Source organism: Mya arenaria, chromosome 13, assembly GCF_026914265.1.
Source record: "Mya arenaria isolate MELC-2E11 chromosome 13, ASM2691426v1".
In the NCBI taxonomy this organism is placed as follows: domain Eukaryota; kingdom Metazoa; phylum Mollusca; class Bivalvia; order Myida; family Myidae; genus Mya; species Mya arenaria.
This window is the reverse complement of record NC_069134.1, coordinates 29,454,727-29,526,815: the sequence shown is the minus strand read 5'-3', so window position 1 is coordinate 29,526,815 and position 72,089 is coordinate 29,454,727. Positions and strand designations below refer to the sequence as shown.

General features: G+C 35.5%; 4 protein-coding genes across 6 annotated transcripts; 3 read left to right on the top strand and 1 right to left on the bottom strand.

Moving 5' to 3' along the window:
- Positions 1-7,604: 7,604 nt before the first annotated feature.
- Positions 7,605-9,084, top strand: LOC128212801 (uncharacterized). The gene is made up of 4 exons (XM_052918121.1): positions 7,605-7,684; positions 7,910-8,126; positions 8,389-8,695; positions 8,963-9,084. The coding sequence occupies exons 2-3, from the start codon at positions 7,916-7,918 to the stop codon at positions 8,643-8,645; spliced, it is 468 nt and encodes a 155-aa protein (XP_052774081.1). The 5' UTR covers positions 7,605-7,684; positions 7,910-7,915; the 3' UTR covers positions 8,646-8,695; positions 8,963-9,084.
- An 11,153-nt stretch (positions 9,085-20,237) lies between these two features.
- Positions 20,238-21,589, top strand: LOC128213141 (keratin, type II cytoskeletal 1-like). The gene is made up of 3 exons (XM_052918677.1): positions 20,238-20,428; positions 20,951-21,189; positions 21,502-21,589. Exons 1-2 carry the CDS (start codon positions 20,239-20,241, stop codon positions 21,175-21,177), a joined length of 417 nt encoding a protein of 138 aa, XP_052774637.1. The 5' UTR covers position 20,238; the 3' UTR covers positions 21,178-21,189; positions 21,502-21,589.
- A 2,186-nt stretch (positions 21,590-23,775) lies between these two features.
- On the bottom strand, positions 23,776-41,875 carry LOC128214125 (cyanocobalamin reductase / alkylcobalamin dealkylase-like). 2 transcript variants are annotated; one of them, XM_052920401.1, is made up of 5 exons: positions 41,672-41,875; positions 41,189-41,325; positions 40,822-41,016; positions 32,708-32,863; positions 23,776-24,799 (listed from the first exon to the last, which is right to left on the bottom strand). In XM_052920401.1, the coding sequence occupies exons 2-5, from the start codon at positions 41,285-41,287 to the stop codon at positions 24,500-24,502; spliced, it is 750 nt and encodes a 249-aa protein (XP_052776361.1). In that variant the 5' UTR covers positions 41,288-41,325; positions 41,672-41,875; the 3' UTR covers positions 23,776-24,499. The 2 variants fall into 2 exon arrangements, with proteins under 2 accessions (XP_052776361.1, XP_052776362.1); XM_052920402.1 differs by lacking the exon at positions 41,672-41,875 and having other exon boundaries at positions 41,189-41,346.
- On the top strand, positions 26,661-31,378 carry LOC128214123 (DNA ligase 1-like). 2 transcript variants are annotated; one of them, XM_052920399.1, is made up of 2 exons: positions 26,661-28,750; positions 29,387-31,378. In XM_052920399.1, exon 2 carries the CDS (start codon positions 29,923-29,925, stop codon positions 30,895-30,897), a length of 975 nt encoding a protein of 324 aa, XP_052776359.1. In that variant the 5' UTR covers positions 26,661-28,750; positions 29,387-29,922; the 3' UTR covers positions 30,898-31,378. Both variants share the same exon structure in this region, with proteins under 2 accessions (XP_052776359.1, XP_052776360.1).
- Positions 41,876-72,089: the final 30,214 nt, after the last annotated feature.

The following is a 72,089-nucleotide window of genomic DNA, read 5'->3' as shown; positions in this document are numbered from 1 at the left end:
GCACTCACTAAGCCATTTAATTAATATTAGATTGCACTCAGAATATTTTCTTTTACGCTTGTTGATGGTATGGTCCAAATTATTATTTGTCAAGGGTTGAGCCATTTTTTTTACATGAAAACATCCTTCATTATTATAATACATGAAAGAGATAAAAAATCATGAAAATATTTATATGAAAAACTACAGAAACAAGCTCAGTAGCCAAAAGTTTAAACATAATTCCCGTTTAATGGCACCGGGTAAACGCCAAAGACATAGAACACAAAAACAAAAAATCAAAAACAAGGAACATAGAACAACAAGACAAAACTCCACAAACAACACAGTGCATATATACTATATAAAAACTAGGTGTGTTTATCAAGGATTGTTATGTAGCGCCTTGGAATGGTCAGTAAAATGTAAATTTACTGGGGGTGGGGGTGGGGGTAACCAGCAAGTCTGCCTGTTTTCTGCAGGGTCCGTATTCGCTAGTGTCTTTAATCTGTTCTTCAGACTGAGACTAAGAACACTGAATTTTCAAATATTTCAAAATATCTGTAATATACCTGTTAGACCTATTTTGACAAAAATATGTTTCTGATTGTAGAACAGATAATTTGTGAAGATATGAACCAAAGTTTACCTTCTTTGCTCCTATAACAGCATTTTAACAACAAAATAAAAAGGTTTGCTGCTCTGAGTCCGAGTTTCAAACTCCGACTAAATACGTTAGTAAATATAGGCTCAACATATGTATCAAAGTTTAAAAAGATCATAACCCCAAATGATTCAATTGTCGATTTCTTTTTTAGTAGGGTCGCGTTATCCTAAACGTTTTGAAAAACTTCAGATGTTTTAGATTTTTCGACAGTGAATTTAAAACCAGATTGGTCGTTTTTATGTGCTTCGTAATTTGTCACTCCTAATCTTTCTAAGGTGTTTTTTTGGTGATTGACCACCAGTAACAATGTATTATGTTAAATTTTAGCGTTTATAACACAAAAAATGATCAAGAAAAAATACTTGTTGAAAACAAACATTTTTCAACTAGAAACCAGTACCTTATCATAATCAAAATTAAGTTCTACAAATCGCCTGGTTCTCCCTAGTCTTAATATAGATGCATGTGAGGAAGATTCAAAAGACTTTTCCCGACAGTTTTTTCTATCATAACAGTCGAGCGAAACAAAATCAGAGTTTATGAACTCAATTGTATTCTTTGGCTCTTTCCAGTGATAAATTTTAAGGTGCTGCAGGATTATACACCTTGTACTCGCTCGAACAGGCAACTGTGCGCTGTGCCGAGGATGGCTACTCTATTGCAACCCCTGATGATCTGTTACAAGCCCGGCTAATGGGGCTTCACTTTTGCTCGTGCGGATGGCTCTCCGATGGAAATGCCGGCTTAGTGCTTCGGTATGAGTGGTATAACTTCATGAGTTGGTTCACCGACAAAATCATTACTTGCAACTGGGGCTATGGTTATGTGTGGTGTAAAATTTAACGAAGACAAAACAACCCGGGTGATTTATAGTGTCGATTTTTTGGATACAAAGTACTGTGTGTTGTGATTCACGAATGGCATTCGAAGTTTTCTTCATTTGGATTCAAAATCATTATAATCGATGGACATGGTTTTGTTTCTTATGTTTGGATTGTCAACAAGATTCATAATCGTTTTGTTTCATTTTATAACACATTAAAGGACAAGCAAAAAACACGATTACAATCACATAATGTTCGATGGTTAAACATGTTATCGAGTATTTAAATATGCCTGATATGTACACTTCATATGAATTTTAAATCGTACGTATTGTTTTGATTTTACATCTATTGAAACTATCAATAATGGTCAACTTTCATTTTTATTTCCTTTCAGATGTTTTTCGAAAGAGGAATACATTCACGGGCACAATTATTGTTCTTTTAGTTGTTGTTTTGTTCTTTTTACATTATATGTCATCATTAATGTACTATTTTGAAATCATAAACATGTTAAGGAGTCCTACTACGTATGCCGTTTTCTATCTGAGTGAAATGAAAAACTCTATTTGTTTGGTGTTGATTGTACTAACATAATTTAAAATTGATATATTTTTTTTTTTGCATCGAGTATGTGAAATCGGAAACTTTAAAGGATCCCGCACATATTTTATGTTAGATCGTTCCTAAAGAATAGATCAGAGTGAGTCGATCTATCAGTTTGATTTAATACCAACTGCTCACTGACATCTACTCAATCGACTATAATTTACCAGTATACCAACCGGTGTTGAGCAGAATGTTTATGAAATTTAAGCTAAAAACCATTTGAATTTATATCAGCCGGCTACATTAAAGCTTAAATCCTTTGTTTTAACTGCGTTGCTTTTTTATTTTATCCTAGTAGTTCATACAAAATGTATTGTCATCGTTGACCACCTTAGTGCCAGACACACTTCATTACTGACGAATCCGGTTAAAGGCATACCTCATTGATTTATTTTTTCTACGACAAACCTTTATTTCAATGTAAAATTGCTACTTGGAAGATCCCATGGTAAAACTTGCTGCATATATTAAACATTAATTTTCCCACCTTTTGTCTGAAATAAATATATCAAACATGCTTTGTAAAATTGTCTTAAAGATTCTGAGTCCGGTCTCGGGTTTGAGTTCAGAGAATTGATGTAAACTTATGTGAACAGTGTAAACACTAGTTTTCACTGTAAGGCGCACAACAACAATGATCATCATTGTGGGGAAATGAGGCCCCAACGAAAGTTCTGAATTTGTAAAACTTATTTTAAAATCAAAATATTAAAAACATTTATCAATTGACAAATAAAATAAATCTAGACTTAACATCTCGCAATTGGGCCAGAAAATAAGAAACTCAGTGAATTGAAAATAACAGCTAGTCCATGAATCCTGTAGCGCCATTGCGAGTTGAGTTATGCATCAACAACGGTATATAAACTGGTCATATCCCAGTAAAGGTAATACACGCGTGACTTTAACCAGGGTTTATTGCTTCGGGTAAACTGATCATATCCCAGTAAAGGTAATACACGCGTGACTTTATCCAGGGTTTATTGCTTCGGGGAAACTGATCATATCCCAGTAAAGGTAATACACGCGTGACTTTAACCAGGGTTTATTGCTTCGGGGAAACTGATCATTTCCCAGTAAAGGTAATACACGCGTGACTTTAACCAGGGTTTATTGCTTCGGGGAAACTGATCATTTCCCAGTAAAGGTAATACACGCGTGACTTTAACCAGGAATTATTGCTTCGGGCAGTACCCTTTATAATGTAATGCTATAAGTTGTCTAGAACATACCAATGTATTTATGATATAAAGAATGAGAGAAGTCTTGATACTAGCTCTAAGCTATCTCTCAGTCAACCCATTTCCTGTATACTTGTAACATGCCGATAGTACCATAATATGGAAAAATACTGATTAAACCAAAACACCATCCTTCTGGGTCGGTATTCATACAATATCTAAAGTCATTTCCTTACTCAAGTAATAATCGAATTTGCATGTGTATCATACAATATATTAAGTCATTTCCTTACTCAAGTTATATCCTAATTTAGGTATATATCTGGTCATGTAATATGATTACTTGATGGCTTCTGAAGAACATTACTTGGATAGAATTTATTTAAAATACTCACTTTAAACTCAAGAAATGACGTAAGACTTTTTTATGTATACCGGACCTACTCTTGAAAGAAACAGCCAAACAAACAGGCCTTTATTGGTGAATGGTTTTGGTCTGCGTTCAGTTAAACATTTAACAAACTAGTAACATACTAGTATTTTTTTTGTTTACATACAAGGAATAAGGAACAAAATAGTAACTGCGTGTGTTTAATATTGCAAAATGCTACAATACATAAAGTTTCAAAGAAGTTTTCATAGAATACATATAGTTGATTAAGGTAGTCCAGTTCAGTCGATATCTGAAAAACACAAACATATTGTAATACTAAACGGTATCATATTTAACACAACTTTGTAAGTAATGTTTGTTCCTCGGCGATAGAACTGTGAATTGAATTAGACTTCACAACACATTTAATATAAATATGTGAAATTATTATTATTATTATTATTATTATTATTATTATTATTATTATTACAATACTATTACTACTTTTTTCTATTTGCTCACCAAAAAGGTGTCTAGTAACTATTGCCGCCGCCCTTGCCTCCACCTCCAATGCCGCCAAGTCCACCTCCGCCAAATAGAACTTGGATAATGAGGATGAACACGAACACTGGAATGGAAGATATTGGTTAAGGCACTTGACATCATCATATCAATTGACATTGTAGCGGAGACCAAATATAAAAAAACACAGTACGTTTGTAAATGTATTGTTTGATTACAGAGTCGTCATTTTGTTGTATTACTGTATGGAGGAGGGCTTAAGTTAGTGTATTTAGTATAACTCTTTTACGGATACTTTGGGAAAAATCATCCTTTCCAAAATATACATGGAACAGTTTTCTAAATAATTATAATTCTATTTTAAAAACGTTCAACAATACTTACAGAAAATGAGCATTCCGAAAATGCCGCCGAATCCACCACTGCCGCCTCCAAAACCACCACCACCACCACCACCACCTCCGTATCCACCGCCTCCATAGTAGGGCATGGCCATTTGGTACCCGTAACCACCGTACCCAGCACCAGCACCGGCGCCATACATCTCCGTTGCGGAGACCAGCAACACAACACTCATCAAGCAGATACCAGATAATATGGCGACCTTCATCTTTGATTTTTTGTTTTCTTTACACCTCTGTGAAACAACAACAAATGATAGTTTTAATTCCTATTTTAATTCAATACAATATTTATTTTTGCTTTTTATCTATATTTTTTGGATGATTTCGATGCTTATTATTATAAAAGTATAGCCATTAACCAATGAAATTGCCTAACGAATTACAATAAGTACTACGCCTTATCGCTAATACATATATTTACATTTCAAAAGACATGACTTCTACATTTCATTCACAGTCTACTAAAACTTGGTTTCGCTCTTAGTCAGTTTGAACATATTTTATAAAATCTTATATTCGATTCACTTACTCTTCCATTAATAATCAAAGTTTAACTTACAATGATATTTGTTCTGATGTATATCCTAAACTAATCTTCTTATGTTAATGAAAGCAAAACTCCAACATTCATTTAGTTTATCAAAATAAGTTACTTACAAAAGTATATTAATAGTATAAATATCAAAAGGTGTTTATAATCACTTACCAGACAGACAGATGGAAACCTTTCTCCTACTGTTAAATCACAAAAAATATCGGAGCATTTATACTAAACATATGAAGTCCTCGTTCCTGCGCCGTAGGCCGGGAACGGAAGTATATGTTCTTCCTCAGTACGCACCTTATAAACTAAACTTTAATAAATCAATATACCAACGTTTACAGGACACGAAAGTTAAAAAAGAATACACGTTGACGCACGGGATTCGCCAATAAATATTAGTTAATTACTCCCTAAATTTTATAAAGTACATTGGTTTAACGCCTTTATGTCAAACTCGCTATCTTACAAAAAATAACACTTTCCTAGCCACAGCCAAGCTAATTTAGAATCAAGTTTAACTGTGTCTAGCTTATTACCAAATCATTAAAAACGCAAAAGATATGATAACGGTGATGGAACAAACGACACTACCAAATCTTGGAAGGCGGTCAATAGCAGAAAGGCATATTTTATCGGTTTCAATGTCCAGCCAAAGCTTTGATTTTTTCTTATGGCACAAATATTTAAAAAAACACACCATAAAACAACAAGGACAAACCATGTAGCCACATTTACGGTAACTCTGTCGGAAAGCACAGGCTTCAAATTCTAACATACATTATATTGGAAACACGCACCAAATCAATACAAAAACGGATAGCATATGCATTAAAATGTATTAAAAAGACAAATGACCATGCGGGAGAAACAAGCAAAAACACAGCAACGCACATGACAAACACAGTAACCATCAAGTGATGGTAAACGTTCACTTGTTACTTCAGTCTCGCACGACTCATACTTTGAGTGACAAAACATTTAATAGTTATTTAATCATGAAATGAATGCATGTTGTATTGGTGAGACTTAAATAAACTATCGAACCACATTTATATTTATTCCACGACGCCTTGCATCGGAGGCTCGGAACAATAGATTATCAAAATAATGGAGCTTTGTTGTATTGTGTTGAATGAGGCCCCCCCCCCCCCCACACACACACAAACTCCAAACACGCACTATCAATATTATTGAACAAATTTATGAAGGTAGCGCCATCAGCAAAGCTAGTCAAGGTTCTTGCCATGGGAACATAAACATCCAATCGCAAGTACCTAACATGATAACGCCACACCATTTTCTCGCAGTCTATTTAGCACTTGGTATGGAAAGGTATGTTATACATGTTGGTAGCTTATTTCAGAGGTAAATGTAAAGTATCAAGGCTGAGTGAAACTTTTAATAGATACATTAAAACAGAAAATCAATCGTGTCCTAATACTTGTCTGGTAGTAGGGCAGAAAAATATATATTTATAGAAAAAACCTAGGGGGCAACGAATTATAGACTTGAATGTTACCTTGCATGTTTACATACATTCTAATGTTTATGTATTATGCCATGCTCGGTTATGACTAGCTAGTAGATAAAAAAAACTCGACCAGAATAGGTTTGTAAATGGGCTTTAGTTAATGCCGTAACAACAATATACATTATTTCTATAAACGGTATAGGTTGATGACTAATCTGTAGGTCTTGTTTATGTATCTTTTTGGCTGTGTTGTGACATCCCTCGTTGAGTATCTGTTAGGCCCTCTACAAAGGGCCATCGTTAAATGTTAACTCAAGGGTTCTCCCGTTCATCATATGCTGGTGTTTAAACCTGTTGCCTCTAAACAGCGCTTCTTTAACTTGTTTACAACTGGTATTCCTTCTATAGATACCATTGAAGTAATTAAGAGAAGTAAAGTCCTCTGAGGACTTCCTTGTATTAAAATCCCCATCTTGTTAGCCTGCAAACAATGAACGGACAGAAGCCGAAGGTCATAATCTAATAAAGCTCGCTAACTTAAAAGTTTAAGATTATACTGCTTAAATGCCCGCTGTCTTGTATATAAGTAAAGAAATACCATTATTATGTAAGGTATGCTAGTAATATATATATATTTGGGTAAGGTTCCTGACAATGTAAAAAACACCTCAATTTGTTTTCATAAAACCATCCGGCCTTTAACGTTGAATTTTGAACTTTTTCATTTTCTTCATTGCCTCAGCAGTACCAAATTTTAGGAAAGGGTATTTTCAAAATTGTTATTCTATGCTGTACTTAATAATTTACAAAACATCTTATTACTCAAGCTTTAAACATTTGAAATTGCGTATATCAAACTTATTTAGAGGACAGTATGTCCCTTGGCAGTGATTCATTACACGTATATCGATATATTTTGAATCGATAATACGTATTTGATTTTTGAAATATCGTTGAGGGAAGCCATAAAATATATTATTTATAAATCGTTTTGCTCTTAAGATCAAACGTAGAACGGATATCCGTTGGCCTGGAGGCAGCACGTGGCAGAAGTTTCGTAACTTACATAAAAGACGCCGCCCAAATTTATTCAACAGGACAACTTAGAAGGTTCGATGATACAGTTTTGGGTTATCTTATAACAAAAATATAATGAATAATTGACTACATATTTGCTATCCGGCTAATTTATAGCAATAATAACGTACTTTTTGCTTAACTCTTTGATATTAAATCGCAAAACCCTCTACAAAGTGTATTTGATTACAACAGTGTGGTAACGATTATCAATACACATATGAAACGATCGGATGTTAATAAAATGTTCCATTTCAGATCAATATGCAGTTCTTGTTGCTCGGAAGCTTGTGCGTGGTCAGTCTGGCGGTGCTGGCAACTGCCAATTATCCCATGGGTGGCTACGGCGGTGGTGGTGGCTACGGCGGTGGTGTTGGAAATTACGGGTACGGTATGTACGGAGGAGGCGGGGGCTATGGAGGAGGCGGAGGAGGCGGTGGAGGATTCCAAGGCATTTTCGGCATCATCATCTTCCGTAAGCTTACATGTCTTTCTTTGCGGCCGTCCAACAAAGGATTGTTCAATATACTTAATTACACTTATATAAAACTTATAATAATTTTCTTATCTGATCTGTTCCGAAGCTGAGTACCATCCACATGTTTCTGCTTTTTTTATTTCAATAGCGTAAACAAGGTATACTTTTATATCAAACAGCGAAATAACGCTAGGCAACTCACGTATGCATGCTCTTATTATTGTGATTTTGTTTCAAACACCGATACTTGTTCTTTCAGTGTTTGTTTTCATCATCATCATCAACCTCCTGTTCGGCGGTGGTCTTGGCGGTGGTATTGGAGGTGGCGGTGGTAAAGGAGGATCCAGCTATGGAGGCGGAGGCGGAGGCTCCAGCTATGGAGGCGGAGGCGGAGGCTCCAGCTATGGAGGCTCCAAAAACGGAGGTGGCTCCAGCTATGGTGGAGGTTCCAGTCACGGAAGCGGCTCCGGCTATGGTGGAAGTGGAGACGTTTGGTCTGACAGCTACAGAAAGTAGACAACTAGATTCTAATGACCACACAAGGAAAAGACACAGCTATTCATTTGGTAACTGCATTATAAATTTATCTACTTCTCTATCGTTTGGTAGAAAACTTTTAAGAAAATTGAGTTTGTGTGTTTTCTGATTTATCTGAATTAATTGTTTTTATGTGTGCAACACTTTCAGTCCATTTCATGTTACCGTCAACAATCAATATTTATTTTAATATTTGTTTTTAAATGTTTGCAATAGATAAAGCATTGACACCGAAAGAATAGGCGTGTGGAGGCATATAAACAAAAATGATATCTCACAATTTTATTTCATTTCAGGACTTCGACGGGTTTTTATTTCAGAGCAACTACGACTTCAATCGAATTGCAACATGAAGAATCAACCTGCTAGTACTTTGTACTATTTTGTATATTGTAGTATAAATAAACAACGCATCCTACTCATGCCTTTGTCGTTGAATGATAGTACATGTTATTCAGTATAATTAAAGTAAATTTTATTTAATAGAAGATAAAAATATATTAAGAAAAACAACAGAGAAACAGTCAACATTGTTTACATTCATATAAGAAAGATATGCAAAGAGATTGGGCCACGAGTTATTTTCAATTTCAGTTACGGCCCTTTCCCGAAACGTTACATGATAAGAAAAATGATATGTTATCAAACAAGCTATATTGAAACAAATGTCTCTAATTATGAGAAAGGTGGTTTTTAATTAATAGAATATGTAATACAATATTAATTCAGTACAGTAGGTAATAAGCAAAACATCGATCGCAACATCAACATGCAACTAAAACACCTCGGCCATTTTCCATCGAAAAAAATCTCGGATCTAAATGGATGGTGAACAATGTCAGAAATCTTTACATTTAATTAACTACGCTACAAGTAGATCGCGTATTAATTTCAATTTAGCAGTTAAACTTAATACCTTTACTCTTGGTAATCTTAAATATTTATGCAATAATACACTTCATCGGCAATCAATTTAGACTTGGTATACAATATACACCTTAAAACATTTCAATTAATTAATACTATTACATGTATTTTAAAAGTTAACTACTTCTACTAATGTATCGGCAAACATCCGAGGATGTTTTCGCCGGTGAAATGGCCGAAGTGTTCCGATTGCATGCAACTTAACGACATAAGGTAAAACCAGTGTGTTTTTACCACGTGATAAATTACGTCATAGATGCTACGTCGGAAGGCAGCATTTTACTTCGAATGAAGATTGAAAACATGAAAAAATGAAGATTGAAAACAAAGATAACTTTTCTTTTTCTTCACCATTTTAAATGAAACAAAGGGCTAATCTGGTTCTCCTGATTATACTTCATCAGAGCAGTTCTTTTATTCTGTTGTCCTGAATATATGTTTTCAGTGACTTTATATATGTTCTTGTCTTCTTGAACATAGAATACACCGTAAACATGTGCTGAGGGCGTTGCCATTGTTGATGTTTTCATGCGTATGACATTCACTGTGAGCTCCCGAATGTATTCAAACCAACAACCTTACAATATCATGAGCTACAAAGCCATCCATGCTGTTTGCATAGTCCATGTCAAACCTACGGATTTAGTTTAATTAAATTGTTAAAAAGTGACATATATGATGACATTTATTATGGCAGACAAATAGTCATAATCAACAATCTTAAGTTCGTTGCCCCTTTTTGGCGTTTAAACGTCTTATTTGACATCGTTCAAAATATTTGCCACATAAAGGTGTAAATGACATTTTAAATACATCTGTTTACATTGAAATATGAACAGTTTGTTGTTTTATTGGGCAGAAATTGGATGCGTTTAAACAAAGTCGAAATACAAGTGAATGAGGGAACCTGGAGAATCTCTTCTTCTGAAGTAAAAGTAATTTGACATTATACTTGTTGAGATCATGCAATGGTTTGTCACATTGACCATGCCCAACATTGACCTAGAACCCACAGTGTTTCCGCACTTTGCCCCCTCCCTCCCCAATGTTAGCCCAGACTTCACATCGGTCTCCCACATTGGCCCATGCTTCAAATTGGCTTAGGTCACACATTTGCTCAAGTTATATTTGGTATCAAGGAAAAATTCAAGACTTAACTCTTGAAGTCGTAGTTTTAGAAAATATTATTAAAGAGGAGCAAAAGTGTTTTAAACTTTTGTATATATTAACATTCATGTGCTACTCAGGATTTGTTTTAAACATGAAATAAAGTGCTGATGTTGTTGCTTCAACATTTCAAATGTGCTTTCCTAGTGCAAACACAGGCGCAGGTTAGGAACATTTCGTATACATGAGTCCTGTTGCGTGAGTGATCTTTTAGCGGACTCCAGGAGCAAGAATGATTGAAAACTGTGCATACATTAAAACATCAAAAATTACCATTTATGATACAATAGCAAACATATTTCGTCGGGGAGAACCTCAGAACACCCTTACTATGTTCAGAGCCAGCTTTGGAAGTTCCATTGGGGAGTGGACCAAAGCCCCAAATGGGACCCCAACAGTGCACCCTTGCTAACCTTATATCCTGGGTCACCATATATTGATAAAGCTATTTTGATGCATATAATAAAAAATATGGTTTGTTTGTCTTGGGTCGTTTGTATGTTTGTGTTGTGCCTTTCAACAGGGTTTTCACTGAAAAAATCTACAACGTGGCTTGTCCCTGTATGTTTCATTGTAGTATTGGGTTGGTTGTTCTTAAGTTTCTTTCTACATATGTGTGGCAGTGTCCAACATAAGGCATAGGGTTTGTAAAGCCGCTGACATTGTTGATGTAATAAAATAAAATAAATAATCCAAATACCTTTTAGGATTCCCTGTGGTTATATCTAAGCTTAGCTTTCATCGCATATGCCAAAATGTGTTAAGTATTCAAATGAATATGTAAGCTCACAATCCCTTTTATTTCAAAGTACACACAAGTTCCTGGCCCAGGGGCAAAATGGTGGACTCGAGGGAGGCGGACTATTTAACATGATTATTTTCTGTTCGTACTTCCCAGTCAGACTTTAAGATTCATTATCTCCGATTTTGTTGAATTTTAAAACCATACAACAAGGGCAATTTGAAAAACAACAACAACAACAACCCCAAACAACCACAAACATTGAAGATGTTCTTTAAAAGATAAATACACAACTACGTGTTATTTTATCCACGTTGTAACCGTCCTTTAATCAAATAGATATCAACTAACAAAACCTCGTTTGTAAAGAAACACGAGTAATTAATATTTGATGATATATATAATTTTGTACGCAACTGATGTTATTTTTCAGTGTTTGTATTTATTCTAATTATCGGTTCTTTTAATGGCGGATTTGGTATTGGGTGTTAGCAGTGTTGGTAGAGGATATATCGGAAGTGATGGGGAGGGGTTATGGGGAGACTACAAACGATAGATAAACCAAAAGGCACTACTTCTGGTTGTTGTTTAATTTTTGATTTCATTGCAGTGTGACTTTCTGACTGTATCTATAGCAAGTATACATAACATGTATAATAATTGGGATTGCATGGAATTGTAAATATCCTACAAGACAAGACATGGAATGCTTTAATGTTTAAATATGATACGGGATATATTTTAAACTTCACGATGCTCTGAGGCTTTTGCCTCTTAAAATTCATATAATGCTGCATTAGTTCTTACCAAATTGATATATCCTGTTGATATGGACCTTGCTCTAAAAATCAATGGCCAATTTCATTCACCCAATTCGATATTCTTTTTTTTCAGGCTTTCAACCAAGGAGCTTATCCGAACGGTCATTAAATTATTTATTTATGTTTTCAAAGATGGCAATACATTCAATGAAATGCAATTATTCCACTTTTATCATATTTATCGCAAGCGATGTAAACAAATAAACAAATGTGTCCTCTTATGTTTTTCTCTATAGAAAAAAACAAGTGTCCACCGATGCTCCATTTAAATCATGGTATAAAGTGTTGTCCGTGTCCTGGACAAGTTGGGTCAAGATGAGTTTAAACGTATTTTTGAAAAAGTTAAGTAGCTGACTGTAAAAAACTAGTTATGTTCTTTGGTTTGGTGAAAGTTAGTCTAAATATTTATCATTGGTCAATATTCATCCATTTGTAACTGTTATCCAATCGAATCATTGGCTGCAGCTGTTTGAATTTATTTCAGTAATAATCAGTTCAATGCATCTGGATGACTAATGTATGTTTAGATGGCTTTGTTTAAGAAGAGCAAAGAAGTTACAACGATGATGTTCCTATGGCGTTACCAGAAAAATCTTCTTAAAATATAACTATATCATACTACACAAAACACTTGTTAAATGTTGTGGTTGTTCTGTCCATCCAGTCCAGTGATGGCATGACAGCGTTATAATCGATACAATACCTATGTATGCTGGGCAATATAAGAAGCCATGGAAGACACGCACATACAAGACCTATGAATACTGGGCAAAATTGGAAGACATGCCCTATGTATACTAGGCAAATTGAGAAAACATGGAAGTCACGCACATATAATACCTTTGTATACTGGGCAATATGGGAAGACATGGAAGTCACGCACATATAATACCTTTGTATACTGGGCAATATGGGAATACATGGAAGACACGCACATACCTGACCTATGAATGCTGGGCAATATGGGAAGACACGCACCTACAAGACCTATGTATGCTTGGCAATATGGGAAGACACGGTAGACACGCAAATACAAGACCTATGTATACTGGGCAATACGAGAAGCCATTGAAGGCACGCATATACACGACCTATGTAGACTGGGCAATACGAGAAGCCATGGAAGGCACGCACATACAAGAAATATGTATACATGTTCTTGGCAATATTGGAAGACACGCATATACAAAACCTATGCATGCTGGGCAATATGGGATACATTTCTTGTATGTGCGTGCCTTCCATGGCTTCTCGTATTGTCCACTTTACATAGGTATTGTAGGTGCGTGTCTTCCATGGCTTCCCATATTGTCCAGCATATATAGGTCTTGTATATGCTTGCCTTGAATGTTTTCCCAAATTGCCCGGCATATATAGGTATTGTAAGTGCGTGCCTTCCATTGCTTTCCATATTGCTCAGCATTCATAGGTCTTTTATGGGCGTAACTTCCAATATTGCCCAGCATATATAGGTCTTGTATGAGCGTGTCTTCCAAATTTGCCCAGCATACATAGGTCTTGTATGTGTTTGTCTTCCAATATTGCCCAGCATACATAAGTCTTGTATGAGCGTGTCTTCCAAATTTGCCCAGCATACATAGGTCTTGTAAGTGTTTGTCTTCCAATATTGTCCAGCATACATAGGTCTTGTAAGAGTGTGGTTTCCAATATTGCACACCATTAAAAGGTCATGTATGTGCGTGCCTTCCAAGGCTTCCCATATTTCCCAGCACGCCCATTCAAGACCATAGTATGCTTGACGGCATGGGAATACAGTGGAAGAATCGCACATACAATACCTATACTTTCTGGCAGAATGAAAGGACAGAGAGGACACGCACATACACAAACTATATAAATTATACTTGGCAGCATTTAGAAATAGGGAAGGCACGTGCAATGTATGTTCGTGCGATAGGAAGACACACCTAATATAGTGTGGAAAACCGAAAAACACGCACATACACGAAATTTAAATGATGGACAGCATTGAAAGACAGGCAAGGCAGGCGCAAACACAAACTGTGTATGATCGGCAGCATGTAAAGACAGATGAGACACGTACATTCGAGGCCACTGTATGCTTGGCAGCATGGGAAAACAGAGGAGACACGAATATACAATACCTTGATAATTATGCTATATATGTTGGGCAGCATAGAAAGACAGGGAAGACACGCACATACACGAACTATATATGTTGGGCAGCATGGAAAGACAGGGAAGACACGCACATACACGAACTATATATGTTGGGCAGCATGGAAAGACAGGGAAGACACACACATACACGAACTATATATGTTGGGCAGCATGGAAAGATACGAAAGATACGCACATACACGAACTATATATGTTGGGCAGCATGGAAAGACAGGGAAGGCACGCACATACACGAACTTTATATGTTGGGCAGCATGGAAAGACAGGGAAGACACACACATACACGAACTTTATATGAAGGGCAGCATGGCATGGAAAGTCAGGAAAGACACGCACATACACGAACTATATATGTTGGGCAGCATGGAAAGACAGGGAAGACACGCACATACACGAACTTTATATGTTAAGGAAGCATGGAAAGACAGGAAAGACACACACATACACGAACTATACATGTTGGGTAGCATGGAAAGACAGGAAAGACACACACATACACGAACTATATATGAAGGGCAGCATGGAAGGACAGGGAAGACACACACAAACATGAACTTTATACGCTGGGCAGCATGGAAAGATACGAAAGATACGCACATACACAAACTAGCATGGGAAGTCAGGAAAGACACGCACATACACGAACTATATATGCTGGGCAGCATGCAAAGACAGTGAAGACACGCACATACACGAACTATATATGTTTAGCAGCATGGCATGACAGGGAAGACACACACATACAAGAACTTTATATGTTGGGTAGCATTGGAAGACGGTGAAGACACGCTCATAAAAGACTTATTGATACTGCGCAGCAATGGGATGACGGGAAACATGCACACATAAATCATATGGATACATTAAACACTGGTTATAAAACAGGCATGTTGAACAAAGGCAGTAGTAACACAATAGAAGCAGAAGATAGTGGAGAAATAGCCGAACACATATATAACCAAGTCTTGACAGTTCTTATTTGAAATGTTTTGAGGCCTGGGCCGTATTCATGAAGCTTCTTAGTGTTTGTTTTTTTACTTGATTAAAATATCCAACTCTTAATAACGAATATTTTCAAAACCCTCTATTTTTCATCAATTTTATTGATTTGAATACGGCTCTGGATAACCCAATAAAATGTTGGCATCATTCGAATACGACCCAGGATAGCCCAATATAATGTTGGCATCATTTGAATACGGCTCTGGATAGCCCAATATAATGTTGGCATCATTTGAATACGGCTATGGATAGCCCAATATAATGTTGGCATCATTTGAATACGGCCCCGGATAGCCCAATATAATGTTGGCATCATTTGAATACGGCTATGGATAGTCCAATATAATGTTGGCATCATTTGAATACGGCTCTGGATAGTCCAATATAATGTTGGCATCATTTGAATACGGCTCTGGATAGTCCAATATAATGTTGGCATCATTTGAATACGGCCCTGGATAGTCCAATATAATGTTGGCATCATTTGCATACGGTTCTGGGTAGGCCGATATAATGTTGGCATCATTTGAATACGACCCTGGATAGCCCAATATAATGTTGGCATCATTTGAATACGGCTATGGATAGCCCAATATAATGTTGGCATCATTTGAATACGGCTCTGGATAGCCCAATATAATGTTGGCATCATTTGAATACGGCTATTGATAGCCCAATATAATGTTGGTATCATTTGAATACGGCTATGAATAGCAAAATAAAATGTTGGCACCATTTGAATACGGCTATTGATAGCCCAATATAATGTTGGTATCATTTGAATACAGCTCTGGAGAGCCCAGTATAATGTTGGTATCATTTGAATATGTCCCCGAATAGCCCAATATAATGTTGGTATCATTTGAATACGGCTATTGATAGCAAAATATAATGTTGGTATCATTTGAATACGGCTATGGATAGCAAAATATAATGTTGGCATCATTTGAATACAGCTCTGGATAGCCCAGTATAATGTTGGTATCATTTGAATATGGCCCCGAATAGCCCAATATAATGTTGGTATCATTTGAATACGGCTATTGATAGCCCAATATAATGTTGGCATCATTTGAATACGGCTATGGATAGACCAATATAATGTTGGCATCATTTGAATACGGCTATGGATAGCCCAATATAATGTTGGCATCATTTGATTACGGCTCTGGATAGCCCAATATAATGTTGGCATCATTTGAATACGGCTATGGATAGCAAAATATAATGTTGGCATCATTTGAATACAGCTCTGGATAGCCCAGTATAATGTTAGCATCATTTGAATACGGCCCCGGATAGCCCAAAATAATGTTGGCATCATTTGATTACGGTTCTGGATAGCCCAATATAATGTTGGCATCATTTGAATACGGCTATGGATATCAAAATATAATGTTGGCATCATTTGAATACAGCTCTGGATAGCCCAGTATAATGTTAGCATCATTTGAATACGGCCCCGGACAGCCCAATATAATGTTGGCATCATTTGAATACGCTATGTATAGTCCAATTTAATGTTGGCAACATTTGAATACGGCTATGGATAGCCCAATATAATGTTGACATCATTTGAATACGGCCCTGGATAGCCAAATGTAATGTTGGCATCATTCTAATACGGCCCTGGATAGTCCAATATAATGTTGGCATCATTTGAATACGGCTCTGGATAGTCCAATATAATGTTGGCATCATTTGAATACGGCTATGGATAGCCCAATATAATGTTGGCATCATTTGAATACGGCCCTGGATAGCCCAATGTAATGTTGGCATCATTCTAATACGGCCCTGGATAGTCCAATATAATGTTGGCATCATTTGAATACGGCTATGGATAGCCCAATATAATGTTGGCATCATTTGAATACGGCTCTGGATAGTCCAATATAATGTTGGCATCATTTGAATACGGCTCTGGATAGCCTAATATCATGTTGGTATAATTTGATTACGGCTTTGGATAGTCCAATATAATGTTGGCATCATTTGAATACGGCCCTGGATAGCCCAGTATAATGTTGGCATCATTTGAATACGGCCCCGGATAGCCCAATATAATGTTGGCATCATTTGAATACGGTTCTGGATAGCCCAATATAATGTTGGCATCATTTGAATACGGCTATGGATATCAAAATATAATGTTGGCATCATTTGAATACAGCTCTGGATAGCCCAGTATAATGTTAGCATCATTTGAATACGGCCCCGGATAGCCCAATATAATGTTGGCATCATTTGAATACGGCTATGGATAGTCCAATATAATGTTGGCATCATTTGAATACGGCTATGGATAGTCCAATATAATGTTGGCATCATTTGAATACGGCGCCTGGTAGCCCAATATAATGTTGGCATCATTTGAATACGGCTATGGATAGCCCAATATAATGTTGGCATCATTTGAATACGGCCCTGGATAGCCAAATGTAATGTTGGCATCATTCTAATACGGCCCTGGATAGTCCAATATAATGTTGGCATCATTTGAATACGGCTCTGGATAGTCCAATATAATGTTGGCATCATTTGAATACGGCTATGGATAGCCCAATATAATGTTTGAATCATTTGAATACGGCCCTGGATAGCCCAATGTAATGTTGACATCATTCTAATACGGCCCTTGATAGTCAAATTTAATGTTGGCATCATTTGAATACGGCTCTGGATAGTCCAATATAATGTTGGCATCATTTGAATACGGCTCTGGATAGTCCAATATAATGTTGGCATCATTTGAATACGGCTCTGGATAGCCTAATATCATGTTGGTATAATTTGATAACGGCTTTGGATAGTCCAATATAATGTTGGCATCATTTGAATACGACCCTGGATAGCCCAATATAATGTTGGCATCATTTGAATACGGCTATTGATAGCCCAATATAATGTTGGCATCATTTGAATACGGCCCCGGATAGTCCAATATATTGTTGGCATCATTTGAATACGGCCCCGGATAGTCCAATATATTGTTGGCATCATTTGAATACGTCTCTGGATAGCCCAATATAATGTTGGCATCATTTGAATACAGCTCTGGATAGTGTTGGCATCATTTGAATACGGCTCTGGATAGCCCAATATAATGTTGGCATCATTTGAATACGGCTATTGATAGCCCAATATAATGTTGGCATCATTTGAATACGGCTCTGGATAGCCCAATATAATGTTGGCATCATTTGAATACGGCTCTGGATAGCCCAATATAATGTTGGCATCATTCGAATACGGCTCTGGATAGCCCAATATAATGTTGGCATCATTCGAATACGACCCTGGATAGCCCAATATAAGGTTGGCATCGTTCGAATACGGCTCTGGATAGCCCAATATAATGTTGGCATCATTCGAATACGGCTCTGGATAGCCCAATATAATGTTGGCATCATTCGAATACGGCTCTGGATAGCCCAATATAAGGTTGGCATCATTCGAATACGGCTCTGGATAGCCCGGTATAATGTTGGCGTAATTTGAAAGGCAAAAGGGTTTAATTTGTTTATCTAAATCGTAATCTAGCAATTGACAATGGGGCAGTTTGCAATGGTTGAAATTATACATAGAACAAAATCATTGCACTCTAAATCATTATCAACAATGTAAATTTAGATCATTTGATTTACATATCATTTTACAAAACACAAATGAATTATTAAATAAGGGCGACCGAGTCATCTTAATTTAGCATTATAATCAACGGGAATACTCGATGACCACCGTCATTTGTGCTAGAACCGTGCAAATGGTTTAAAACGAGACAATGCAATACATGAGTCTAAGGCATAAGATGAAATAAGCCATTGATATACTTTGTTAGCATGACTATGATATGTCTCGTTATTCAAATAATTGTGTTGGCAACTTTTCTTATCATGTATCTACCGCAATAAAATATTTAAGTCGATTGAAATAAACAAAATCATTCAAAATTCAATATTTCATATAATTTTATAGTTTAAATATTAAATAAACCCTCAAACCTAATTAAGATTGATTAAGTATTTATATAAATATATGTTTATATAAAGTATACATTATGGGAAGGATTACGTGTAATTTCCGTAGAAACCATTTCCCCAGCCCTTAAGCACTGTGACGTCAAAACACATAGTATAAATATGGCCAAATTATTGGAGGAGATCGTTGGATAAATCATAACCAAACAAGGTAACTATGATTTCATTTGTATTTATCTTTTAAAAATTGCAATTAATTTACTAAATATTATAGTTAATTATAAACTCATCTTTGTTCCGAAATGTTTTCGATTTAATTATACCTTGGTCAACAAAGATGTTTCCGATGGGAAAATTTGTCATTCTAATTCGTGATTTTTTACACAATTTTGGAAATTTTATTATGAAAGTCACAACATTACAGTTTTCGGAAACCATAAGACCAGTCGGAAAGTGTGCTTTCTTTTGTTTCGATCATATGTATTCAGTTGCATCTAACTTTCAGACACCGTGTGACCTACCGTTTCACATGCAGTTTTAATTTAAGGTTATAAATAAACTGATGTTTGCTGAATGTTAAAATGCGATAACCCATGTGTATCATTATGTGTGTTGTCGTGTTTCTCTCCTACAGGTAATTTGGCGCTTATGCATTGCGATATTCAGCAACTTTGGAGTGAGAAGTTGGTTCCGACGCTTTTTCTTGTTATTTTAAAATGCTTTTTTTGCATAATAACAGATGAAACATTCTGCATTTCATTTTAGTCAACATGCGCGTGTTTGCCCTCGTCGCTTTGTGCCTGCTCAGCGTTGCAGCTCTGACTAGCGCCAACTATGGCATGGGCAACTATGGCTACTCTAGCTATGGTTACGCCCCCATGTCCTACGGATACGGAGGTGGAAGTGGGTTCGGCGGAGGTAGTGGAGGATTCGGAAGCCTTTTCTCACTAATCATTTTCCGTAAGTATCATTATCAGTATAAGTAAACTTTAAAAATAGTATTTCGTAAGAAAACGTTGACATACAATGTTTAATGTTTAATATGCTTTATCACCAATACCGCATACACACGATGTTTTCCATTTGGAACACCTCGGCCATTTTCTGAGAAAACAACCTCGGATGTATGTCGGTACATCAGTAGAAGTAGTCCGTACTTTTTTGATTCTATTATTATTTAAATGTAGTGTGTTAGCTTGCATTTATATATTTATAAGCTTAAAATAATTGTGAAGTGTAATATTGCAAACATAATTAAGATTACCAAGAGTTAAGTCATTAAGTTTAACTGCTAATTTGAAATTACTACGCGATCTAATTGCATTGTAAACCGTCCATATACATCCGAGGTTGAAATCGATAAAAATGGCCGAGAAGCTCCGAATGTATGTTATGGAGTGGATGTTATTGAGTGTGTGTTTTTTCACACATCAAGGGATGACATCTCAGCGGAATAGTATTAATGCTCTCCGGCTTTATTAGTGTTCGTCTTCATCCTGATCATCAATGTGCTGTTTGGATCAATGGGGGGTGGATACGGCAACGGCGGCCATAACAAGGGTGGCAGCAGTTACAACAGTGGTGGTCATAGCGGCAGTGGTTACAACAGTGGTGGTCATAGCGGCAGTAGTTACAACAGTGGTGGCCATGGCGGCAGTGGTTACAACAGTGGTGGCCATGGCGACTGGGGTGAAGCCTACGACTGGTAGAGGAGGAACATGGTAGGAGTCCCTTTTGTTTATCAACCCATGTATTAAATGGCCATTTGTTACCCCCCCCCCCCCCCCATGCTGGCTAACAGAGGTTGGCTTACTGTTCATTGTGGGATTCATTTTTCAAACATGCATCAAACATCAGTTTTGGTTTAGCAATGCATAAATATCATTTGAGGTAAATGCCAATACGTCAATAACTGAATGAATCATCAGGTTCAATGTATATACATTGAAGTGAAAGTTGGAATTATTTTCATCACTTTCCACGTAATCGAATATCAAACGAAATATTCAGAATGTGTTGTTTTCTTCTTTCAGGAATTTTGAACGACTAACGACCGGACCGGATATGCATCTTATTTTATCTGTATTGAAAAAGAAAAAAAACACGTTAATAAATATTTTGCATCGAAGTTGGCTTTGGTTATTGTAAAAAGAAGTATCGAATTTATACAAAATCTTTCTTGCAGTTATATTCTCAGCAGCCAAAATACGCGCTGAAATATACAGCTTTGTATTCTTATCGTCTAACACACAAGTACAGGTGTGTTTTGGGTGTGTTTTCCATACCGTTAATTTCATTCGGATTTTCTGTCCGTAAGGTATATTTCAATTCATTGAAACATTACTTTATAAATTCAACCATATACATGTGATAAAATATAAAATATATTTCTTTTATCCTAAATATATTTGCACCTAAAAATATATAGTTAGATATACCACATATATTGCCTTGTTGTACAGGGTATATTAAACCGACTTATTGAAAGTCCATGAGATTTTGAAATATATTGACTAAATTTGAATGAAATACAAACGTGTTTTCGACTCCGAATACATTATGGGGAAGGGAGGTCCATGAGAAGTCAAAACTACACGCAACGTTTGAAAATTGAAGTTTCTGTTTAAATTAAACTATTCACTAAATTCAAACTACAACACTGTCAATAACAAATAGCAATAGCTCAAGCGGTATTTTCTTTTCAAGAGCAATTTAGATATATTGAATGATAACGATGGACCGATATTAAAGAACTACACTGCAGTAGTATGGACACAAATATACATGTCTTTACACCAAGACCACGTGGTCACAAGAGCCGAGCATTCCAACAAGAACTTTGCACTTCAGCGTGAATATAACCATCATGCATTCAGCAACCAAATTGTATATATTATAGCTGGTTAAATGATTGGTTTGGTCCAAGTTAGCTCAAATAATTATTGATTGGTAATTATTTATACCTAATACATACTATTATGCACTATTTTCATTCAAAGCTTGTGTTACGTTTTCCCATCATCCATACGAGTTCGACCCGGCCTGTCACTTAGTACCTTGACGTTGAGCAATACATAAATACCTAATACATACTATTTGCCGAGTTTCAAGTTTTATTGGCAATATCGGCAATACAAAAGCCTTTGGCAATGAACAGTAACATAAACTATATTAAGTGAAACCAGTGAAATAATTTAAATGTACAAATTAACCTGCTGACAATTCAATGAAAGCTGTGTTCAATTGGTTGCTAATAGATAGTTGTCTATTAAAACCTTACATCACGCTCACTCTAATCCAACAAATCGGCAATATATTAAAGATGCTCTCTTACTCCCAAATATGATTGACCACACTTTTTTTTGATATACCGAAAAGGATGAATAAATGTCAAAAATAATGGTTCATATGTAGGATACCGAGTTTAATTTGACAGAAATGTACAAAAACACGGTATTTCTGCCTTAAGAGACTATACTGTAGTAGATAACCGTAAATCTTTTAGCATTCACAAAATCTTCAATATTTTTGCGTTTTACAGCTATTATAGACACGGTTACAACCTTGCTATCAGTAATTCACCTTCTCTATAAATACATTATTTAGTCAGAAGTTAAAGGTGCATCACTCAAAATTTGTCTGTTATACACGTGTATGTATTGATTTTGAATAAGAGAGTCACTTCAACTAAGGAGCACAAGGTGCAGATAGAAGCACAAGGACCGTATTGAGAGTTGTAACTTGAAGTATAAAACTTCATTGCCATGTATTTTGGAACTTTTCACTCAAATTTGGGAGTTTAAGTCTCAGGAACACAGCAATTTTTTCCACTATTATGTTAAAAGATAAAAATAAATCAACTTTATCTTCCCAACTTCATAATTTTATACAAACAATGACTGATAGGAAATGTCACCATTCAAGTCACATGGACACCAGGTTTTGACATTTTGAACTTCCAGCTCTTTAACTTTTCTAAGAAAAAATATGGATTTTTTACACTTCCAGTGCATCAATTTGAAGGAGTATTTCTTCTAGGGAGTAATATATTCCCAAACGTCCTTTAACTGGAGCCCTGCAACCTTGGTACTGTTAATGTAGAACTGATATTCAAGTGCTTTCAGTGCTTTGATTATATTCCATGAGTGTTCACCACTTTAGAGAGAATGTGTTAAAGTTGTTGTTTTTTAATGAAGAGTTTCTCTAAAAGTTTTTTGATTGTATTTACCATGTGATAGCAGAACGTGATCCAGATCCACGAGCCTTTGGGCTGTGCGCCCAGCTTGCATTTGTACAAGGACAAAAACAAATAAATACATTTTACTTTAAAATTTTTTTGTTAACATTCCATGATAATAAAAACATAAATATTAATGCACACATATGGAAAATGGATTCAAATTAAATGTTAGTAAGGGTTCTTAGATCTGATATCTGTCAATCCTACACAAAAGCCAGGGTCTGTTTGAGTATGAAAGATTTCATGATCACAGCTAGGTTAAACAGACTCGCTCATGTTTTTGGACCAAAAATTAGTTTTTCCGGTTATGTATCTGAAAACACTTGTTTTATCATTACTTTATTCTATGATATCGTAACTACAGTAAAAATAAAGTGATAGCATAAATATATATTTTGGTTTCAGAGGGGTTCGGCCCCACACTGGTAAAGTAAAAAAAGGAGAGAGTAAAAAACAGCCGGCTAGACCACACGGCCATCGGGACATTAACAAAAGTGGTGGATATGTTGACCTGTTAAGGATACATTTGATAACATCACACGAAAATGTCAATCAACCAATCACGCAACACCACATCCGAAATTAATTTTCAATCCTTGTAAACGTACAAACGTCTGGAGTTAAAAGCTCTCAATTCTGATAAAGGATGGATGATGAACTTAAAACATCTAGTAAAACAAACTCCTATACCATATTAGATATATCAAGGGGTGCCTGCAAGGCTGTAGTTAGTGTAGTAGGTATGCTATCTACAAAGTACATTGCATTGAGAAATAAGCAAGAGTATCTTTTCATTTCAATTCTCTCTTCAACTTTTGTATCAGCTGTGGTCTGTCTTTTGGTGGTGTTTCAAAATACAGTTTCTGATGTTCTGAGTATTTCCCCTCCACCAGAATAATGTCTCTATATGTCCAGTCTTGCCACCGGAAGTTAAATCTCTCCAGCAATTCCTTTCGGAGCTCATGGGTAGGAACAATGTCATCTGGAGCTTTCTTGGGAAGGTCTGGACATTGCAGGTCTTTAAATATCAGGACTCCGCGTAGGGCAAACCACCCTCCAAACTTTGGATGTACACTGACGCCAAATATTTTCTGAAGTGGAAAAAAACCCATGAGGACCTGTATACTTATCAAATCACTCAGAAACCATTCATTCTTTTGCTATCAAATAATTCATATTTATTTGTTGGTTACAATTACATAAACATGTGCAGAATTGTAATACATTTCAGCTAAGAAAGGCTACTTCAAAATATTTTCACAATCTCATATTTTACAATATCCTCAGAAGAGTTCTTCCCCTTACTAGCTAATTACTGATAATACTTTAATGGGCCTTAAACAATCGTAACTACAGCTACTATTTCTGGAGAAGAAAAATTGAGTTTGTTCCCTTGTTAATAGTAAAATTTGATTTTACTATGCAAAATTATATGGCACCAGTTAAAAGTTAAATAATATTTACACATTACGTTTTTTATTTGTTTTTATATACTACACTCAGACACATCACTCATTTTTAACTACTGAGAAAAATAATTCAGTTGTAGAAACAAAGAAATAACTTACAACTCTTCAATTTTATATACATCAATTAATACTACTTTACTTATATTGTTGTTTTTGAAAAGTTATGTTACAATTGTGTGATAAGAATTAAAAGTCCTCATGTATATACAAACTACATGTATGGTAGCCTAAAGTGGACACTTGTATTTTTTCTGTAGTACTGATAGGACAATGGCTGTTTCCCCAAAAATGCTTGCATTTCAGAGATATCAATGGGTAAACAAGTATTTGTCTGGTTAGCCTAGTGTTTAGCACACTCGCTTCTCACTAAGGTGACCTGGGTTTGATTCCTGGCCTGGGTGCATGTGAGTATGGTTAGTGATCACCAAAACAGACAAGAAAAGAAAATGCATTTTTCCATAGATAGATAAATTCAAATACATCATCTAAGGCACCATTGAAGATGGTATTCGGAAGGTTTTTACCTTAGACAAAACACCATACATGACAAACGCTCAAACTGGCCATTTCGGTACATTTAATTAGTGAGACCAGCTCATGCATACTTCTGTCTTTAAGAATTGAATGCTTTAGATAATAAAGTATCTCCTTTGTTTTGTTTAGAAGCTTATTTTACGACTATAAATAAATGCAAACTGTAATTTATCTGGCAGTTGAAAACACAACAACTTCAACAGCACATTTCTAACATTGTTGTCAATTATAATATTTAAAATCTCTATAGCCCCTTTTGCAGTACCCTCCATTTTTGCTCCATTTTTGCAGTACCCTCCATTTTTGCAGTACCCTGCCCTTTTAACAGCACCCTGTCCTTTTTACAGTACCCTGCCCTTTTTACAGTACCCTGTCCGTTTAAGCAGTACCCTGCCATTTCTACAGAACCCTGTCCTTTTTACAGTACCCTGTCCGTTTAAGCAGTACCCTGCCATTTCTACAGAACCCTGTCCTTTTTACAGTACCCTGTCCGTTTAAGCAGTACCCTGCCATTTCTACAGAACCCTGTCCTTTTTACGGTACCCTGTCCGTTTTGCAGTACCCTGCCATTTTTGCTCCATTTTTGCAGTACCCTCCATTTTTGCTCCATTTTTGCAGTACCCTCCATTTTTGCAGAACCCTCCATTTTTGCAGTACCCTCCATTTTTGCAGTACCCTGCCCTTTTAACAGCACACTGTCCTTTTTACAGTACCCTGCCCTTTTTACAGTACGCTGTCCGTTTAAGCAGTACCCTGCCATTTCTACAGAACCCTGTCCTTTTTACAGTACCCTGTCCGTTTTGCAGTACCCTGCCCTTTTAGCAGCATCCTGCCCTTTTATCAACACCCTGCCCTTTTTACAATACCCTGCCCTTTTAGCAGCATCCTGCCCTTTTTGCAGTACCCTGCCCTTTTTACAGTACCCTGCTCTTATAGCAGTACCCTGCCCTTTTTACAGTACCCTGCCCTTTTAACAGCACACTGTCCTTTTTACAGTACCCTGCCCTTTTTACAGTACGCTGTCCGTTTAAGCAGTACCCTGCCATTTCTACAGAGCCCTGTCCTTTTTACAGTACCCTGTCCGTTTTGCAGTACCCTGCCCTTTTAGCAGCATCCTGCCCTTTTATCAACACCCTGCCCTTTTTACAATACCCTGCCCTTTTAGCAGCATCCTGCCCTTTTTGCAGTACCCTGCCCTTTTTACAGTACCCTGCTCTTTTAGCAGTACCCTGCCCTTTTTACAGTACCCTGCCCTTTTAACAGCACACTGTCCTTTTTACAGTACCCTGCCCTTTTTACAGTACGCTGTCCGTTTAAGCAGTACCCTGCCATTTCTACAGAACCCTGTCCTTTTTACAGTACCCTGTCCGTTTTGCAGTACCCTGCCCTTTTAGCAGCATCCTGCCCTTTTATCAACACCCTGCCCTTTTTACAATACCCTGCCCTTTTAGCAGCATCCTGCCCTTTTTGCAGTACCCTGCCCTTTTTACAGTACCCTGCTCTTTTAGCAGTACCCTGCCCTTTTTATAGTACCCTGCCCTTTTAGCAGCACCCTCCCCTTTTACAGTACCCTGCCCTTTTTTAAACCTTGCTATACCTTAAGTAAGAAAGACCACTACGCTACACATTCTAAGGAGTTATCAAGACAGGATATCTTCCCTTATTTGTTAAAATAATACATTACTATGTATAAAGACTATATATTTTATCTCGGACCAATAACAATCCTACTTCCAGATATATATTCAGTGCTCCAGCCAGGATTTGACAAGGGTAGGGTGCTGGTCAAAACAGGCACTTTTAATGTGCATTGAATGAGCCTTAATGGGGGCACTTTTAAGGGCCAATGTGTAATTCATTTTGTGTATGTGTTGTAACTACATTCAATAGTAATTGTTTGTTATAAAAACCTTAGCTGGTATCTTTACCTAAATGTCGAATCCTGTAAATGGCAGCACGGCTAAAACACGGTATTTGTCCATTTTATATTTTTTGGTTGTTATACATAGATTGAAGGAAAGTGTGTGATTTCAAACTTAATTCTTTGCAGCCAAAGCATGTAACCTAGTCCACTCCTGCTGGCCTCCAAATTTCAAGTGAAAATATCAATTTGTATTCGAGTAACAGCAAAAAACATATCCCAAAAATGGCCATTTTCAAGCGTTATGCTGTCTCATTTGATTTTTTTATATATTCAAACTGTTATATATCTATTTTGCATGATGATTTGGAAAAAATGCATTACCTCAGCTTATAGAAAATTTCAAGTGCTAAATTTTGGTGGGTAAATCAAGAAAATAGACAAATTATTACAGAAAATATGACTTATTAACATAAAGTGGTGCTTTTGCCAATTTTTCAAAATCACAATAAGTATCCCTTGTTATATGCATGAAAAACATTGAAAATTCACCCATTTACAAGTGATAACTGTTTTGTAAGACTGATTATTAATCAAACTTCCAATTTTTTGTTGCTTTGGGCATTCATGATTCACATTCTTAAAAAGAAGGAGGTTCACCTGTAAGATTTTCAGGGTTAAAAAATCTGTAGAGTCCGTAACCATGGGTTTGTATCTACATATGTATTAATGACAGAAATGTGGCATTCCACAAATAAAAACCTCTGTATGAGTATGTTTAATGGCTGAAATATTTTTGGAATATTTTGATTTTAAGTTGCATTTTTTTACATATTTAATGTTACGGACACTACAAAATCTGCCTTCAAATTTTGATTTGAAATTTCCATTGTTTTCAATAGCATATTTCCTTATATTTTTTCATGGTAAAAGCAATTTTTTTATTGCATCATCTTTTAACTATTGGAAAATACCAATAAAACGGCTGATGCAACAATATTTATGATGAATTATTGCATCATCCAAAACAACCGCCTTTCTAAGAAATACAACAGTCCAGCTGTAATGATGGAATCAGCTAAGAAAATGGCTTATTTTGGGTAATAGTCGGTCAGATTCCAGCAAGAAGTCCTTTCAAATGGAAAACACTAAAGGTGTTGGTTCCAGTGATGCTCTAGGTATGTATTATCCTTATCTAAACATTCCATGCTATGTTACGTAGGGTCCGTAACCAAAACCATATGTCTGTACATGATGCCCTGAATTAATGCAATTGTCCACATGAAATGCACATGTTGTGATGCTTATTTGTTGAAATTGCCATGCCCAACATATAACAAACTAAAATGGTCTTAACAGGTTGTTTAATGGAAATCCTATGACAGTATGACACACAATTTCATTTTGTGTAGCCTATTACGGAGCCGAGATGAAATATTTTTACATAAAGATTGGCGTGTATGCCAATGAATACAATCAGTGTTATAATATACAGATCACAGACACAGTGGATACTTGTTAAATGTACAGAATTGAAGCTTAAGTAATATTTGATTTGTACTTGTACTCAGGTTACAGACTCTACAAAATACGGCCACTTGTTTCTAAGTCTACTGTAAGTATGTTCAAAAACATTTTTATGAACAGAAACAATACAATTGAACCATATAGGGACATTTATACCTTTTGAGGTTTTTCTTTTCACAAAACCTGTCTTTATATGAAGATTTATATACCATATATATTAATATTCTAAGGTATACATTGAACCCAACCGTTTAAGGTTAATTAATATTCAGAATGTCTTTTTACAGAAGAGAGCCGAAAATCATCACTGCGATCCCGGAAACTTGAAAAAAATGCTGAAATGAATGCTGAAAAGAATGAAGACATAGAAAAGAAGCAAAAGGAGAAAAACAGGCTGAAAGTCAAGGCATGGAGAATGCGTCAGAAAACAGAAAACTCCACAAAATATTCTGAAATCAAAAAGAAAGACACAGAAAGAAAGAAGGAAGCTCGAATGAAAGTGAAACTCATGGCCAATTCAGATCCTGAATTAAAAGCCTCCTTAAGAAAGAAAAAAGCTGAAGAAATGAAAAGATACAGACAGAGAAAAAAGATGAAAACAACATGTTCTTCTGAAGATCCTGGTGTTAAAAAGAGTAAGAAACCGGCTCTGGAAGAAAAAAAGAAAAAAGCTGTGAAGCGAACACAAGCCTGGAGAATGTGAATTAAACTTAAGTCTCCTACAATTCCAATTGTTAACACAGTTGATGAAAATGACAGTCATGGAGAAAGCAGACAGAACAAAAGTAACTTATCCCGTGCAACAGTATACAGACGAGCGCAAATGGTGAAAGGCATTCTGCCTAGGACACCAAAGAAGAAAGCCGCCATTTTAAAGAAGCTTATTGAGTCACCTTCAACATCCAAAGTACTTTCTGACCAAGGAGTAACAATGACACCAGCTTGTAAGAAGAAACTTGAAGTAGCAGATGCTATAGTGAAATCCTTGAAAGAAAGTATTTCCGAAGTAAACATTGGTGTTCGAAAAGACAGAGAAAAGAAACATGCATATGATGTAATACGTGAATCAGTACTAAGGAAATACAAAAAGATCACAGTTAGTAAATATTTCAATGTGTCTTACAAGACAAGGAAGATGAGAAATGAATGGTGGAAAAAGAAACAGAGAAAAACAAGATGTGATGTGATAAGTGATCATGTGAAACAATCAGTGAAAGAGTTCTACCTGAGTGCTGAAATTAGCAGAGAGGTGCCATCCAAACGTGATGTTGTTAGAATCAAAACTCAGACTGGTATGAAAGAAACACTACAGAAACATGTGATGACAATGACACTAGAAGAAGCACACAAGTTATACAAAACAAGAAACCCCAATCATAAAATAGGACTTACATCATTCAGCAAACTAAAACCAGTTAATGTAAAGAAAGTGTCCGAGACAAGCAGACGGTCATGCCTGTGCCAGACTTGTTGTAATGTAGCCCTGAAAGTAGAAGCACTTACAACATTGAAACGAGTTGTAAAAGAGACTGACATGACAGAAGACATTAAGATTGATAAGAAGAGTCTGAGTGATGCAACATTCTGCAGCTATGAACAAGAGCCATATTTAAAATGTGTGTCAAGAAATTGTGAAAAATGTGGAGTACAAGGCCTTCAAAAGTATTTGGCGACTATGGAAGAAAAGAACAGAGATGGGATGGTGTCATGGTATCAATGGGATAGCATTGAAATAAAGAAATATGACAAAGTAAAGCGCTGCGTAAATCTGAAACAGAATATGGGCTTAAATATATGAAGAAAGCTGGAAACGCATATGTGTGGCCTGAGAAGTCAGACGTTTCTCAGGAGCCAACAGAACATATCATTTCAAAGCTAGAAGCTCCTGAACTTGTCAATGAAAGAGGTCATTTTAAATTCAATACACAGGAACTCAGCAAAGTTAAAGTTAATCTGTTGAAAATACACAAACATGTGTATTTTAAATAGAAAATGTTGAGCATGTGTTGGTTCTTACAATGTGTAGAGTCCGTAACCGTAGTGCAGTCTATTTCTATCTCATACAAAAAATATGTTCTATTGATATAAACAGCAGAAACTGACTATACTTGATAGGAAAAGTGTTTATTTTAGAAAAACAATGTGCTTGGGGCACTTGGTTCTACAAACTTTAAAAGTTACAGTTAAAGTTGTGTGATCATTTTTGTCAATTTTTAGAGTTCATCGCAACTGGGATGAAATATGTTTTTTTTATGCTTATCTCAAGCAGAGATTTTATGCATTTGTTTGTTAACATTCTAATTGTTAGTTTTCTGTGTTAACCTGAATAATACAGACTTGTTTCCATTAAAATCTTTGTTGTTATATGCCTGTTGTAGTGTCTGTTACCTTACACTGACCTGTATGTAAAAGTCGCCAAAAAAATAAATTTATAAAAGCGACTGTAGGAAAACAAATATCATTTCCACTGACTGAAACTTTAAACTAAAAATGGACAAAATTTCATGGCCCTGCATGGAAGTTCATTTTTCCACCTTGGTGAGACACTTAGGTGGACAAATACCGTGTTTTAGCCGAGCAGGGTGCTGGAAAACGGCAGAAAGGTGCACCCACTTGCTATTTAGAAGGGATGGCAACGAGTACCCGAGTACTCGATCGAACGTCCGAGTACTCGAGTACCAAATCACTACTCGAGTACTCGGAAAAATTAAAAAAATTCTATAAAAATCACCAAATACACGATTTACAGACAAAATATCAGATCTGGTTAGTTGCCAAGAGGACAATTTACGGTCCCTCTAATCCCTGCTGTGTACACAATTGACCTCAATCAATTAGTTGACAGTTGTTGTGATAGTTGCAAACTGTCAACAAAAGACCCCTATTTCAAATTAGCACTGATGTCAATTAGTGAAGTTTTGATAGCGGTACTTTTACCTACACAATATATTGTATACCAATTAGAGACCTTTCACCAAACAATGGACGAAAAACTATCATTTAAAAAAATAATAATTGTAGAGTGAACAACTGAACTTCATACTGAATTTTGTTCACTATTTTTATGTATGCTATGAATTTTCGTTCATTGTAATTCTGGTTGTTGTTCATTTCTGCAGTGCATACTTGTATAAAATGAAACGAATAAGACAAATTAAATGCATGAAACAACATTTGTTTTCTTTTAATATCATTTTTTGTTAATATACGTAATGAAAGTTTACTTTAAAGGTGAAAATGACCAATAATACGACCAACGCACAATATCCGTCATTAACAATACATGTATACACAGTCTTGTCTTTGCGAACATATATTCAATTTTTCCGAGTAATCGAGTACCTGAGTACTCGATCGAACGATCGTCCAAGTACTCGAGTATTAATTTTACTACTCGTTGCCATCCCTACTATTTAGACCTAGTTTGACCACTGATATTCATTTATATACAAAATTGTAAGTCTTTGCAATATGTGTTTTTATTTATGAAGAAATAAGTAACAGAATTGTAACAGGAAATTATACTATATAATTATTTGCTAAAATGACCCTCGTACACCTTTACGTAGAAATACGCCAAAAGAAAAAGAATAAAAATGCAATTGTACCGTTTCTTCGCCCCAAGGGTCTGGCTGTACATCTTTACGTTGATAGTAGTAGGCAGCCCCAGCAACATGTCCAGCTGTTTGAACTAGAACCTTCGGTCGATGACTGGGGTGAAGTTCGAAATCATGGATGGCTTCAATGTCATGCTGAGGGAAAATCTGAAAATAACTCTACATATATAATATGTTTTATAGTAGAAATACATATACAGTCCAAACTCACTTTGTCTACATATGATATCTTGAATTTCCGGATAAGTCGAATTTGACACAAATATCTCATTTTATTTTCAATAATAAGTTTGCTGCTTTCACGATGGAAATATACATGTATAAAAAGACCATTCAATTACGGATGTAAACATCAGATATATATCGACTTAATTGTGTTCGGTTAAGTGCTATTTTTTGTATTTCGGGTATGTTAAATGTTCTTTATATCGGAGATTTTTTCCTAGGTCTTGACGACTTGGACATAACGAGTTTCAACTGTAGTGTTTAAAAACTGTGTATTTATAGTTACATCCTACCGAAATGACAGCTGATTTGCCACTGACATTGGATGCCGTTTAGGCAGTTTTAAGATTATGACCATTCAAAGTGTGAGGATAGAGTGTGTTATGACAATGACCTTTGACTATATGACCTCAAAATCCATAGGAGTCATCAGCTGGTCACCAAAAACCTACATGTCATGTTTGAGGGCCATGGGAGCAGGCATTGTCAAGTTATCACACAGATAAGCTTTCTTTTTATCAAGGTCACTGTGACCTTGACCTTTGACCAGATGACCCCTAAAATCATAAGGAGTCATCTACAGGTCAGAGGCAACCCCCAGTCAAGTTTGAAGGCCATGGATGAAGGCATTGTCAAGTTATCACACAGACAAGCTTTTTTCTATCAAGGCGACTGTGACCTTGACCTTTGACCAGATGACCCCTAAAATCATAAGGGGTCATCTACAGGTCAGACGCCACCCCAAGTCAAGTTTGAGGGCCATGGGTGCAGACTTTGCATAGTTATCACTCGAACAACATTTCGCATTCAAGGTCACTGTCACCTTGACCTTTGACCGGATCAATAAAGGTCATCTACTGGTCAGGCCCAACTTCCATGTCAAGTTTGATGATCATAGGTTCAGGCATTGTTGAGATATCATTGGGAGAAGATTTTTTCAACTTTTTTTACATAAAAGGTTACTGTAACCTTGACCTTTGGCCCATTGACCCTAACATCAATACGGGTCATCTACTGGTCAGGCCTAACCTCCATGTCAAGTTTGATGACAATAGGTCCAGTAATTGTGGAGTTTGCATTCAAGGTCACTTTGACCTTAAAAATCAAAATGGGTCATCTACTGGTCGGGCCCAACATCCAAGTTAAGCTTGAGGGCCATGGGTGCAGGCATTGTTGAGTTATCACTCCAACAACCTTTTATCATTCAAGGTCACTATGGCTTTGACATTTGTCCCAATGACCCTTAAAGTCAAAAGGGGTCATCTACTGGTCAGGCCCAACCTCTAAGTCAAGTTTGAGAGCCATGGGTGCAGGCATTGTCGAGTTATCACTCAGACAATCTTTTACCATTCAAGGTCACTGTGACCTTGACTTTTAGCCCGATGACCCCCAAAAAACAATAAGTGTCATCTACTGGTCAGGCCCAACTTCCATATTAAGTTTGATGACCATAGGTCCAGGCATTGTTGAGTAATCACTCGGACAAGCTTTTAAATTCTTAAACCAATAAAGGTTACTCTGACCTTGACCTTTGACCTGATGAGCCCTAAAATCAATAGGGGTCATCTACTGGTCAGTCCCAACCTTCATGTCAAGTTTGATGACCATTCATTCAGATATTGTTGAGATATCATTCGGACAAGCTTTGGTCTACCAACGGACCGACCTACCAACCGACTGACCAACATGTGCAAAGCAATATACCCCTCTTCTTCGAAGGGGGTGCATAAAAAATGCATGGAGCATGGTAAAACATAAAAGCAAGTATATTTGCATTTGTTCATTGTGATTAATTGTGTGTAATGTATGACTCAGGTAGAAATTAGTGTTAGGAATTGGACAGAAAAATTACTATCGATAATCAGTTTATGATCGATCAATGATCGATTATTAATCGATTGAATCATTATTTAATTATCTTTGGTCATCATATATTTAAGGCATACAGATACAGTACAAACTGTTTATGCACCAGTTTTAAGCACCAATGTTCCTGTACAATATTGTGTGTACATTTCTTTGTATACATTACATTATTTATTCAGGACGCAACTATTCTTTATTCTTTAGTGTTAACAAGTTATTATTACAGAACATGATACCACAGGCTTTAGGTTTTGTCTTACATTTAGTGTTGTTTTAATACATTGGTAAAATAATCACAAAGAATGATATAATTTTTTTGAATAATCAGTCATTAACAAGTACAAAAAGCAGTGGAAAATTCTATACGTTTTACAAGAAAATTTTCCTTCAGAAAAATGTGAAAACTAAATTCTTACATGGTTTGAAGTAAACAGTAACATGTTTTAAAAGTCACTTTTAAACCACAAATATGAGGTATACTTTGAAATGAACTCAAAGGAGAAAAATGGCAGTAATTAACTGAATGCAAATAATGAGAGGAAGAAAAGAAACAACTCGCTGATTGAATCAATGATGGGTTATGACCAAATACAATTGATTGTCGCCTATTTTAGGCCCAACCTATCAATTTTTGATTATAATCTATCATTGGAACATCACTTTACAAAGTTACAGATAAGTTTTCCAATGTATTTGAGTATTACTCAACAAATTGGGTATCTCATATTATAAATGAGTTCTTCAAGTGTCTTTTACCCCATCATTTTTATTTTTATTGCGTTACAACAATTAACATGATGCGACTAGCTGGTCGATACTCGACTGACCAATCAGCGTCCAGATTAGGTGGGGCTTATCAGTTGCCAATAATATCCACCGTGACCAGACATTATAAAAATGGTATTTTTTAACTTCTATGTTGCTTGTTAGAAAAAAATCCCAATCAAAAGTAAAACAAAATATATATTTAAAAAAGAGGGCCATGATGGCCCTGTATCGCTCACCTGTAGCTTTGCTAAATAAAGTGAACATTCTGACCTATTATCATAAAAATTGTGACCTCTATTGTGTTCACAAGGTTTTTCTACTAATTTACCTAGTGACCTAGTTTTTGACCTGGGTTGACCCAATAGGAACTTGACCTAGCTTATGTTAAGATGATCATTCTGACCAAGTTTCATTAAGATTAGGCTAAAATTGTGACCTCTATTGTGTTCACAAGGTTTTTTTACTATCTGACCTAGTGACCTAGTTATTGACCGCGGATGACCCAATGTGGAACTTGACCTAGATTTTATAAAGATGATCAGTCTGACCAAGTTTCATAAAGATTAGGCTAAAATTGTGACCTCTATTGTGTTCATAAGGTTTTTCTAATATCTGACCTAGTGACCTAGTTATTGACTGCGAATGACCCAATATCGAACTTGACCTAGATTTTATAGAGATGATCATTCTGACCAAGTTACATTTAGATTAGGCTTAAGTTGTGACCTCTATTGTGTTCACAAGGTTTTTATACTAATTGACCTAGTGACCTAGTTATTGACCGCGAATGACCCAATATCGAACTTGACCTATATTTTTCTAGAGATGATCATTCTGACCAAGTTGAATTGAGTTAAGCCTAAAATTGTAACCTCTATTGTGTTCACAAGGTTTTTCTACTAATTGACCTAGTGACCTAGTTTTTGACCTGGGTTGACCCAATATGGAACTTGACCTAGCTTATGTTAAGATGATCATTCTGACCAAGTTTCATTAAGATAAGGCTAAAATTGTGACCTCTATTTTGTTCACAAGGTTTTTCTAATAATTGACCTAGTGACCTAGTTATTGACTGCGGATGACCCAATATCGAACTTGACCCAGATTTTATAGAGATGATCATTCTGACCAAGTTGCATTAAGATTAGCCCAAAATTGTGACCTCTATTGTGTTCACAAGGTTTTTGTACTAATTGACCTAGTGACCTAGTTATTGACCGCAGATGACCCAATATCGAACTTGACCTAGATTTTATAGAGATGATCATTCTGACCAAGTTGCATTGAGATTAGGCTAAAATTGTGACCTCTATTGTGTTCACAAGGTTTTTGTACTAATTGACCTAGTGACCTAGTTATTGACCGTGAATGACCCAATATCAAACTTGACCTACATTTTATAGCGATGATCATTCTGACCAAGTTGCATTGAGATTAGGCTAAAATTGTGACCTCTATTGTGTTCACAAAGTTTTTCTACTAATTGACCTAGTGACCTAGTTATTGACCGCGGATGACCCAATATCGAACTTGACCTAAATTTTATAGAGATGATCATTCTGACCATGTTGCATTGAGATTAGGCTAAAATTGTGACCTCTAATGTGTTCACAAGGTATTTCTACTAATTGACCTACTGACCTAGTTTTTGACCCCAGATGACCCAATATCGAACTTGACCTAGATTTCATAGAGATGATCATTCTGACCAAGTTTCATAAAGATTAGGTCAAAATTGTGACCTCTGTTGTGTTCACAAGGTTTTTCTAATAATTGACCTAGTGACCTAGTTATTGACTGCGGATGACCCAATATCGAACTTGACCTAGATTTTATAGAGATGATTATTCTGACCAACTTGCATTGAGATTAGGCTAAAATTGTGACCTCTATTGTGTTCACAAGGTTTTTGTACTAATTGACCTAGTGACCTAGTTGTTGACCGCGGATGACCCAATATCGAACTTGACCTACATTTTATAGAGATGATCATTCTGACCAAGTTGCATTGAGATTAGGCTAAAATTGTGACCTCTATTGTGTTCACAAGGTTTTTCTACTAATTGACCTAGTGACCTAGTTTTTGACCTGGGTTGACCCAATATGGAACTTGACCTAGCTTATGTTAAGATGATCATTCTGACCAAGTTTCATTAAGATAAGGCTAAAATTGTGACCTCTATTTTGTTCACAAGGTTTTTCTAATAATTGACCTAGTGACCTAGTTATTGACTGTGTATGACCCAATATCGAACTTGACCCAGATTTTATAGAGATGATCATTCTGACCAAGTTGCATAAAGATTAGCCTAAAATTGTGACCTTTATTTTGTTCACAAGGTTTTTGTACTAATTGACCTAGTGACCTAGTTATTGACCGTGAATGACCCAATATCAAACTTGACCTACATTTTACAGCGATGATCATTCTGACCAATTTGCATTGAGATTAGGCTAAAATTGTGACCTCTATTGTGTTCACAAGATTTTTCTACTAATTGACCTAGTGACCTAGTTATTGACCTGGATTTTATAGAGATGACCATTCTGACCAAGTTGCATTGAGATTAGGCTAAAATTGTGACCTCTATTGTGTTCACAAGGTTTTTCTACTAATTGACCTAGTGACCTAGTTTTTGACCCCAGATGACCCAATATCGAACTTACCCTAGATTTTATAGAGATGATCAGTCTGACCAAGTTTCATAAAGATTAGGTCAAAATTGTGACCTCTATTGTGTTCACAAGCAATTGTGAACGGACGGACGGACGGACGGACGGACGGACGGACGGACGGACGACGGACGAAGAGTGATCACAAAAGCTCACCTTGTCACTACGTGACAGGTGAGCTAAAAAAATAAAAAAATTCTGTACTGGTTCATTTTCAACTTCATAATAAACTATGTGATGTAAAGTTTAGGGGATAATTGATTACAGAAATCATAGATTTTCATCACATTCAGAGATCAGTATGAAATATTATTTGTTATGATTTATTGCAATAGATATTTACACCCCAAGGATTGATATTTCAGCCATTTTAGGTCTTTTAAAAAGGAAAAGAAACTAATATAAAATAACATCCTCATTCGCAGTAGACTAGACTACAAGTATCTTCCATGGCCGAGAGTGTAAGAAAGATTCATCCTGACCCGAGCATAGGGTGTTTTACAGAAACGAGGTTTACCGATTTTCCCCAAAACACCCTGCACAAGGGTTGGGATGAATCTATCTTATACGAGCAGCTATGGAAGATACTTTTTCCCACACCTCAACTGAACAAAATTAAGTAAAAATGTATATTTTGCTGGAACTCTTTTGTGTGTAGTGAAATTGGATATGTGATATTTTGTGGTTGTCATGGATATGCGCGCAATGATTCAGATTATGTTAATAGTCAAATCGGTCTTTAAATAGTTCTGAAGATAGTGAAGCATTATTTCTTGAAACCTTTTTTGTGGTGACATTTGAAGCGAGGAATAATTAATTAACAGTCTAAATATAGCCAAAAGACAACGTTTCTACAATGCTACAAACCTCCAAGTCAAGTTTTAGGGCCATGGGTGCAGGCAGTGTCAAGTTATCGCACAAGCATTTTCATTCAATGTCACTGTGACCTTGACCTTTGACCCCTAAAATTAAAAAGGTCATGCCCAACCCCCTTGTCAAGGTTGATGATCATAGGTCGAGACTTTGTTGAGATATCACTGGGAGAAGCTTTTTTTAACTTTTTCGTGTTAAAGGTCATTGTGACCTTGACCTTTGGCCCGATGAACCCCAAAATCAATAGGGGTCATCTACTGGTCAGACCCAACCAACAAGTCAAGATTGAGGGCCATGGGTTCAAGCATTGTCAAATTACTAATTTGACAACCCTTCATCATTCAAGGTCACTGTGACCTTGATCTGATGACCCCTAAAATCAATAGGGTCATCTTCTGGTCAGACACAGCCTCCATGTCAAGTTTGATGATCATATGAGGGGTGATCCAGAATTACATGGACTTCTTACATATTTCCTATATTTTTCGTCTAAATCATTTTAAAATTCATGCACATCTTATTTGAAGTATTCTGCATACTAGACGGTATGAAATTTAGATCTGTAAAATTTTTGAGTATTGAAAAATTATGGGTTCTTAGATAACAGGAACGGACGGTCGGCGCACCGTCTAAAATGTACGTTCACAAACGTTTTATGTATCTCTTACAACATGCTTTTCTCCCATGTTTTTCTATGAAATTCCGCCAAAAAATTACGTCATATTAAACGCTGACTTCATACAAATATACTTTTCAAATTTCTGACGTCATTTCCGTTTAAAAGTTGTAATATTCTGACTTGATTACAAGCACAGTCTGGGATACAACATCTTGTCATCGGACTTAGAATAAGCGCGAGACGATAAAGTTTTGCGTTGAATTGCGGAAAACACGGACACAGATTATAATAATGATGGCCGAGGTGGAAATGAAGCAACATGTGCCGTTCATTAGTATTTAACTGGCATTAACATTTAAGAGAACAATGATATTCCATAGAAGACGATAAGGAAAAGGGACAGAAAAAGACAAGAGGCACAATGTTCTCGACATCGGTGAAGAACGTCATCAGAGGGGATCGCCGTTTGACAGCACGTAGCAAGCATAGTCGGGACAGGGTACAGAAGTCCAATTGGTTTTAAGAGAAGATTTAGGCGTGCAAATTTTTTGTGCCAGATGGGTGCATCAATTGCTATGAGAGGACAAGAGAGAAAAACATATGCGTTATTCAATAACATTTCTGCAAAGATTTGCATAGGAAGGTGAACAATTAATGAACCGGATTACTTTGAATGTGTGTTTTTTTAAATAATTAATAATTATTTTTTTCTATTTATTTATGTCAATCATAATATATGCAGTTGATTACGCGCCATGTGTCAATGTTTGTTGGTAAACTAAAAAAATATGACGCTTTATGAGCGCAACGTCATTATCATCCTTTTACCAGTTAAGGTCACTGTGACCTTGACCTTTGACCTGATGACCCCCAAAATCAATAGGGGTCATCTTCTGGTCAGGCCATATCTTCATGTCAAGTTTGATGACCATACGTCAAGGAAATGTTGGTCAAGGAATTGTTGAGTTATCACTCAGACAAGCTTTGGTCTACCGACGGCTAACCGACCAACCTACGGACATGTGCAAAGCAATATACCCCTTTTCTTCGAAGGGGGGCATAATAATGTAAGTAAATATACCTCTTGAATTTTAGCGAATTCCCCTTTTAAGTAATTGTCCAGCATATCACCTCCACCAGGACACTCCTCGCGTAAAATATAAGGCAACAACCCAGCTTCAAACATCGAAGGTGTGCTGATTATTACCACAGCCAAGGTATCTTCTTTATATGGAAATTTGAAGTTTTCATCCACAACTTCATTGTACCAGCCGATCTACATTGGATCAAATAACACATTTAATATGAATTAATAGTGTACGATACATTGATCATTAATTTATGTTAATATTTATTGTCCGAACATTGAACCATGTCCGAAAAAGTGCTAATATTGTGCTATAAAAAATCTTCAATGTACATGAGAAAATTTAAAACTCACAGCGTACCTTAAATGGATAGGACTCCAATCCTTTACTTGAGAAAAAATCGTTGATTTTGTCAATTACATCAGAATTCAAAGATTCTTTACGTATTTCTTTCTCCATGTCAAATTTATGCAAAGGCGGAAGTAAATTGCGGACGGTATTAATTTCGTGATTGAATGGAGTACCTAGTATTGTCAGCTGACACCACGCCGACAGCGATACGACTACATCTACAGTGTCATGTTACTCCTAGACAAATAGGCAGAAGCATAAAACTGATTAGCGTCGAAACTTGAGAATAACATCGTTTTTTTTTTACTGCAAAGGGATCGTGCTAAAGTGCTGACCAATTAGCTGACGATATAGAATTAGAGATTTGCTGACCAATTGCTGACTATTAAAGACAAAGAAGGAAAACAATATTATTGAAGTTTTTCTGATGTTTATATATATTATATATTATTTATATATATATTTACTAGGTTCCTTTTGTATTAGTGTTTTAAATGTATCATTTTTATAATACATATTTAATTGAATTGACTGTTTTGTTGTTGTTGTTTTTTTAATATTTCAAGAGCGTTTCGTTGTACATAGATCATGATGGATGTATTTTTATCATTAAGTGATAGAAACATCTACATCCAGACCTCACCACTACACAGAGTGTGTAAGCTTATTCATATTCGCACTCGGCCCTTGCCCATTCGGCGAGAGCTCCGTACGTTAAGATTGTCAGTCATTTTAGGTTGTTGGAGCATAGTGCACTGACATAATGTAACCCTGGTGGTGTTAGTAGTTTATACTCCGGGTCCCGGCAGGAGCACATTGAAGGGTCACAGAGTGACAGTTCAACCACCGCACACCTATCCTGAGCGGTGAACCAGTACTAGGTGCCTTCACTTCTGCAAGGAACTGACAACTTCTGTACATGCCAGGGGCAGTGGTACAGTGCGAATGGTCGTAGAAAGGATTTCAAAACCAATCACAACAGAAGTGACCTGGTCCGCCCGGGAATCGAACCCGGGTTGTCCGATTAACAGTCCAACGCTCTACCGTCTGAGCTAACCGGGCGGACTTGTAACCCTGGTTAGAGCTACCCTGGTTCTTAAGGAATGACGTCACCATTACGTCACATGTACTTCCGTTGTGTGGAAAATTCTCAATAAAAAAATATGTTCTTATGGTTGATAGACATGTTTTCACATGCTCACACTGTAAATCAAAAATATCATTATTCCTGAAACTTTTATACCTTAAGTATTTATTCTTGCTTGATTTTTCATTTAGAGTAGAGATTAAAGCATTAACCGCTGCCCTATAGTTGAAAGGTCATTTTGGAAGAACTGTCATGGCGGAAGGTGCAATTTTTAGAGTTTGTTTTTCAAGTGGAGTGATTTTTCTTAGGAATATCTTGACCCCACTTTTTATTGGCTTAAAAGGTGATTTAAAGCTTGTACTTTAAGAATAATTATATGTGGTTATCATAGCCTGCATTCGCTCGAAATGCCTTAAAATGTTGTCTAAAAATTATAATTTTACATTGAATTATATAGGGAATAACAATTTTGGTGTGTAACCTAAAACGGGCTACCAGACAAATCGGCCCCTTACTAAATCGGTCCCTAGTTAAAACGGTTACCTTTTCAGCCCCTTACCAAATCGGCCCCATCCTGTAGACGTTTCGGCCCCTGATTACGGGGACGTTTCGGCCCTTATTTTTAGATGCTGTAGATGGCACCAATATTTCTCAAACACTCCTTCGTTAACTCTTCCTTGCTTTGAAATAATCTTCTATGGAGATGCCTTTTAAGATGGATACTAATTTATGAACAGAAGACTTATTAAGACTTGTACACAGTACATCATCTTCTTAACAACAAATGAAGAATAAATAAACAAACACATGGTATGACATAAGTTATACATTATATGAAATATATTCATATTATAATTCTTATATGATCTTCTAATAATATTTCTTCTTATAGATAAAAAGTACCTTTCATGTATTATATTATTAATGAATACGTATGCAAATCCATACTGGCTTAAAATGTGTTTTTAGACAGACGGTCTTATGGCGACTTGTCACATTCCACAGAGGGATCAGGCGTTGGAATTTGTGACACTAAATACAAGTTAACAAGCTTATACGTCTACAAATAGGTCACAAAAAATGACAAAAAGTACACAGCAACTAAACGGTATCAGTATTATGTATACATTTTTTTATATTTAAAACTAAAATTGAATGCAATACAAATATTGAAATAAGGTTATATTTTATGACAATATTGAGAGCAATAGTATACCACAAATAAGTACATAATGAATTGATGGTTGAAACGTAAAGGCATATTGAAAATCCTTGCAACCATGTTCCGAATATCTCATTATATGTAACAAGTGTATCAAATAGTTTTATTTCAAAGTTTGAGACACGGGTAAGTCAACCTTGATAAAAATCGAGCTACAGCGTTATATAGGTCTTTCAATTTTGATAATCACAAGTAAGACACGGATGTTATCAAGTATGATAGTAAAATAAAACCACGAAAGCCAGTCCAGTGTCATTGAAAACAGCTTTGATATACCTTTGGTAGCACATGCATTTTAAATTAAATAACATGAGTTATGGGAAAACTCGCTGTTACATACATAGCCATACATGGAAAGTGTTATACATTTCTTTACGTTTTCTTTGTGTCTATAAAACATATTGCTAGCACCTACCTGTATCGCAGACTCGGTGCTGCCATAGGTCACATACATCGCAGGTGATGGCATGTGCTACAGTGTATAATTATGTTCGACACAGCTATTCCTTCTGTTAAATCTCACAAGAATCTTGGAATTTTTCTCTCTTATGAGTTGGCATGCTCATATTGACTTCATCAATGATAATGCCTGGTCCAGGGGTAATATAATAAAACGTCTTCGTTTAACTTGATAGGCGGTCTCTGGGGGTAATTTTCTCTCCTTTATTAGGCCAATCTTGGTGTATGCAGATGCTATCTGGGATAAGTGTACACAATACGAAAAGACGAACTGGATAAAATACAAAACGAATGTCCACGTATAGTTAATGGTTGTACTAGACTTGTTTCCCTGCACTTACTACAAATTGAATCTGGTTGGGAAACTTAAACTGTCTCCGTGGCCTTGTGGTTAAGGCGCCCGCCTACGGAGCGGAAGGTCGTGGGTTCGATCCCGGGCCGCGTCATACCGAAAGACGTTAAAAGCTGGTACAAGTAGCTCCCTTGCCTGCCGCTTGGCATTTAAAGGGTAGTGCTTAGAAAAGTGGTGTACTCAGAACTGGTTTACCCCAGGAAAGTTGTATCCCGTGTATCGGTGCTTTACACCGAGCACGTTACAGAACCAAGAGGTCTCTTCGCAAAGAGCTAGGGTATCTCACTCTGTTTCTTTAAGTCTTCCAATTCTGGATTTGACTGCGAATTGCTGTCACTTCTATCTCATGTCACTTAGGGCATTTAAAAACACAATTTAAGTCGTGATGGCGTCACGGCGGGGTCAAGCCATAATGCAGCCAATGGGCGCGGGCAGACCTTGATAAACTCAAATAAACAAAACAAAACTTAAAAGTAACACAAACTTTTTCTCTTCTTTTAAATGAAAAATCGTTATACGCTAGATTATTTGTCTTTGGTTTTGGTTCCACAGGCAGTAGGACAAACTTCATCAAGAACACTTAGCAATTCGTCCAATATATCTAGTTTCCGAACCCGCACATCTTTGTATATGACTTTCCTTCCTTCTACAATATCTGCATGGAATTCTCTTCCAGTTGAAGCAAAGGCTGTAAACAATATCGCGTGTTTTAAATCATACCTCTATTCTGATAAGGCCAAAACACCTAAGCCATTTTATTACGGGAAACATCGGCTTCAGGTTCTGCACACTTGCCCACCCAACGATTGTAGTTCCCTGAATCACCGTCTCTATGTTAAAAATATTGTTCCCTCACCATTTTGTAGGTGTGGAAGACAGGAGACTACATACCACTATCTCTTTATTTGTCCTCTATTTACTGAACAAAGACAACATATGTTTAATACTGTTCAATCTCTGACTGAGGTTACCCTCCGTTCTTTACTATATGGTGATGACACACTGACTGAAGAGCAAAATAGTACTCTGTTTGATGCAGGTCATCGTTTTATTTATTTGTCAGAAAGATTTGAAAGCCAGTGATCGAATAAAACTACCAAAACTCACACATCTTTTACTTTGCCTCCCTTCTTTATATTCTTCCTTCTTTTCTCATAGTTTTTTCCCTACTTTAATACAGTTGATTAATTTAGAATAAAGATTTCTTTCTTTAATATAGGTAATTGCATTTAATGTCTCTCATTCAATCACCTGTATTTAAAACATGATTTAATATGAGCTTGTCTATTACTATAACTATAACTTCATTACTGATATCTGCCTCAAATGCAAATTGTAATTTATCATAACAGGGAGAGGAACTCTATTTGGTTATTTCTACCGATCCAATCCTAAAATTTGATTGTGTATTTGTATTGAAATGTTCTCAATAAAATATGTTTAAACCAACAAGGGTTTGGCAAACAACATTCTTTTGATCGTTCTTTGATGAAGTGCAGATAGTTTTTCACAGGCTGTGAGGCCAACATTTAAAGCTACATTCACAATAAAATAATTGTAAATGAAACACCTAAAACAATAGTTAAATCCGCGATATTTTCTCTTATTTTTACCAAACCAGCTACAAAAACACAACTCAATTCATTTCAATGAAATGACATTCTTAATAAAAATACACAAACATCCGTCTATCAATACATTATAAGGAGTATATATAATAATTGAACAAAATAAGTAATGAAAAATATTGAATTTCAAAACCTTTTTCTCAGTTTTTCATTTCGTAGTCAATATGGTCAGCAATTCTCATTTATTTCTATATCGTCAGCTAACTCGTCAGCACTTTAAAACGTAAGGGAAACTTGATATTGAAAAGTTACTGACCAATTTCTTACCTGACCAATGTAACGTATATGAAACCCGATATTGAAGAATTTCAAGAAAGATGACAACCACGCCAGAAGATGACTGTTTAGCCCGTAACGCGTAATGCCTTCTGCTGTAGGCGATCATGAGGTACAGTATCGAAGGCCTTGCTGAAATCAAGTATAGCACTGTCCACTGTATAGCAACTGTGTTTCAGTAGATAATCCAGATCTAAAACCATGGTTAAGCGATGTCAAAAGATAAATATGTTTTTTAGTCTTTCAGAAGATGACTACAGCAAGATAATGTTTTCTAACATTTTGCAGGTTACAGATGTTAGGTTCGCTGGTCGATACTTCTAAGCTGTATGTTTGTCGCTCTTCTTGAACACATGTGCAATTTTAGCATTCCTCAAATCTAGGGGAAGTTTGTTGTAGTTTTAAGAGTGTTGGGATATCATACTCATTAGCCTGTCGACATGTCATCTGTACAGTTATTTTATACTATATAAGATATGTTGTCTGGCCCAAATGCATTCGATATAAATTTTCAAGTTGTTTTTTACACCTTGCGATGCTGTCAAGAGGTAAAATACGTTGGCCGGGTTATTTAAAAAAAATCAGGTTGTTTTTAGCGAATACTGATTGGAAATCATCAGTCAGAATTTCTGCTTTTCTTTAAGCAGCGGATAACAAGTTACCCTTCTTTTTCTAAGGGACTACACGTACTAATCAAAGTGGTACATCATTATAAGATGTATCCCTTTGGTACTAATGTTGTCTTGTTTATTTGACCATATATAATTCCAAAATTCCAGTTACACTTATACATTCTTTTTTGGATGATCTTTTTCACGTGATCCCACAGCCCTGCTCAACTCGCCTTTGCATTTATTTTGATGCTGTTTCAAAACCTGCTCGGTGAGCCAGTTTTCTTAGCCTGATTGTATAGTCTGGCTTTCTTTTTCTTAAGCCATAGTAAGACCGTTTGATATCTATGTAATTTAGATTGTATATGTTTTTCAACACTTGCATGGGTTCTGTTTTTGAAGATCTCGCGTATCACCATAATTTACAGTTGAGGTAGTCCAATCAATTTCCAGACTCCAGATAATATAAGTCATTTTTTGTTTCACATCTGACTTTCTGAATTGGAAGTTATATCGAGGAGTAATACATATAACATTTTTTTATTAAGCAATCTTTATTAATAAAGAATTTAGCGCTCAGAATTTGCCGATATTTCTCATCAAAACGTGCATTATTATACAGCGTCTTGGCTCAGCCTCCACGCTTTTGCTCAGCTCACTGGCTTTTGGCTCCAGCTCAACCCAGAAAAAGAGTATAAACATGCTTATTCTGGTAAACAGGCGGTCATTTTTATTCCCGACAAAATAAAAGCACTCGATAATCCTGGTTTTATCTTAAATGTAAGCTTCTTGAGTGAAATTCAGCTAAAAACTCATGTTCTACTTTTATTTGTAAACATGCATGTGTTTAATGGGAGAATCGGTCTTATAACTCCATAAACAAAATAACCGAAATACGTGTGAAGATTAAACATATTTATATGGCACTGCATTCCCCGATCCTCAAATAAGCCCTCGTTTTTTATGTTGGATAAAATAACGAGTCATACTCTATGATGTCCGTTCTTTAGCTCTAGCTCGGAAGTGTCATTTGCTCTTTTTTATATGCAGCTGCTAAAACAGCTGGAGCCACTGTTTCGCAGCCATGATATAAGAGTAAAAGCGTATAACATGCGTGAATAATTGTACGCCATTATATGGAAAACTGAGTTTACGGATTTCGAGGTATTAGAGCCATATTACCTTCGCAGCACAAGTAACCGCTTTTTTATAATCACAAAGAGTGGCTCGTTTTTGATTCTTAAACTGAAAGTGTTTGACTATTTTTGTAATATTACAAAGAAAGGATCATTGTACAAACAGTGTTTATACGACACGTGCTTTAAAGCACATGCTTACTAGTGCATACCTGATTCAATGGGTATCATAAGTTTAAGTTAATCTTCCTGGCCAGTGAAGTTATTATTATTATTTCTTTAAATTAAAATCGAGCAGACTACAGATTTCTCTTTCTCAGATGTCTCCTTTGAGGTAACCGATACCCAAAGTAAGTGAATTTCTCATGCCTTGTGACTCCATGTTATTGTTGTATCACATGAAAGGTTGTTTAGTAGAGTTTGATAAAAAAAATGTAAAACCACAAACAAGCTTTCTGTGCTTTGACAGAGTGCAAATATGAGCATTCACGTCCGATTACAGTTCAATTGTAGAACAAAACACAAATTGCAATCACGTTATCAATAAGGGTTGTTTTTTTCAGACATTTATGTCACTTATAATTCCTTTTTAAATAATACAACAATTAAATGAGATAATCTCATATAAACACGATTTTCAATGGAACAATTTGATGAAATGCTAAGCGTATTTACGTAGGCATCGGATAAGTTAACAATGACGTGGAAATAGTCAGCTATATATTGTATACATTGACCTAAGAAGTATTTCGTGCAGTCAGTCATGGTTACTTTGTCGAGGCTGTTGGTTACTATGTCGAAGTGATGACGTCATACAGATTTAAACGAATAACAACTACAAACACACTTTACCAGAATCAAAACAATTAATGTTCAAAAAGCGTTGAATTGCATATTTATTTTGAAAACAACATTTTGTAAGACATTATAAAGAGGTAACGTTCAAAATGTACATAATTAAATTTAATGTTATACATTTTCTAAAAAGCTGCACACATAGTTACATTTACATTCATTTAAATGTGGCTTTTCCTGAACTTTAAGGCCTGCTTGGCAAGATAATCCCCTGTTGTGCATCTCCTGTTTATTGCTCTTGTGTCATAGTAGGGTCCATTTCCTGTGTATTTGTTTATTGGCTTCGGGCCATTTAGGGTTGACACTTTTCGAGTAGATAATCTCATTTTCTCACGAATACATATACAATATGCATAGCTTATTTATTAGTAAAACCGACTGGAAATAAATAATAAACAAATAAGAGTAATAAGTTTTATATACCATAACTCTTATTCTTATTCTAAGGCATTGTAATAATAAAATAATTATCATTTGAAAAACATCAACAACAACAACTGAAAGACAAGATTATTGTCCAATTCCATAATAAAACCTCCAGAACTGCACAGCAGGACACTTAGATCTGAGATCTGATAGACAGTGCGAGGCAATTAAGATTAAGATCAATACACAGAAGTTGTGTATACACAGAAAGAGGGGGTGGGGTGCTGGGGAGGGGGGGGGGGGATAAAGAAGGCTTTAACTAGGCCTTTAAATGGTTAGGCACCGATAACAATTATTCCATTTGTTATGTGAACAAAAGACTTGAAATAATGATAAAACTTCATCAAAAGTTCAAATAAGTGCTCTATCGTTAATTATGATTGAATAACTGTTACAGAGAAATGGTCTTTTTTTGCGGAAAAACGTTTGTAACGCTATTAATAATAAAAATTGTATTACATAAGGTTTGGATTTAAATGAAAAACCTGTTCAAATCAGTTTCTGCCAATTGTCGTTTGGTGTTAATTCCTGTAAATAAAAGAATTCATTTTTAATAAGGTTTAGAAAAAGTTGCTGCCAACATAAAATAAGCAAAAAAGTCCAATAAACAAAACACAACCATTTGTCAATATGCCTTTACATACACATTATTTTTTGCCGTTAATTTGAAATGCAATAATAACAAAATATCTTTTAAAATGCCTTATAACTGCACGTGTAGTTTTTAACACGATATTGGAAGGGCTTGGCCACTGTGGTTAAAAATAATAAAAATTAAAATTGAAACCATATTTTTCTTAAACTTTTGGTCATAAAGAGGCGGGCTATCCTCTGCTTCAGGCCTACTACATTCAATCATAGACATCGATTCCTCGTAAGGGGGCGGGGCAACACCCTTAGCATTATATGGAGGCGGAGCTTGCAACTCAGCTGGTTTAGATTGTCTCTTTTTCTTGCCAAATAACAATCCAACTCGAATGAAGGTACGGCCAGGTGAAAGTGGGTGGACCCTTGGTCTAACATAGATTGGCAATCGTCCATTTTGATCCAAAACCAAACGCTCCGTGTGAACGTTCCTGGACGAATTGTGTGTCGCCCTCTTGCGGAAACTATGTTAAAATGAGTAAAAAATGTTTTATTGTATCGCATATAAATTCGATATAGAATGTGACAATGTAATACGAGCACAATTCTGTTTTTATTCACGTTTCAATGTCTGTGTTCAATTTATTCGAGAGCATTACCGAAATTTTAATGTATAGCAAATTTATATTATGCCCTTCATTCTTCCTTGAAAGAGACAAACTATGCTAATTGTCAAGATACTTTCACTTGCCAATATGCATAGACTACGAGGATAAGAGACACAGTTCCAAAGATAGCAATGCCCACTATTGTCCAGTATGGTTCACCCCAGGAGTAGCTTTCGGCATCACTGTTGTATGAACGGCCTTTAATGTTACTGCCAACGTCATTGGAGGGTGGGTTTCTTGAGTCGCCGATGCTTTCAATGTCCGTAGTCGAACATTTAAGCAAACACCCTGTTAAAAGGCACAAGGATAGTGTTAAAAACACTGAACGAGAGACGCAAAACTTACATTATAAACCGAATTCAGAACACCTCGGCCTTTTTTTAACGAAAACAACCTCGGATGTATGCCGGTACACCATTAGAAGTAGTACGTAAAATTTTGAATTATATTATTAATTAAATGTAGTGTTTTGGCTTGTATTTGTAGATCTAAGTTTAAATTGATTTCTAGTGCAAACATAATTAAGATTCCAAAGAGTTTAGTCAATATGTTTAACTGCTAAATTGAAATTACTAAGCGATCGACTTGCATCGTAGTTAAAGTGTGCCAGTTTCTGACATTGTAAACCTATATACATCCTAGGTTGTTTTCGATAAAAATGGCCGAGAAGTTCCGAATGTATACACCGACATACTACACGTGCACCGAAATGTAGTTATCAAAACATGTTGGGTTCATCGCCTTAGAACGATGGGCGCAACAGGAGTTCACTGGAAGCTTTAAACTTATATCTTTATGTGTAAACGACACCACCGTGACTTGTCCCCACCTTCCCTATGTTTGACAGTTAACATTGTTTATGTATTTCGTGCAAAAATATTTTCCTATTCACAAGGAAATCTTACAGCATGCACGTCAAGCTTAAAAACGTCAAAAAGTGGTGCAGCCCTTTTGGGGTTGAAGGTTTGGCTTTATTAGTTTAACTCTGTATTCTAAAGAAATGTGTCTACTTTTCTTTGCATCAAATTACACAGAAATAGGAATTTGTACACAATTACAGCTAGAAATTCTACAATCATGAATATATGCTTTACATTTTTTTTATGTATACCAGATTATAATTGAACGGCAGTTTACTCCTTTATTACTACAATGAGGGTATTTATTGCACCACCCAGCATCATACTTTCTAGCTTTACTGAGCATGATGATCGGGTGGTGCAATCAAGACCCTGAATGTATTCATACTACAGTCATTTGGACACCAAACGATTCCGTTTCACATATACCAGTTAGTCCTATGAAACATTGTTTATAGATAATGAGTCGATTATTCAGAACTTTGTTAACATGATTAACGACAACGTTGTGAACTTTTTTCAAATATATATTGCTCTGGAAGTTTAGTTGATATATTTGTGATCTGAAGTACGTATTTCTTACAAGATAAGATGTGAGACAAGTGTTTCAGCTGAACTCATTTTTTTTTAAATATATGAGTTATGAACACATTACCAAATAGCTTATGTATAAAAGTTAACAACGATGTCGTAAATCACGTTGTTAAATTTAAAAAGAAAAATAGGCCCATTGTTTTCTTTTTCAAATCCACAATATTTTGACTTCAAAAATAACGTCTATATTTTGGTTTTCACCAAAGTTGTTTCAATGAAAAAAGAGATACAATGGTTTTGGGTACTTCATAAATCTATTGAATATATTTTTTGTTAGCATTACTTTTGATTGGTCCATATCCCTTGGACCATCGCAGATTTGGGTCCCTGTCATAGCAGTTACTGACACCGGTTTACCATTCAGTAAGTATTGATAAATGCTGAATGGAGAGTCCGCTTTTGTGGATATAAAGTAGTTTCAAGACCCAGAAATCTCTTGTTTCACTTACTTTGCCAGGGCGCGGTACTGTTAGTTGTGGTTTTACATTTATGTCAATCACCTACGGAGTGATATACCCTGACAAGCAGAATACTAGTACATGTAGAAAGCTGCATTCTAGAGCGAGTACAACAGGAGTTCAGCTATATGAATTCTGTTTTTAATTGTTTCATCTTCACTCTTTTTTTGGTAGTTTAATTTATGAAATCTAAATTGCGCAAAAAAAACCTTTTAATATCAAAGTTAATTTACAATCGTTATCTATGTATCACGTGAGTTTAATCCATGGTCATGTGATTTGCATGGTGGCAGCGATTACTGTACGGTAAAGGAAGTAGTACTGTTTGGGGTTTGCGTTTTGTCCCTCTTTTGGTGCCCCTCGTGTCGGGTTTATAATTGAATTGTTGACAATTGGCCCTGTGCCTGTGTTTTTCATTCATTGGATTAATGATTCGAAATCATGTTTTACTTTTTATTAGATCTCATTAGTCTTAAGAATAGTAATTCTATAGCAAAATATGTACTTTAAATAGTATTAGTAATAGTAATAAAAATGCAATTTACGCATTTCGAGGTACGAGAGCCATATTACCCTCTCAGCACAAGTAATTGAACCGCTTTTTCATAATCACGAAGAGTGGCTCGTGTTTGATTCTTAAACTGAAAGTGTATAAAAAGTGTTTGACTATTTTTGTAATCCATATTACAAAAAATGTATAACCAATTCAATGAGAATCACAAGTTTCAGTAAATCTCCCTGGCCAGTGAAGTTATATTTTAAAATTCTTTAAATTAAAATCGGGCAGACTACAGATTTCTCGTGTATCCCCTTAGAGGTAAACGATACCCGAAGTAAGTGAATTTCTCATGCCTTGTGACCCCATGTTATTGAAACGTTGTTTAGTAAAGAGTTTAATAAAAAAAAAAAAAACAACCACAAACAAGCTTTCTGTGCATTGATAGATTGCAAAATATGAGTATTCACTTCCGATTACAGTTGAATTATAAAACAAAACTCAAATTGCAATTACGTTATTAATAAATGTTTTCTTCATTTATGTCACTTATAATTCCTTTTCAAACAATACAACAATTAAATGAGATCAAAATTTAAACATGATTTCCAATGGAGCAATTTGATGAAACGCCAAGCGTATTTAGGAATCGGATAAGTTAACAATGGCGTGGAAATGGTCAGCTATGTATTGTATACATTGACCAAAGAAGTATTTCGTGCACAGTCAGTCATTGTCAAGAGAAGCTGGTTACTATGTCAAGGCCGTTGGTTACTATGTCGAAGTGATGACGTCATGCATTACAGATTTAAACCAATATCAAATACAAACACAACTTACCAGAATCAAAACAATTAATGTTCAAAAAGCGTTGAATTGCATATTTATTTTGAAAACAACATTTTGTAAGACATTATAAAGAGGTAACGTTCAAAATGTACATAATTAAATTTAATGTTATACATTTTCTAAAAAGCTGCACACATAGTTACATATACATTCATTTAAATGTGGCTTTTCCTGAACTTTAAAGGCCTGTTTAATTGGCAAGACACTCCCCTGTTGTGCATCTCCTGTTTATTGCTCTGGTGTCATAGTAGGGTCCATTTCCTGTGTATTTGTTTATTGGCTTCGGGCCATTTAGGGTTAACACTTTTCGAGTAGATAATCTCATTGTCTCACTAATACATACACAATATGCATAGCTAATGTATTTATTAATAAAACCGATTGGAAATAAATGATAAACAAATTAGAGTGATAAGTTTTAAAATGGTAATGTAACATATGTATTTAAATCTCTTTTAAGTGCATGGTCAACATTGTTATATCCAAATTGTGAAGCATTCTGGTTAAATCAGGGGCTATTATATATATAACATAGCTCTTATTCTTATTCTAAAGCATTGTTATAATAAAATAATTATCATTTGAAAAACAACAACAACTGAAAGACAAGACGTATTGTCCATTTCTATAATAAAACCTCCAGAACTGCACAGCAGGACATTCAGATCTGAGATCTGATAGAAAGTGCAAGGCAATTAAGATTAAATCAATCAGGAGTTGTGCATATACGGATAGGGGGTGGAGCTTAAAGAAGGCTTAAACTAGGCCTTTAAAGGATGTATTTAAACGAAAATCCTGGTCAAATCAGTTTCTGCCAATTCCTTAATGTAAATAAAACAATTTAATTTCAACAAGGTTTAAAAAAAGTTGTTGCCAACATAAAATAAGCAAAAAAGTCCCATAAAAACACACAACCATTTGTAAATATGCCTTTACATACACATTATTTGATTTGCAGTGCAAAAATAACAAAATATCTTTAAAAATGCTTTATAACTGCACGTGTAGTTGAAAACACCATACGGGAAATGCCTTGCCACTGTGGTTAAATTATACTATACAAATTGAAACCATTTTTTTCTAATACTAATGGTCATAAAGAGGCGGGCCATTCTCTGCCTCAGACCTACTACTTTGAATCATCGACATCGATTCCTCGTAAGTGGGCGGGGCATCAGCCTCAGCATCATTAGGAGGCGGAGCTTGCAACTCAGCTGGTTTAGATTGCATCTTTTTGTTGCTTAAGAACAATCCAACTCGAATGGAGATACGGTCATGTGAAAGAAGGTGGACCCTAGGTCTAACATGGGTTGGCAATTGTCCATTTTGATCCAATACCAAACGCTCCGTGTTAACGTTCCTGGACGAATTGTGTGTCGCCCTCTTGCGGAAACTATGTTAAAATGAGTAAAAAATGTTTTATTGTATCGCATATAAATTCGATATAGAATGTGACAATGTAATACGAGCACAATTCTGTTTTTATTCACGTTTCAATGTCTGTGTTCAATTTATTCTTGAGCAGAATCGTAATTTTAATGAATAGCAAATTTATATTATTCATTCTTCCTTGAAAAAGCCAAACTAAGCTAATTGTCAAGATACTTTCACTTACCAATATACAAAGCGTATGAGGATAAGAGACCAAGTTACAAAGAAAACGATGTACGCTATTATCCAGCATGGTTCACCTCAGGAACTAACAGTGCTCCACTCAGGATTTGAAAAGGGCATGGTAGAGTTCTGAAAAGGGCAAGCTACATGAGTCGTGTAGGGGCGATTGGGGGTGGTTGTGGGAGGGTTTTTTTAGGGGGGGGGAGTCTCCCCCTTTAATTTGTTTTGTTTTCATACTCAATTTAAATCATTAATATTAATGGCCGTTCATACTACAGTAATGCCGGTGGTTTCTTGAGTCGACGATGCTTTCAATGTCCGTAGTCGAAAATTTTAGCAAACACCCTGTTAAAAGGCACAATGACCGTGTTAAAACACTGAACGAGAGACACAAAACTTACATTATACACCGAATTCGGAACTCCTCGGCCATATTTATAAAAAACAACCTCGGATGTTTGCCGGTACATCATTAGAAGTAGAAATTTTGAATTATATTATTAATTAAATGTAGTGTATTGGTTTGTAATTGTAGTTCTATGTTTAAATTGATTGCTAGTGAAGTGTATTCTTGCAAACATAATTAAGATTCCCAAGAGTTTAGTCGATTAGTTTAAATGCTAAATAGAAATTACTAAGCGATCTTCTTGCAACGTAGCTGAAGTGTGCCAATTTCTGACATTGTAAACCGTCGATATACATCCGAGGTTGTTTTGAATTAAATGGCCGAGGAGTTCCGAGTGTATACACCGACATACTACAAGTGCGCCGAAATGTAGTTATCAATACATGTTGGGTTCATCGTCTTAGAACGATGAGCGAAACAGGAGTTCACTGGAAACTTTAAAATTATATATGTGTACACGAACTGACACAACATTCCGTATGTTTGACAGTTAACTTTGTTTATGTATTTCATGAGAAAAATATTCTCCAATTCACAAGGAAATCTTATCCAAGATATTTAACCAGTTAAATTAAAAACTTTATTCACCATTAAGGTTATAAACATTTTATTATTATCAGATTGGTATACTGAATTTACAAGCGGAAGTAATTCCTATAATAGGTATACAACAGAGAAAAATTTCAAAGTTGATGTACTTAGAAAAGTATATTGAATCATACAGATACAGTTGTTAACATTGTGATAAAGATAAACCTATTTATGAATATGCTCTGCCATACCTAAGGATTAAAATTCGACATGTTGCATTTTATTGGGGTATGGTACCATTTTGAACTGCGCCATTGCATACCATACCCCAATAAAATGCAACATGTCGAATTTTAAAACTTATATCTACATTTATTTAAATCTTCATTTCTGCTAAAATAAATGGATTATTCAAGAGCATCTTCTCTGGGGGTTTTCTCTCCTTGTTCTCAACGGTGGGTAAATTAGAACAGGTATCGTAACATAATTTTATACAACAATGAATGCGCACACACACGCGCGCACGCACGCACGCACGCACGCACGCACACACACATATATATTTTTTTTTTCTATATTGTCAAGGTCAAGTAAATTATCAATACGAACTATAACTGAATTACAACTAGAAATATACAACTTGCGTTATGGAAAATTAACATAACAAGAAAACAACAAAAATATCGCCACCTACAAAGTTCTCATTATATCTCGCATGATACGCGATACTAGCGTTTGTTAAACCACGAGTTTTCAAATTGGAGAGAAATTCCATTCAATTTTCTTGTTGAGCGTTATTTTGAAGAATCAGTTGGTGTATGAATCATGTTGGAATACGGTGTTGGACAAATCAGCAAGTCCATTGTCATTTCTTTGGAAGTAAACATTGAATGAGGATGAAACGACTCTGTGAAAACGACAGCGGCGGTGGGTAACGTGACTTTTCGCGGAAGGAAAGCCAGAAGACGCGAAAAGACCTAGTGTTAAACTGAGCTCTTTCTTTTGGACGTTGCTGGGTGCACTACAATATGTTATTGTTTCATTTTCTCGATTTCATGTTGTGTCAGATGCTTTATTTTTACCAAATGCCAATTCCAAATTCAGAAATAAGTCGTCATCATTATAATTTAATATTTCTTCAGCTGTTCCATCCATCATGAAATCATCTACATTAAAATCAATCAAATTGTCGTTGCTTATTTTGTTTTAACTGCTTTACTGCAGATTACAGTTTTGCATGTTGCCAATAAATAAATTTACTACGATTTCATTGAAAAAGATATAATTAAAAGAGTAAATATGCCCCGCCCATTAGTATTATTGCGCCCAATGACATGACAGATGTATCGAACAAACGCACGCGATTTCGATGTGAAATGCCATTGCACTTTATACAGATATAATGTGAAATTGATAAACAACAACAATCGTTAAGGAATGAAGTGTTAATGTAAATATATGTATATATAAGCTATTGAATTATGTTAATTTGATCAAGGGTCATATTGGCCTATTTCAAATATGTAGTGTGTTGTAAATTGCTTTTGAATAAACTTTCTTCTTCTTCTATCCCCACACAGCAAGTACGTCATGATTTTTAAGGTTGAAGGTTTGGCTTTATTTGTCATTTATTTTTAACTCTGCATTCTAAAGAAATGTCTCTACTTTTCTTTGCACCAAATTACACAAAAATAGGAATTTATATACAATTAAATCTAGAAATTCTACAATCATGAATACATGCTTAATATTTACTTTTATGTAAACCAAATTCAAATTTAACCGCAGTTTACTACTTTAAAACTATAATGAGGGTATTTAATGCATCACCCAGCATCATGCTTTCTAGTTTTACTGAGCTTGATGTAGGGTGGTGCAATCAAGACCCTGAATGTATTCATACTCCATTCATTTGGACACCAAACGATTCCGTTTCACATATACCAGTTAGTCCTATGAAACATTGTTTATAGATAATGGGTCGATTATTCAGAACTTTGTTAAATTGACACAATCAATCAATATCAAAATCAATACATTCACATGTATAACAAACATCAATACATTCACATGCACAACAAACATCAATACATTCACATGCACAACAAACTTCAATACATTCACATGCACAACAAACATCAATACATTCACATGTACAACAAACATCAATACATTCACATGCACAGCAAACATCAATACATTCACATGCACAACAAACATCAATACATTCACATGCACAACAAACATCAATACATTCACATGCACAACAAACATCAATACATTCACATGTACAACAAACATCAATACATTCACATGCACAACAAACATCAATACATTTACATGCACAACAAACATCAATACATTTACATGTACAACAAACATCAATACATTCACATGCACAACAAACATCAATACATTCACATGCACAACAAACATCAATACATTCACATGTACAACAAACATCAATACATTCACATGTATAACAAACATCAATACATTCACATGTATAACAAACATCCATTTTGAGTGATAAACCTTTAACTACTTACTAAATAAAGCATTTATGGAAAATATTAATTACTGGTAACAAGATTCAACTCAACTCAACATCTTTATTTCCCCCCATGGCTGGAGATATTCATGATATTTTCAAACATAGACATAGAACGTATAATAATAGTACAGTTCAAAATTATTGCATATTGGTGTCAAAATATTTATTTATACAAACATTGCAGGATATAGCTTCATATCTTAGTATAAATAAAAAGCTTATATGCTACATGCTACTGTGGTCTACTATAGTCTCATGAGGTAGAAATACCGTGTTTATGCGCATTTCCTTTAAATTAAACTAGGTAACCTTCATAAAAAACAGTGTTTTCGACAATTATTTATCCTTTTTGGAATATTAAAACAATATTATTAATTGTGGGAGTGAGAGTGCATCTTTAAAATTAACAACGTGATTAAAGACATCGTTGTTAACTTTCAAATATATATTGTCTGGGAGTTTAATGGATTAATTTTATGTCTGAAGTACGAACTTCTTACACGATTTGAGACAACTTTTTCAGCTGTACTGTTTTATTTAAATATGTGAGCACATCACCAAATAGCGCTTGTATAAAAACTAACAAGGATGTCGTTAAGCATGTTGTAAACTTTAAAATGTTCTGAAAATCGGCCCATTGTTTTGTTTTTTTCAAATCCACATTATTTTGACTACAAAAATATCATCTACTAGTATATCTTTGTAAATAGCTTGGTTTCACCAAAGATGTTTCAATGAAAAAAAGGAGGACAATGGTTTTAGGTACTTCATAAATCTGTTGAATATATGTTTTTATTAGCACTGCTTTTTATTGCTCGATATCCCTTGAATCATCGCAGTTTTGGTCTCTGTCATAGCAGTTACACTCTTATTGGCACTGGTTTACCATTCAGTCGAGATTCGACAATTTAGTCTTAATATAAATTTGAAATACAACCAATATGTCATTAGTAATAAGTTTAAAATAAATGTGTAGTATTTAACATAAGAAATCTCAATTATTTAATTGTGTACGTGCAATCGAAGGCTTTTACTCAAAACATTTCACGAAGACAGTCAAGATAATAAGATATTTGTTTTGTGGTATTATTTTTACTCGTTTCACATCAATCTTATCGTGATTTTCAGGAGTATTTGTATTAAACAAAATTTTAAAAATCTGTGTAAATACTGGACTAATTGAAATGCTTCCTGTCTATTAGATGTAATCTACATCCGGCTGGATTAATTCCTATGCACGTTTTTCTATGTAGAGTACATTAGTGGACACGAATGATAGTGCTCTTTATACTACTACTTTATTTAAAAAAATATTCTTTAATATTCGTTTCTAAAGACATATGACACATTTGACAAGCGCCTCCCTATTCTGAACCGAAATATGTATTGTTTAGGTAGGCTCCTTCCCTAACAAGATTTTGGCTGTCTTTATTTCGAGAATTTTTCATATCTCTGATATGGAAATTTAAAAAAAACAGCTTGGACAATATTATCAGGAACTCATTTCCCTAAATTATTCGCACAGCTCCATTTCTTATTTTGATGCTCTGCACACCCAGACACCTTGCAGCATTGTTCATGTAAGCGTGCGTGCGTACGAACCTGCGTGCGTGCGTGCGTGTGTGTGTTCATGCGTGCGTGCGTGTGTGTGTGTGCGTGCGTGCGTGCGTGCGTGTATGTGTACACGTTTATTTTGACTAACATATTGACTATTCAGAATGAATTAATATTCTACATACAAATGTATGAAAGTTACTTGCATGTCATCTCAATAATTCAAATGTGCGTAATTTGCTTTGTGTAAACATATTGTCCATGTTAGAATCATTGAAAATTATTAATGCGTAAAATCTCTGTACATGAGTAGCACATTTTTCGATTGTCGACGGGTGTTTGTCTTATATGTTATTAAAATGTAGGAGAAATTCAGTCAACAATAATATAATCATAATCTTTATTACATGCTTACCTGTCATTGTTTTCAGGTTCTCCGATTAAACAAATAGTCCACAAAACGCAAACTGGCGCGTGTTTACAAACTATATCAATCATATAAGGAATCCAGGGATAGTCAGATTTTATCAAATAAAAGCAGAGGATATGGGCATAAAGGGCCCGAATATCAGGGGATATCAAGTTTCCCGCTCAAATCATACGGTTTGATGCAAAAAATGTCCACGCTTTGATATGTATGCAGCGGTTTGTCGTCTGCTTCGCTTTCCCCTTATCAAATACTATTTGCAAAATGGGCTTTAAATTCTATTTTATTATGTTACGCATATAAATATAGCTTGCATTAAAATGTCTTTCAAAATCAATTAGTATTTAACATATTGTTTTTTTTACTTGTTAAAAATCAGTCAAACAAACCTTAGCTCAAAGTAAAAAGTTCAAGGTTACTTTCTGAATTCATTGTGCAAACTACCGCAGGAAGTCGAAGGGAACGAAACCGACAAAATATAGGCTTATATTTGATAAGGTGTTGAGGTAAATGGCTTTACATATTCAAAAATAATGAATATTCACTTTTGGGGTTTGTGATCCGCTACAGGGTCGGAGGATCACTACGTGTTCTGGGTAATAAGTGTTCTGGGTAACCTATGCCTCAAATGCAATTTTTATTTTTAAGTTTAAAATGTGATTAAGTTTTTTTTTTTGCAATATGATTGTTTCCGTAACATAATTATATCAAATCTTGCAAACACATAGACTCACTAACTTGCGTCTTAGATTACAGCTACAGGGTGCGCCATGCACTTCAAGCTTAAGAGGCACAACTTCAGTTTTAACCAGTAAAACGTGTGTTTGGTACAGAGTGTTATTCCCTATGACCATCTCAAGGGAGGGCCTGGTTGGCACCGACGACTGTCCGGCCATAAAGGTAAACATCTCAAATGAGTGCCTGGTTGGCACCGGCGACTGTCCGGCCATACAGGTAAACATCTCAAATGAGTGCCTGGTTGGCACCGACGACTGTCCCGTCATACAGGTAAACATCTCAAATGAAGGTAAACATCTCAAATGAGTGCCTGGTTGGCACCAACGACTTCCCGGTCATACAGGTAAACATCTCAAATGAGTGCCTGGTTGGCACCGACGACTGTCCCGTCATAAAGGTAAACATCTTAAATGAGTGCCTGGTTGGCACCGACGACTGTCCGGTCATAAAGGTAAACATCTCAAGGGAGGGCCTGGTTGGCACCGGCGACTGTCCCGTCATAAAGGTAAACATCTCAAATGAGCGCCTGGTTGGCACCGGCGACTGTCCCGTCATAAAGGTAAACATCTCAAATGAGCGCCTGGTTGGCACCGGCGACTGTCCCGTCATAAAGGTAAACATCTCAAATGAGTGCCTGGTTGGCACCGGCGACTGTCCGGCCATAAAGGTAAACATCTCAAATGAGTGCCTGGTTGGCACCGGCGACTGTCCCGTCATAAAGGTAAACATCTCAAATGAGTGCCTGGTTGGCACCGACGACTGTCCCGTCATAAAGGTAAACATCTCAAATGAGTGCCTGGTTGGCACCGGCGACTGTCCCGTCATAAAGGTAAACATCTCAAATGAGTGCCTGGTTGGCACCGGCGACTGTCCGGCCATAAAGGTAAACATCTCAAATGAGTGCCTGGTTGGCACCGGCGACTGTTTCGTCATAAAAGTAAACATCTCAAATGAGTGCCTGGTTGGCTACGGCGACTGTCCCGTCATAGAGGTAAACATCTCAAATGAGTGCCTGGTTGGCACCGACGACTGTCCCGTCATAAAGGTAAACATCTTAAATGAGTGCCTGGTTGGCACCGACGACTGTCCGGTCATAAAGGTAAACATCTCAAGGGAGGGCCTTGCGTCCGGTGCCAACCAGGCGCTCATTTGAGATGTTTACCTTTATGACGGGACAGTCGCCGGTGCCAACCAGGCCCTCCCTTGAGATGTTTACCTTTATGACCGGACAGTCGTCGGTGCCAACCAGGCACTCATTTGAGATGTTTACCTTTATGACGGGACAGTCGTCGGTGCCAACCAGGCACTCATTTGAGATGTTTACCTGTATGACCGGGAAGTCGTTGGTGCCAACCAGGCACTCATTTGAGATGTTTACCTTCATTTGAGATGTTTACCTGTATGACGGGACAGTCGTCGGTGCCAACCAGGCACTCATTTGAGATGTTTACCTGTATGGCCGGACAGTCGCCGGTGCCAACCAGGCACTCATTTGAGATGTTTACCTTTATGGCCGGACAGTCGTCGGTGCCAACCAGGCCCTCCCTTGAGATGGTCATAGGGAATAACACTCTGTACCAAACACACGTTTTACTGGTTAAAACTGAAGTTGTGCCTCTTAAGCTTGAAGTGCATGGCGCACCCTGTAGCTGTAATCTAAGACGCAAGTTAGTGAGTCTATGTGTTTGCAAGATTTGATATAATTATGTTACGGAAACAATCATATTGCAAAAAAGAACTTAATCACATTTTAAACTTAAAAATAAAAATTGCATTTGAGGCATAGGTTACCCAGAACACTTATTACCCAGAACACGTAGTGATCCTCCGACCCTGTAGCGGATCACAAACCCCAAAAGTGAATATTCATTATTTTTGAATATGTAAAGCCATTTACCTCAACACCTTATCAAATATAAGCCTATATTTTGTCGGTTTCGTTCCCTTCGACTTCCTGCGGTAGTTTGCACAATGAGTTCAGAAAGTAACCTTGAACTTTTTACTTTGAGCTAAGGTTTGTTTGACTGATTTTTAACAAGTAAAAAAAAACAATATGTTAAATACTAATTGATTTTGAAAGACATTTTAATGCAAGCTATATTTATATGCGTAACATAATAAAATAGAATTTAAAGCCCATTTTGCAAATAGTATTTGATAAGGGGAAAGCGAAGCAGACGACAAACCGCTGCATACATATCAAAGCGTGGACATTTTTTGCATCAAACCGTATGATTTGAGCGGGAAACTTGATATCCCCTGATATTCGGGCCCTTTATGCCCATATCCTCTGCTTTTATTTGATAAAATCTGACTATCCCTGGATTCCTTATATGATTGATATAGTTTGTAAACACGCGCCAGTTTGCGTTTTGTGGACTATTTGTTTAATCGGAGAACCTGAAAACAATGACAGGTAAGCATGTAATAAAGATTATGATTATATTATTGTTGACTGAATTTCTCCTACATTTTAATAACATATAAGACAAACACCCGTCGACAATCGAAAAATGTGCTACTCATGTACAGAGATTTTACGCATTAATAATTTTCAATGATTCTAACATGGACAATATGTTTACACAAAGCAAATTACGCACATTTGAATTATTGAGATGACATGCAAGTAACTTTCATACATTTGTATGTAGAATATTAATTCATTCTGAATAGTCAATATGTTAGTCAAAATAAACGTGTACACATACACGCACGCACGCACGCACGCACGCACGCGCGCGCACGCACGCACACGCACGCACGCATGAACACACACGCACGCACGCACGCACGCAGGTTCGTACGCACGCACGCTTACATGAACAATGCTGCAAGGTGTCTGGGTGTGCAGAGCATCAAAATAAGAAATGGAGCTGTGCGAATAATTTAGGAAAATGAGTTCATGATGAGTTAAGGCATTTGTTTGTGAACGTGTTTTAAAACAGTAACAAACATGCATTAAAGATACACAGCAAGCACAAGCACATTTCATAGAAAATACCAAGATATGGTTAATCAATAGTATTAAATATAATAGGGATACCAACTTTTATGAGAACTCAAACTAACCAACATTTTAATAATAACAAATAAAACATTCAGGTCTCATCGATGGGAGCTTCCAGCTGAGACTTTAGTGTGGGAGCTTACCCCACCCACTTCCCCAACCCAACTTATAATATTGTCCAAGCTAGGTTTTTTAAATTTCCATATCAGAGATATGAAAAATACTCGAAATAAAGACAGCCAAAATGTTGTTAGGGAAGAAGCCTACCTCCTATCAACATTTAAACAAAACATATTTCGGTCCAGAAGAGGGAGGCGCTTGTCAAAAGTGTAATTTGTCTTCAGAAACGTATAAAGAAAATAAGTAGTAGTATACAGAGCACTATCATACGTGTCCACTAATGTACTCTACATAGAAACACGTGCATATGAATTAATCAAGCCGGATGTAGATTACACTTAAAAGACAGGATGCATTTCAATAAGTCCAGTATTTACACAGATTTTCAAAATTTTGTTTAATACAAATACTCCCGACAATCAAGATAAGATTGGTATGAAACGAGTCTTGTTATCTTGACTGTCTTGGTGAATTATTTTGAGTAATACTCATTCTATTCTTTTGAATACTACTGATTTATTTCAACAACTTATTGTATTGTCTTATTATAGAAAAAGGCCAATGCTTAAAATCTTAATTAAATGTGTTTTTCTGCATGATATTCTGTTCGAAATACACAAAAAGTTTATTGGGTAACTGTAATCGAAAGGAAATATAATTCAATAGCGTTCAACCAAGACAGTCAAGATTATAAGTACCCTCCAAAGGCCTCCATGGCCGCTCGTGTTGGTTCATCCCACTTTGGGGGTAGGCTGTTTTGCGGAAACGCGGTTTAAACAGTTTTCACAAAACACCCTGTTAAAAGTTTGCGATAAATCTACCTTACACGAACGGCCATACACATATCATGACAATTGATATATCAGCGGTCAAATACAAGTTCATAGTTACAAAATTTACAGTAAAAACACTAAACTATATAATACAAACAATATATATTAATACTATATTATTATCACAGTGCGGAGGCAGTGGTTGCTATAAACATGTAGATAAAAAACTTATTAGACTTATTAGATATGTTAAATATAAACAAACATTTTTTCTTAATTCATAGGCATGTACTTACATCGATAATTTTCTACATGTAGCTTTTCTATCGATGACTATAAGTTCAACAAATTTCGGTACATTTGGTCTCTCCCAATACTATTTACTGATGTATTATTTTCTTAAATCATTAAATAATGTACATTCTAACAAGAAATGAAACCCATCTTCGAGAATATTACAAATTTGACACTTTCTTTCATTAACAGGTTTATATTCAGGTTAATGCCATCTACCGGCCTAGATTTCTAGTCTATGTGATAAAAGTGTTCACCTTGTAAGAGCTTTACCAAATTGTGCAATATTTACATCACACACGTAAGATTGTAACTTAAAATCTGCAAACAACACATATGTGTTTGCTCTGGATGATTTTTTTAATTTCTGCAAACCAGTTTTGTACACATATATCTTGCAGTCTCTGCTTTAATTCATATTTAAATATATCACCACCACTTGCAGTTTGAAATAACCAAACTTAATAAAATCCTAATGTTTGTAAAATATCTCTTACACTTTTTGCCCATGATTTACAATTAGGCGTTCTCTCTTAGTCTCTATACAATAGTTTATAAACTGCTCTTACATATTTGATATCAAAATTTTAAATGAACCACAAGGTGTTAATACAATGGCTAGTTAAGTAAACATTTTTACAATCTCTAGTTCTCGTCCTTTCTTCTAACATTGCCACCTTTTTTAAATATCATCACTTTTGTCTTATTTATATTAACACTAAGTTTCCAACTGTAACAATAACTTTCTAGCAGGAACGTTTTAAACATATCTAAATCAACCACTTCAAAACCATGAAGCATAAAGTGTTCTTCTTTATCATTTAGATAAAAAAAATGTGATAATGATTCAGCCTGCCTAACACCGAGCACACAAGGAAAGTCATCACTTAATTCATTTTTATATCTGACCTTTGATCTAACATGTTTAAACATTGACTTAACTATATCTATTTTTTTCTGTGACACCAAACTATAATTTAAACCACATTTAACCCTAACTATATTATCAAACGCCATGGTAAAATCAAACATTTTTTCTTATTCTTTAACATTTGCTCAATGATACCATGTAAGGCCAAATAAAAAATAGATGCGTTTCAGGTTACGCTGCCAAAAAATTATGGTAGGTAGGTCGGAATATTTTTTGTTTTTTATATTTTTTTGTTTTCATATATTGATTTCAGTAACTGTTGACTCAGAAAGTAACAAAAATAAAAGTCATCAATTTTCAGGTTTATCAGTAGTTTTTAAACATGTTCCATGCTTCAAAGGAAACAATCTTTATTTGTCTGGTTAAATACTTTGACAATGATGGTTGGATTTCAACTAAGTTATGGTACACCACTGCTATTATTTAAGACTTTCCAGGAACGGTTTTACTTTTCTTTATGCACCCTTTTGCTTTCAATCGCCCTCTGTAGAATGCTAACCTCCCTGTAACATAATAACATGAAGAGTGGGACAGCAAATCTACCATATAGGACCTGAGGGTTCAGGTTTGAAGAATAAATAACATGCAGGTTTTATTGCCAAAATTGCACACTTAAGTCTGACATATCAATCCGAAAGTCAGTGTCTGACACATTTGTATCTGACAAGAAAATATAGTTCAAGAATTGAAATATACGTTCCACACAAGCACAAACTACCCGTAATTCATCTTAGAGTTCAGATAATCTAAAAATTCGGACATCCATTATTATTTTCAAAAATAATTTATTTTAGGTACCTAATTTTCGGACACCCAAAGGACATCGATTGTACCTTTTACGGTTACTAAGTCTCACATACCAAAATTATTGATCTTTATCGTTACAATGCCTGGCTAGATTACCTAACCGTATACATCACTGTGATAAGTTAGTTAGATACTGTTGAATGGGATATTAATTAACTTGATGAAGGAGTTACACTTATAGGCGTAATAACCATTGATAACTACCACTGGCACCCGATTTTCAAACTTAATCATTTTTTTAAAAAATCAAAAAAAAATCTTATAATTCCTTACTAAGAATTATGATTCCGAATATGTGAAAAATATTGAAAAATATTTTTTTTTTAAATATGCACTTTGTACTGTATAATATACTAAATATGAAAAACTACATTCAAATATTGCCATAAAACATCAATTTTCTGACAAAAACATGAAAAACTACATTCAAATCTTTTGTTAGCAGTCTTATATCACTGTTTACCAGACATTCACTCTGTAAGAGTGCAGCTTTAAATTACTAAAGAGCAAAAGCTAAATCATTTAAAGATACATGCTTTAAAAGAGGCGCCCTTTAAAGTAGCAAGTGTTACCAATGCTTTTCAGCAAAATAAAGCATTTTTTAAACTTCTTAAATGAATAAACTCCATTATAGAGCTCTATTGGAACTAATAGTGATATTTTGACTTTTAAATTAGCTATATTGGAACTTTAAGTGATTTGTAACCTTTTTAACTAGTTTTTATCAATAAGGAAATTAATTATTTTGCTCTCTCTATAAATTGTGACCAAGTCAGAAGTCGCTATAACCATTTCATGTTTGTTGTTAATGTAGTTGTGTTGTAATATTGCTTAAACTTATATTGCAAGATTTGTCTAATAAAACATATATATAGAATAATTTGCTTGATTGTGATGAAAGTTGATAACTTAACAGCCAGGTAGAAACCAGGCGCGTAGCTGCCTATAAGCGAAATACATGGCTGAATCCACATGATTCTGACAAAAAATAAAACAGTTTAACCAAAGCTACAGAATCACTATGTTTGTTTGAGTACATGATGTAACAGACACATGGACATTGTCATCGAGTATGTAATTATACAGTTCAATGGCAAAAAGGACAGACAATTAGACTTCTGTAAGACAATCTGAGTGTTTTTAACATTATCGAACCTTATTTGTTTGCTATTTTGTAGAAAAGATCTGCCGAGAAAATAAATTTGTTGATTTAATATCCTTAAACTGTCAATTTACAAGTACTAAAGGACCTAAGAACGCCCAGAATACACCAGATTGCTCCATTGTTTTCAAAACGTTCATACCCCTCCCCCCTAGCACAATCATGAAGCACAATCAGTACTGTGTACGTTCAAGAACCTCATCAAAATGTTCCATTTGTCACCAGGTTGGATATAACCAAATAACTCTTAGATTGGAGGCAGACATCTTAATCCACCAAACCAGTCTCTCACCCTTCTTGACTAGTACATTGGAAACGTTATCAGAAGATGAATCTCTAGAAAACATTTATCCAATTATAGGAATATGTATTTATTTTAATTTTATTTATTATAGTTTAAAAAAAATAATATATATATATTTTTAAAAAAAATGGGGGGTGGGGGTGTGTGTGCGCCAGGTGCGTTCCCCTATAGCTCTTAGTGGTTAGTAACTCAAATACCAAGAACAACAAAGTTTCTTCATTATATTTATCGATTTTACTTCGTTTCGAACAGTAAGAATTTAGCAATACAGTGAACTCGTAAATAAGAAATGTATTGTTATGTTGAGTGCAGAGTGACCATTGTTTTCTGTTATAAATATGCCTTAATCTGTATAACCATTGCATTGAATCATTGCAAATTCATATTTCATGTGGACTTTCATTCATGGTTTGCTTGATAACGGAGAAGAAGGGCCAAAATGTTAGAGTTTCAATTTGTTAACGATTTGAGATTTTAAATACGCCGCCTTTTCATTCGACCAATCAAATCACATGTTAAAATCTGAGCGAAAAACAACAACAAACCGGAAGTCAGGGGTGGTAGAAAATCCAGGAAAACAGAAAAATGGGAATAAAGTAAAACAAATCGTACGACCGGCGAAATTCTTCGCGGGTTAAGGTTGAGTATTTTGAAGATGGATATCATGTCCTTAGATTGCGATGACTGTCAATCTGCAGAAGTTCTTTTGAACTGAGTAATAAGATGATAACGTGACCCGGGTAGAGAAACGTTCAATACCATGTTAGTATATTATACAGTACAAAGTGCATATTTAAAAAAATATATTATTTAATATTTTTTCACATATTCGGGATAATAATTTTTAGTAAGGAATTATAAGATTTTTTTTTGATTTTTAAAAAAAAATGATTGAGATTGAAAATCCGGTGCCAGTGATAACTACGGGTAAATTAATAAGTGGTAAAATGCAGACATGAAGAAAAAATGCAGGTTTACCATACATGTAGATAAAATGTAAAAATGGTTATTTTCTATGAATTCGGAGAGCGAAAAAATAATTATTTTAAGGTGTCCGAACTCTAAGGTGAAGTACGGTAAATACATTCAGAAATCCAACTCTAATATTGTCAACTTTACGTACATACATTTCGTAACAAATGCTTTTCGTACCCAAATCACATTTTTGTTCAGGGAAAAATAGGTTAGGGTCGGCGGGAAAAAATAGGGTCGGTCGGGTAACCTGAAACAGACCTATTTTTTATTTGGCCTAACACAAATATATTGTCGACAGTTCCCATTTGCTTTCTACAGCCAGATTGTGCCTCTATATATACATGATATGCTTCAGCCCAAGAACTTTTTGTAAACAATTTTGTACCAATTGTACTTAAGAAAGTAATTCCTCTATATTTATTCACATTTTCTACATCACCCTTTTTATGCACTACCTCTTTTATGGAAGGTATTTCATATCAAAATATTCATTTAAAAAGAGAACTTAAAGATTCACTCTTACTCCCTGATAAGATTGACCACAATTAATAATATTGGTTTGATATTCCAAAAAGAATGAATAAATGTCTAAAACAATGTTTTTTATGAAGGATACCGATTTTAATTTGAAAGAAATGAGCATAAAACACGGTATTTCTACCTTATGAGACTATAGTAGACCACAGTAAATCTTTTAGCATTCACCAATCATTTAATATTTTTGCGCTTTCTGCTATTAAAACATGGTTACAATCTTGTTAACAGTAATTAATATTTTCTATTAACGCATTATTTAGCAAGTAGTTAAAGGTTTATCAGTCACGATTGATGTTTGTTATGCATGTGTATGTATTGATTTTGAATAAGAGTGTCACTTTAAACATGACAAAAACTGTTCAGACTCAATCCCCCATTTCAAACATTCATTTAGCACTGACTTCGGCTGACTGACTTCGGTCAAGCTGACTTACCACAAATCCGTTTCTTACAAGCCTTAACAATCTCCTCCCATGAAAATGATATGTTTAGCTCATCAAACATTATCTGCATTTCACCATCTAAATAGCTCTCGTTAAATAATCTGGGTCATTAACAGATTAAAGAATATGCAAAAAATCATTGGCTGGCAACTTTGAAGAGGACTACTCACTAACTTTTCCTTTTAACAATCTTTAATAGGCCTTAGCATTTGACAACTTTGCATATTCTTTTTCGCCTGGTTACTATCATATATAAATTTCTTCTTTTTGACAATATTTTTGTAATCACTTCTATCTTGGACAATAGCTTTTCTATTTTCTGTATTTGGAACATTTCTATTAGTATTCAAATATCTATAAAAATGATTTTTTATTTTTACATTCATCATCAAAGAAACATATATTAACATTTTGAATTGATACTGTATTTTGCAAAATTCCAAGCTCTTTTTCGAATAAAGGTACACAAATATTATCAACAATATTGCATAAATCTGATAGACTACTGCCAACATCATAAGTATTTTATGTTGAATTTGTATTTTCACAAAGGTTAAAAACTTCTGTGTAACATTATCACTAGTTAAAGTATTGAAATATATTTTTCTCTGATTTTCATGAATACTTAAAATGATTGTTAACTAAGTCTTCTTCACAAGTAATGTCACCATAACTAACAAAACAATTAACATAAACTTTTTAACACTATTGAAATTATCACTTCTACACATAACACAATCTATACTACTACTGCATTGTGAATTAATGCATGAAAATGTTCCTAAATCCTTGTATAAATTATGTCCTTCCATTTATATCATGCAACATATAAAAAGCTGAATTTCATTTTTTTATTCAATGTCCTGTTTATGATAACTTAAGATACATATATAGAGAAAAATACTATTGGAAAACTAAATAGGAATTTAGCCATGTTTATGCATTATGCCTTTAATTAACATATGTGTTCCATTACTATTATGAACAGAATTAACAATGAACAACCATAAAAGAAACGTTTAAACACACCGTCCCCTCGTTGACGCATACTTTATTATTATGGATAAATATATATTAAACTATTTACAAATATTTGGCTTTTTGTAACCTGTCCAACGATTTCTCTGCTTTATATATTGTGCTTTTCGTTTTGATTTCTTGTCCATTT

Excerpts from the sequence above, each read along its gene's own strand:
- LOC128213141 (XM_052918677.1), top strand. The coding sequence starts at position 20,239 with ATGCGCGTGTTTGCCCTCGTCGCTTTGTGCCTGCTCAGCGTTGCAGCT. Across the intron at positions 20,429-20,950 it reads TTTCTCACTAATCATTTTCC|TGTTCGTCTTCATCCTGATC; the intron begins GTAAGTATCATT and ends CGGCTTTATTAG.
- LOC128214123 (XM_052920399.1), top strand. The coding sequence starts at position 29,923 with ATGGTGAAAGGCATTCTGCCTAGGACACCAAAGAAGAAAGCCGCCATT.
- LOC128214125 (XM_052920401.1), bottom strand. The coding sequence starts at position 41,287 with ATGGAGAAAGAAATACGTAAAGAATCTTTGAATTCTGATGTAATTGAC. Across the intron at positions 41,017-41,188 it reads TGGAGTCCTATCCATTTAAG|ATCGGCTGGTACAATGAAGT; the intron begins GTACGCTGTGAG and ends GATCCAATGTAG. Across the intron at positions 24,800-32,707 it reads ACCCTTGGGGCGAAGAAACG|AAAATATTTGGCGTCAGTGT; the intron begins GTACAATTGCAT and ends TTTCCACTTCAG.
- LOC128212801 (XM_052918121.1), top strand. The coding sequence starts at position 7,916 with ATGCAGTTCTTGTTGCTCGGAAGCTTGTGCGTGGTCAGTCTGGCGGTG. Across the intron at positions 8,127-8,388 it reads TTTCGGCATCATCATCTTCC|TGTTTGTTTTCATCATCATC; the intron begins GTAAGCTTACAT and ends TTGTTCTTTCAG.